This window comes from Carettochelys insculpta, chromosome 2 (genome assembly GCF_033958435.1).
Source record: "Carettochelys insculpta isolate YL-2023 chromosome 2, ASM3395843v1, whole genome shotgun sequence".
Classification (NCBI taxonomy): domain Eukaryota; kingdom Metazoa; phylum Chordata; order Testudines; family Carettochelyidae; genus Carettochelys; species Carettochelys insculpta.
The window spans coordinates 129,723,859-129,781,367 of record NC_134138.1 but is presented as its reverse complement, the minus strand read 5'-3'; the positions used below and the strand labels follow the sequence as shown (position 1 = coordinate 129,781,367).

The window sequence follows — 57,509 nt, the reverse complement described above, 5'->3', positions numbered from 1 at the left end:
ATCTATGGGTCAAGCTTAGTGGTGTAGGCAACACTGGAGATGTGGTGGTTGGTGTCTGCTACAGGCCGCCAAATCAGGATGATGAGGTAGATGAGGCTTTTTTTAGACAACTGAGAGAAGTTTCCAGATTGCAGGCTCTCGTTATCGTGGGGGACTTCAATTACCCTGACATCTGTTGGGAGACCAATACAGCGGTACACAAGCAGTCCAGGAAATTTCTGGAGAATGTTGGGGATCACTTCTTGGTACAAGTGCTGAAGGACCCGACCAGAGGTCGTGCGCAGCTCAACCTGCTGCTTACAAACAGGGAGGAACTAATAGGGAAGGTAGAGGTGCGAGACAACCTGGGAAGCAGTGATCACGAGATGGTAGACTTCAGGATTCTGACCAAAAGAAGGAAAGAGAGCAGCAAATTACATACTTTGGACTTCAGAAAAGCAGACGTTGACTCCTTCAGGAACCTGATGGGCAGAATCCCCTGGGATGCTACCATGAAGGGAAAAGGAGTCCATGAAAACTGGCAGTATTTTAAGGAAGCCCTATTGAAGGAGCAGAAAGAAACTGTCCCGATGCTCAGCAAGAGATGTAAATATGGTAGGAGACCAGACTGGCTTAATGGGGAAATCCTTGGAAAACTTAGGCACAAAAAGGGAGCTTACAAGAAGTGGAAACTGGGACAGATGTCTAGGGAGGGGTATAAACGTATAGCTCGAGACTGTAGGGCAGTTATCAGGAAGGCGAAAGTGCAACTGGAGTTGCAACTCACGAGGAATGTGAAGGATAACAAGAAAAGTTTCTACAGGCATGTTAGCAAGAAGAAGGTGATCAGAGAGGGCGTGGGGCCCCTACTGGATGAGGGAGGTCTTTTTACATGCGTGTTATTTCTTTATTTCCCAAGTTTAATAACAGATGCAGGGCTCCTAGGAGAAGTCAAAAACATATTGCAGTCGGTCTAGATGTTATACATCTTGAAGTGTTAAGGAATTAGCTCACAGAGGGCTGGGGGGGCTGTAGTGTGCGCCAGCAGGGTCCACACATCATACCAGCTAGTGCTCCAGCTTAGTGCCCACTAGAATTTACACCTCTCTAGCACAGACTGATATGCTGTGTAGACAAGCCCTAATTTCCTGAACTACACCAGAATCACTTTTCAAAAGTCCTTGACAACTGGGGAGGTGCTGAAAGACGGGGCGGGGAGCAAATGCAGTATTGAAGTTTAAAAAGTAATCAGTGGAGAGGAGTGCCTCAGTTAAAACCAACTTCAATCCCCAGTTAAAAAAAAAAAAAAAAAAAGAAGCAAATAATGAGATAATCCCTAAGCATACAAAGCACATTGTCACCACAAGAATTAAGTAACATGAAGGCGTGAAAGACAAATCTGGCAAACAAACTTGAGTTTTTAAGCTATCTTTATTAATAACCTATGGAAGGTATGAGTACCTCAATGAAATTTGCAGACCGTACCTAATAGAGGTGTGGTGAATGCTCTTAAAGCAGAGAAATAATACAAAATAACTTAAAGGTGGACCAAAATCCTGCAACATATAACTTTATGATCAGGTGGGGAGCTATTGTGCACTTAACAGGAAATGTATGTGTAAATTGTGTGAGGATCAGGGCCATTGATTTGCGGATTGAAGATGTAGAGTAATTCTGCCCATCCACATACATCAGAAGCCCTAAGTACGGCAGGATTTAGCAGAACAAATTCACTGTCTGAAAGCAAGAAAGTGAGAAGCCTGTGCTGGGGGGAACAGGTCTAGATGTTTTGTAGCTCTGCGGGGCTCTATCTGCTGTAGCACAAAGGTCGGGGAAGGAAGACTGAGGTATTCCATACGTCTACTTACCAAAACATTGCCAAGCTTACTGCATCACTGAAGAGAAGCGTACTGAAGGGAGGGATACAAGAATGACTGACGTGCAATATAAACAGATCTATAAGGGAAAATGTAAAAAAACAAACATAGCTAAGGTAAACAACAAGTATAAGGACAACAAGAAGTCCTGTGGCACTTTATAGACTAACAGATCTGTTAGTGTATAACATCTGTTAGTCTATAAGGGGCTACAGGACTTCTTGTTGTTCTCAGAGCTACAGACTAACACAGCTACCTCTCTGAAACAAGTATAAGGGAACAGAGTACATGCCCACAGATTATAGGTTGAACCTCTTTAGTCTGGCACGCTCTCCATAGTCAGGCATGATTTTAGTTAGCCAGACAACAGATTATCAAAGGTGTGACCAAGTTTCCCATGGTCCCATTAAGTTTGTTTGCAGTCTCCAGTCCTGGCACTTAATGTTCTGTGCTGCTATTTAGCTATAATTTAACCCGCAAATGCCTTCTAAGTATCCAGTAAGCAGTGGACATGTTGGTAATGTGTTAGACAATATTGACCTCCGGTGGGCTGGTAAATTCTCTTGTTCAGCGCCTGTCAGGTCCTGAGGGTACCGGACTAGAGAAGTTTAGCCTGTACTTTGAAAGTCGAAACATCAAAGAGGCAGGGCATTGTTCAGAGTCAAGAAAAACTAGGTGAAATCGGCATTAATTGGAAAGAAAAGCTAGATTAACACAGAAAATGTCCTGACAGATCTATGGCTTGTCCGTAATTTACAGGAAGCCCCTGCCTGCGGACATTTAACACCTGACTGGGTAAAGCACTGGAAAATACAGAAGCTATTTCTGAACTGACCCACATGGGCCCTGAATTAAATGTTTTCCTTGAGTACATGACTTTTTGTGGGGCATGATGCAAAAGTGGTATATTTTAAAGATCTTTCTGGTCTTGTGAAAAAAGGCAACATTAAGACAAGAATGTGGCTGTTACCCTGATTGCATGTGATCCTTAGTTCCTTTTTGAAAAGACAACATGCCTCTTGGAACTCCTGGTATATTGGACCTGATTACAACCCACTGTACACAAGAGAGAGACTTGGTTTCAGTGGATTTTGGATTAGACCCATTGCTAAATTGTGCATGAAAACCAAAGTAAGCACAGTCTCTGTGAGACAGAGTTAATGTCTGTCCCAATCTGGGATCCTGCTAGAGAATAAATGGGCCCTGCATCTTTTGTATTTGCTGTGCAAGCATAGAGCCATTTTGCAACATGAAAGTCTACAGTGAACTTTACTAGAATGAATTAAAAATTGAAATACAGGCAAAATGGTACCTAATCCTACAGATGGATTCAAATCCTGAAATTCAGATCTGGATCATGAATACTTCAGTTGGGGGTGTTTTGATCTCAGGGGTTGATTTGAACCCATTTGGATCTGTGCCAGTGAGCAGACACTTGTGTAGTCAGCAAAGCTGTTCCATGTTATGGCTTGTGGCACAGATGGGCACTTGAAATTGTAATATTTGGCTAAAACTGTTCAAAGATATATAAAACTATTGTCAAAATGATTGGCAGCGCTTGTATTCCTTGACATGCCAATGGAGCTTATTGCAATGTGCTGTAGAGCATAAATATGATTTGGAGGGTCTGGGTTTCAGGACTGGATGTGAACTATGTCTGCAACTAGTGTGTATCAACGAAGGTAGCCCTCAAATGGGACTAGAATTATGGTAAGTCTGTTAGCATTTCTGAGGTAAGCTATGTTACTGAGCAGTTTACATACTATGATGCAGCAGTAAAATAATTACTCTTGCATGGAAAATACCTTCAAAGTCCTTAGTCCAGAATCAAACTTTACACGCAAGGAAAAAGGCTAAACAGTTTAAAATAATGCCAAACTATTAAAAAGTTTACTAGAAAGGGACTCCTGTTGGCTCCTTTTTATCTCAGAGATCTTTGTAAGTGGCATTGATATATTTGTTTATCTCAGTCCCCTGGGCCTGACTGACTGTAAGGGAGTTAATAAGAGGGTTGGGACATGGTCACTGCTTAATATCTCAGCAAGGCAAATAGCAACCAAAAGCTGTTACTGTCCAACTGTAATACCACCCTGAGCAGCAATCCATAAATGTTTCATATACTAGAAGGGTTTGGAGTCTGGTTATGTGGACAATAAACGAAACAACAGGTACTTCAGGAAATTGTGATGGTGGTTTAGTAAGAGAGAGTCTGTACTGGAACACCGTCTCAGCATGTTAAGGGAGCACTAAGTGTCTGAATCATACAAAAATGAGTTTTGAAAGGTTGACACAGCAGTTTTAAATGGCTGTTACCTTTATTGTTAATGGTTTATAATATGATAGCACTCTCAATGCTGTAGACAAATGCTAGGTGCTTATTTTCTATACTGCTATTTCTTTCCCTGAACTGTTGTGCTCTAATGTTGAGCACTACTAGCAGCTCCAATTCATTCCAGAGATGAATGCCTTTCTTCCAGTGGTAGGCAAAGCACTTTCTCATTAAATGCAAAATCCTAGCATTAAAGCTTCAACTATGGGGCTATTGGCCTGTGATTGATTGATTTTTTCATTCATTTATTTTAACAAGTCCTTCTGGTTTCCTTGGTGGATTAGGCAGGCCGTTATGTAAAATCCTGAATAAACTCACTCACAGGCTATGTCCACACTGCGGTTAGACACCATTGGCTCTCCCATGCCAGCTGACTTGGGTTCATTAGGCTCTGGCTGTAGAACTGTTTAACTGCAGCGTAGATGTTCTGACCTGGGCATTAGCCCAAGCTCTGTGATTTCCCCCCTGCCCCCCGCACCTTGCCAGAGTCTAAAGCCCGGGACCCAGCCCAAGTCCAGGTGTCTTTACTGCAATTAAACAATCCCACAGCCCACTCCTCATGAATCCTGATGTCAACTGGCATGGGCCAGCCATGAGTTTTAACTGCAGTGTTTAAGTCAATGGATGGCTGTGAACAACTTAAATGATGCACCTAGCTGACGTCTTCCTTTTGTAACAAAAGATTTTGGGACAAATGAAATTAACAGGTAAGACAGGCGTTTTTGTTTTCTAAGTGCAGTTGCTTTTCAGTTGTCAAAGTGAACCTCTTCTGATCAGAATATATGGAAACGATGTGTTTTCTTCTTCCCTCTCGTTCTCATTGCACAATGTAACTAGTTTTGCTGAAACAATTTGCTTTTGATTTGTAAAGTTTTGAAAAACTTGAAAAAGGAGGCTCAGACTCGAAACTGGAATTCTTCTTCATCAGTAGGGAGATCTTGGTGCATTCTCTGTATTTTTTATCTAATTTTAGAGTATTTTGCATCGTGCTGGATGGAACATCTATGAGTTACTCATTGTCCATAACAAATATTGAGAGAACAAGAGGGTGAGATATGATCTGAATTTGTTTTTAATTGCTACCTCCTTCCTTGTCGTCTTTATGTATTTTGGTGAGCTAAGAACAAGTGGGAGGCCATGGTCTCTGTTGATTTCAGTGGCATAGGGTTTTTGTGCTTTAACATTTCTGTTAAGTGAACGAAAGTGTTTTGTAATTCTCACTGTGGTAGAAGATCCTGCTTCAAGCAGAAAGAGTAGTTTTCCTCAATTTTTATTTTATTTCATTTGATCATAAGCTGGCTTTTAGCAAATACTGTCAAATCAGATAGTAATATAAAATTAGCAAGATGAGAAAATCCTTATCGCTGCTCATTACTCACATTTTCTGACGAATTTCATTCATTTAAGTAGAGTGCATTTTTATATTGACAAAGAGGTGATTTCCCTTTCAGCTCATATTTTAGATATTCAGGGGATGATTATAAATTTGAAATACTAATGCACTACTTAGCTTTTCTGAGTTGCGAAATAAAAAGGTAGTTGACCGAAAGATTTGGGAATGACTTAATATAGCTAGAACAGCTCTGAAATACAAGATTTTTGATTGCAGCTTTTCTAATCACGAAAGCATGACTTGGATGGGGGATGATCTAGATGGCACTTGGTCCTGCCATGAGGGCAGGGGACTGACACCGATGACCTTTGGAGGTCCCTTCCCGTTCTGGTATTCAATGATTCTATGAAAATCCCCAATTTTTTCTCGTCCGGCATTTGAACATGACAGTGTTATCTTAGCTTTGATCATCTGAGTGTTTCGAAATGCAACCAGCCTAAAGATAGAAGTAAATATCAATAAAATCCTGAACTTTGAAAGAAGAAGATCTGAAAACACACAAAACAGTAAAATCCTTGAGGCAAACACCTGAAATTCTTCACCACAAATATAGATGTACACTACACAGTGTGTGCCAGGTGGGACCTGTGAGCCTTTTACTACCGTGTCTCTGAGACTGGCAAGTACCTGCTGCTATAATAAGTTATGTAGTAGCTGCTGGGGTCAGTTGTTGATGTCCTGAATCACGAGGATTTATAGCCATTCCTTAAAAAGGTGGGGTTGGGGGTGGTCGTAGAACACTATCCTATCTAATGTAACTGTGTGGGTGGTCTCCTTACCTGTATAAACACTGAATTCTTTTTTATATTCCTGCTAAGCTGCAGTCCTCAATTATGTCTATTTACAATTAAATCCTACAGTTAATGATGTGCTGCATAAATATCATCATCAAAGAACAGCAAGCCTCCATACCTGGATTGTGTAATGTGAAAGCTGCGGTCAGTATTCAGGCACTGGCTAGTGTTGATGTCTATATTATACAGGAGGTCTGACTAGATGGCCTAGGATCTCTTCTGACCTTAAACTCTACTAAAATACCCCTTACTTTTCTTCAAAAGCACAGCTATAGTTCTATATTTTTAGGTATTTAGGCCCCCATTAGCAAAGTAGTGGGCACCCAATAACCTGTATTTTCCATCACAAAAGCCCTGTGGAGTAATGTACGATTGTCCTCATTCTCCAGTTCTGGGGTTAAGACTCAGAGAGAGGAAGGGACTAGCCCAATGTTCATTTTAAAAGTCAGTGGCAGAGCACAAACTTAAACCTAGATAGCCCTAGTCCTAAGTTAATTGAGGGGTGCCAATACCAAATTGTAGCTTCTTGACACACATTCACATAATAGCCTGTGTCTATGTGCATTACTTTATGGTCTTCATCATGTAGCATCCATTGATACCAATGGGAGACCTGTCTGCAAAATAAAAGGAGAATATGTTTCTTTGAAAGGACTCTCTTTTCTGTGTGGCCATTGATGGAAATCTGAAAATGCTTTGTATTAAGAATAAGTCTCGCCAGTTGCAAATAAGACATGTTAAACTCAACTTCGTATCTAGAGCAGCTGGTTAAATGACATGTTGTTTGGCACCATTAGACTTGCTGAGATTATGCTTTGGTGAAGTTTGATTGTCTTTAAGCTTTCTGTGATTCCACTGTATTAAACTTGGCAATGTAGTGTTTTCTGGACTTTAATTGAAATCAACATATCATAGTGAGGGTGGTGTCCCTTATCAAGTGAAAAGTCTGGGAGGCCTGGTTATTCAGAAAAAAATTAACATCCCCATCCATGTTGTTGTTAGTAATATAGAAATATATAACGATCATATGGAGAGCTAATGATGACTCTGAGAAATGTGGTGGTCTCTTGTGAATGGGTGGATGTCTTTCCTCTATATTGCTGCAAAAAAAGCATATGGATCTAAAGAACTTCCTGCCGCCAACTGCCTCCTGAAGAAGTTGCATTTCCATGGATTCCTGAAGGATCTGCAATTTCTTCATACCTAATTTCTCACTCTGTCTGCTCGTAACTTTCTTTGGGAACATGAAGCCTGTAGTTTTTCTTTGAAAAATGTCCCTCTGGGTGTTCCTCCTTAGGTGATTGCACAGCTTTCACTTGTAACTGGAGATTTGTAGTAGCAGTTCCTGGCTGGGTCACACGTGCGCTGCCCCATCTCGTACTGCTTCAGGTGGCTATCTGATGCTTTGCAACCCTCACCCCACCCTTCTCCGTCTCTACACCTTTGGCTTGAGTTGGAGCACTTAGCAGCACCTCTATGCTTTAACCTAGCTAATCTAGGATGTTTCTACACTGCAAATATAACTTTGAAGTAAGCAAGTTTGAAATTGAGCATCTACACACACCCTACTTCAAATTTAAACTTTGATATAGGGGACTACTCCATTCCTGGGAATGGAGTAAGGACTTTGAAGTTGGGCTCCCTACTTTGAAGTAGGGAAAAATGTGTGTAGACTCTCTGATGGCTATTTTGAAGTAGTGCCTAATTTTGAGGTTAACTCTGAAGTTAGTTCCTAGTGTAGACGCAGCCCTAGTTATTTAGTTAATTGTTCATTTATGGTTAGTTTATAATTATCTTTCTTTTGCTATTTATTTTCTTTCTCTTAAAATTTTTTCTCTTTATTTGCATATTTAATTTCAGCTATTAGTAAACCTTTAGATTCGTATCAGAGGGGTAGCCATGTTAGTCTGGATCTGTAACAGCAACGAAGGGTCCTGTGGCACCTTATAGACTAACAGAAAAGTTTTGAGCGTGAGCTTTCGTGAGCAAAGACTCACTTTAGATTAGCATATTGTCCTCCTTCATGAGCACTCCATCACCTAAAGTGAGGTACCCACGGGGCAACCATCTTGAAGAACCTCCGTTACTGCGCAAGGGCTGCTTCTACACATGCCCCTTCCTCCAGCATTTTGAGGAAGATGGGGCTTCCAGAAGGAGGTTTTCCTTCTGGGAGATCGCTGTGGGCTGCGCGTCGACATGGCTATTTTGGAGTCTGGAAGAGCTTCTTACAGATGCCGAATCATGTGGCCATATGCTAATGAGGTGCAGGAAATTTACATCTGTGCCTCATCAGCATTTTCTGGACTGCTCATTACCATGCCTCTTGCATGTGTTGAAGCAGCCGAGATGAGTAACCATCTATTCTCAGCACCTGTAATAAGTCCCAGAGCAGAGAGAATTGTGTCATAGGTAGGTTTGGAAAATTAGATTTTTATCAGTAAATGTCAGTAAAGGTTAATTTCACCATACTCATACAGTCCGATTAAAACGTCCATAAATAATAAGTGAACTGTACATATTGGCAAAGTTTAAAAAAAAAAAGTTCCTTGAGAATATGTTAGAATTTGAATTAAGGATATTTACTTTGTATATTTTGGAATGATATGTTGATAATGTGTTTTTATGGTTATTAACTTCTTGAATGCCAGTGGCTATCGTCAATAACTATATATTGTCTGGCTGCCTGCCCCATAACATTTGAATAGGTAAATGTTATGGACAGAAAGGCGTAAAAATAAACATTGACATTACCTGCCAAGATTCCATATAAAAATTGAATACTGCCACCTTCATCTAATGGATTCATATTTCAGAGCTGTAAATGATAACCTCTACAGCTCCTCTTAAGCTTAAGGAACAGCTGAAAGTACTGGCCCTGCTCCATGCATTAAAATCACAGCTGGTCACAATTGTCTGCTCAGGCCCTAACCTGCACGTTGCAGTAAATCACTTCTGTAAAGTTTAAATAATTTCTGCAATGTGCAGGTATTGAAATTGCAGGTCTGCAGTTTTTTATTCACCAAGTTTCATTGCAATAAACACATTATAATGGCATCCCTTATGTGCATGAGTATAGCTGGGAAGATCGCAACCACTGTCTATAATAGACTCCATGTCAGTAAACTAGTCAGGGATCTGTAGAACATTTCAGCAAATCAGACCACTGTGTTTGTGAGGCAGTGTCCTGCTATTTATATGGGACCTACCACTACATTTTCTGTCTCTCCCCTACCAGTAACAAAACAATATTGAAACGGATTGGCTGTCTTGCTGATGGCTCACCATAGTGAAGATCACAGAACTTAGTGTATTTTGTTCCAAGAAAAAAAAAAAGATCAAAGCATGAAGCTGGGGATGGCAGTGTCCCTTTGCATACAGAGGACGTGGGGGCAAGCTGTTGTCCAGTCAAAGCCTGACGTAGATAAGAGTGCAACAGAAAATAAACATTCACCTCACAATCATCTTTCTCCTAAGAGAAAGGGGGTGATGGTTATGGTATCGTTACGCCAGTTACACTGCGGCAGAAAGAGCACATTGAAGGAGTGGAATGAGAGTTGCAGCAGTGAAGAACAGGGTCTAAGTAATCCCAGTCACAGATGAGGAGCTGCTGTGCTACGTGCTGCAGGGAAAGAACAAAACGACAATGCCAGTGCTGGAGAGAGGACGGTCTTAGGCTGTGTCTACGCTGCACACCACTGGCAGCAAAAGGGTTGCCAACATCCTAACGGCACAAAACCAAACACGCTAGGCCTGGCTCTGCTCCAAGGCCCAGCCCCGCTTCACAGAGGTCTCACCTCTGCTCACTTCATTTGCCCTCCCTTTGGGGCTCTCCCTCCCCACCCTGAGTCACTGTCGCTAGGCTAGGACAGGGTGTTGGCATGTGGGAGGGATGAGGGTGCAGGCTCTGGGGTGGGGCTGGAAGTGAGGGGTCTGAGGTGCAGGAGGAGGCTGCAGACTGGGGTGTGGGGCTGAGGGAGTTGGAATGAGCGAGGGAGCTGCAGGCTGAGGCAGTAGGTTGCGGTGTGGAAGGGAGTGAGGGCTCCGGAGCTCGGGACGAGTGGTTCAAGGTGTGGGAGGGGACTTTTGGCTGGGACAGGGTCTTTGGATGTAGGTGAATCAGGGCTCTGGCTGGGGTGCAAGCTGTGCACAAGGGGGATATGGGTTTAGGTGGGTTAGGGGCAGGGCATGGGCTTACCTCAAGTAGTTCCTGGTCAGTGGTATGGAGAGGCTAAGGCAGTCTCTTTGCCTGTCCTTCACCACACCCTGCAAGTGGCCAGCAGGTGTGGCACCTGGATGCGAGTTAGGAGGCTCTACGTGGCTGCTATCATCCACAGGCACAGCTCTCACTGGTCAGTTCCTGGCCATTGGGTGTACAGAGCCCATGCTCAGGGCAGAGGCATTGTGGGGAGAAAGGCTCCAGCAACGGGGAGCTAGAAGGAGCTTTCCCTGCTGCTAGAACCTCTCACTGGTGGCCAAGTCTTTCCTTGCAGTGGGGAAACACTCCAGCAGCTGAATGGCAGCAAAGACAAAACATGGCTAAAAATAGCAATGTGGACAGGAAGGCTCAGCTTGGGTGAATAGACATCCTTGCAGAGCAATGGTTCTCAACCATTCGAAAATGTACTCTTTGGCTGAACGCAGGGGTCTTCTGGGAGTTCATCGGCTGATCTAGAAATTTGCCTAATTTTACAATATTCTACATAGAAAGGACTGGCAAAGTCAATACACGCTAAAATTTCAAACAAGGCCTGCTTGTGGGAGGGGACTACCCAAATATATACTGTATACGCCATTGAAAGAAGCATGCAGCACAGACATAGCTTTAGTATAAAACACAAGAGAATCAATGACCTAGACGAGGAAGATAGAATAAAGGGCTATTTTGTATACTGAGAACTTGTACAGCATAGTCGGAACTGGTCAGGATTTTTTTTGACAAAAATTGTCCATTTTCATCAAAATATTTCTTGGAAATTTTTTAGGTTTTGTGAAAACAGAAAAAAACTTTTGTTTTGGCAAACACTGACATTTTAGAAAAGAAGTTTAGATGGAAAAATTCAGTCAGCTCTAATTGCAAAGTATTCCATGCAAAAACTAAAATTAAAAAAAAAAACCAAAAAAAACCTGACAGTCTGTCAACATTACTTGGAAAGCATATGTTGCTTTCCTTCTAAGGACCGTTTGTGAGTTTGCTAGGTGGAGAAAGCTCTGACATAAGCCGTTGTGTGTAACAGAGACAAACAGTGCTGAGCGCAATAATTTGGTAATGGATCTTGGAAATACAATCTAATCAGTCCAGCTTCATTTTAAGAATGCTCAGAGCCCCCGCCCAGGGCCCCCCACTTATTTCTATGGAAATACTCTGATGCTTAAAATTAAACACATGCATAAGTGGTGGTAAGGCTGTAGTTCCAAACATGTGGACTATAATGGAGACATCATTTATCTGTTGACTCATATGCTACAGTAGGGCTATGTCTACACTTGCTCCGTACTTTGAAGCAGGCATGGTAATCAGGCTGAGTGGAGAATACAAATGAAGTGTTGTAATGAATATGCAGCACCTCATTAGGCTAATTCTCCCCGCAGCAACTTCAAAGCACCATCCTGCTGTGTAGCCACGGGCACTTCCAAGTACCCAAGCAACTTCGAAGTCCCCTTACTCCCAAAATTTTTTTGTACCTGCACAACTTGGAAGTTCCCGCAGCTACATGGCATGCCGGCGCTTTGCAGTTTGCAACTTCAAAGTTGCCATGGGGAGAATTAGGCTAATGAGGTGCTGCATATTCATTGCAGCACTTCATTAGTATTCTCAGCTCAGGCTGATTACCATGCCCCCTTCAAAGATGGGCGCTAGTGTAGAGATAGCCTAGGTGTGTGTGTATATACCTTTTTCTCCCATGTACCTCTAGAGCTTATGTTTAACTTTCAAGCAAGCATTTAGTCCTCTAAGTCTTTGACCATTGCTTATTGATGCTCCTCTAAAACTGTGTGATCTGGAATTATATGGAGAGAATGGCAGATGTACATGAGCATTATATCATCAGTTAAAAGTCAATATCTATCTCTAGGACTTGGTCAGCCCTCAGAGAAATCAGCTCCATGCTCGTTAAACAATGCCGTAATATGAAATTTATGTCCACATCCAAAAACTAGTTTACAGGTTCAGGAAAATATAAGAATGCCAAACTGAGGCTTTTCAGTTCAGGACCTCAAAATGCTTATATGGTTAACTCCTGGGCCCATAAAAGCCAATAGTAAAATTCCCTTGTGCTTATCAACTAAAAGAGGCAGCTCTCTTATGAGCTATGTCAGCATTATTGGCCTCATTTTTTGGAAATAAGACACAGAAAAGTTAAGTGTCTCCTCCATGGTCTCAGAGTGAATCAGGCTAGAACTTAGAAATGCAAATTCCCAGTCTGCATTCTAACCACTAGACTTGCACCCTCCCAAGTCTGCCATATGAGGCACATTGCGTCAACCATCTGAGTACAATCCCAATCCTTTATTAGCCTGTGAAAATGAGCATTGAGATTTAAAATCAACTGATTGACTGCAGTTTTCTCAATGCCACTAGCATTGGAGTGTCACTAAAATAAATCAGAAAACATGGGCTCTTTGTTTTATGATTTTAAAACTTAATATCTGGCTTTCAAGACAGGTATTCATTTGAAAAACAGACTTCAGGTCTACAAACAGCCTTTCTAGTCTTGTGGCCAGTTCATGCCAAATGGGCGATGTATTTTTTCACAAAAGTGAATGTGTGCTCACTGCATAAAATAAAATAAAATATAAAATAAAAGGTGTGTTTTTAATTCTGGTTAGCTAGCCTATGCTAGCCATCTTGGGTTAAAATTACCTTGGATTAGCAACTCAGGTTAAAGCAGTAGTGGAGTCAAGGGTAGATATGAGTGAAAAGAGTTTTGCCTTTTCTCATCTGGAAAATATGGAGTTTAATTTAGTTTACCCACTTCTATTTTTGCCACTTCACCATTGATTTAAAGCCTGCAGGGGCCTAACCTGAGTTAAAAACTGAGTTGCTGTATCTTCACTGGTGTTTTAATCCAAGTTACTGAGCCTGAGTTGAGCCCCCCTTTTTTTTGGCAGCGTAGACATGCCCCAGGACTGCTCCATATGCCTCCTGTAACTCTTCTGAAGTCATAAAAAAAGAGTTAGTAAAAAGTACATGCACACACTAATAAATTATGATGTTAGTCTTTAAAGTGCTACTAGACTGCCTTTTTTGTTTTGATAGAATATAGACTAACACAACTATCTCTCTGTTACTATGCACACACTATGGGCAGCTTGTGCGACCACATAGCAGTAAACACATCTGGAAATGAGCTTGCTGCGCGCTGCTTGCTGTTAAGTGTTGCCTGAATTCATACCCAACATTTCCCATCAGCAAGGTCTAAGATGAAGCATATATGCCAAGATTCTATGAGCTAGGTTAAGAAGTTTGTTCCCTTTTTATCTGGGCTTATGACAAATATGACTGAATCTTGCTAAATGACTCTTAGGTTCCTCCCCTTTGAAAAGTGGGTTATTTTTTTTTTCCTGTGGCTGGTGACCAATTTGCAATTTAACATCCTTCCTGCTCTTTAGCTTAGCGTGGGGAGGAGAGAATGAGGCAGTTCAAAGTTAAATGGAGATTATCTCTGCATGTTCTCTCTGTTAAATGTTAGAATGGTGGGAATGCTAACCTTCCTGTCTCATTTCCTAGCTTTTTTCAGTGTTGAGGTTTATTCTGGTTTTCTTTTAATATGATTATACCTGATTCCTGTCATTTTATGAGATGTGGGGTTTTGGGCCATGCCAATGGATCTTTTTTTTTTTTTTTTTTTTTTTAAATAAAACACTTATTAAACTGATACATGATTTCAACCTTGACTTAAGCATCCCTAAGACAGACTTGTGTCGTGGGGAAAAGGCTTTGTTTTTTGAAAAATTAACATGGTGTAGTAGAATATGGTAGAAAGGGGAAGTCGTGTTATGTTTGGAAGACGAACTGTGCCATTTGGACCCCAGCCTGGGTCGGGATAAAGTTTGATTTACCACACCACAGTCGAGACTCAGGGAAGTAGTATCCCTCAAGCAAGCACAATAACATTCAAGCTATACTCTCCTTTTAAGTTCTGCAGCCCGCTCCTGCCCTACAACCAGCCTACTCCAAGGGTAACGGGGGTGCACAGGACCTTGATCTCTGTTACTTCCCACAGCTTTTTAGGTAATACGCATCCCCAGGACTGCATTGGGGGAGTTTCTCTACGCTGTTCTGTGGTATGCTAGAGGAGAGAGATTCTCCACATGCCCGCACCTATATGGGGCAGGAGGAGAGTGTGTTGCATGAATAATGTTATGTGTAGTAGTTGGGGGTTGTCTTATGCCCTGAAACACAAAGTTTTACATTAGTTATTCAATTTTATCCTATCTAGCTATGGATATTCTCATTATGCATATAAATGTCTAGTCCATTTTTATTCTACTAAACTGTTGGTCTCCATAATTTCTTGTGGCAGTGAGTTCCACAGGTTAATACAGCTTCTGTAATCTCCTGTTTCCTTTTGGCTTTGCCTTCCTTTATATATGCATACCATATAGTACTACCACAAGATACATGGAGAGTAATCATAATTATGATTAATAATTTATCATTAATAAGCATGTAATTTACTTTGGAGCTGCATCCTTATGGTCCATAGACGATCTCGTAGCACTAGATAATATAAACTGTCTTTTCCAATGTAGGCCAAGTCCTCAAGTGGTGTAAATCAGGTGGCCTGATTTAAAGCAATAGAGGAGTTAGCCCAAAGTCTCCAATGAGTGCCTGGAACTCTCCCAGGTAACCTCCAGGTTCCAGTTTGACTCATGGATCCTGTGAAGTATTTTTGAAAGCTCTTGTTCTGTCTGAGCTAATGGGAAAAAAACACTTTTCCATACAATCCTCTAGACATCACACCTCTTCCACAGGCACCGGAGGAGAACAAAAACAGAGGCTTGGCACCAGTACGATGTCATCAAAGGAAAGAAAGCGGGAAGACTCAAAGGCTAGTTCTGAACTGCAGGCTTCTGTCGGGAGATGGCAGTTCTCTCAGCAGAAGTCTGTCATATCGGGAGTGTTCTGACATCGCTGTACACCTTGTCCCACAAGGAAGAAGGGATGTCTCAGCAGAGGGGGTTTTCCTGACGTTTGCCCCCCTGTGGATGGCTAAACCTCTCCCAACAGAACTGTCGGCAAGAGATGCACAAAGGTGGTGCACAATTTGCGTGACGGTTCTCTGCAACCTAGAGACAGCCTCAGAAAGTAGCAAGCACTCTGCTTCTGAGAGTACGCTGGTGGGGGGGGAGAAATCCTGCAAGTAGGAAAGAAAATTAATAGCAAAGAGCATCACCAATGATCAGTCCTGGGAGACTGTCCCACCCAAAGAGCTGTAAGGCTTGTGATGTAATGTTCATTTACACCCATATTCCCAAAGATATTTAGGTGCCAGACTCTAGTCCACGGGCCCTGATCCAACCCCATGTAGCTTGTGTGCACGGGTATGCCCATTCAAAGATGTGCTGAAAATGGCACCCCGTGCTTTTTAAAATGTCCTTTTTGTAAAGAAGCAGGCAACGAAAAGAACACAAATGTAAATGACCCATAGCGTGTCTGTTTCCAAATACCTCACGCTTCACAGAACGGCTAACAGAATTATGGCATTAAGCAGTTTTACAACATGGCAAAGCTACTCAAAGAACGCCAGAACTCCATTCCACCTAGCCCCTCTTCTTTTTCCTTCTCCCACCCCTGCTGTCCCTATCTGTGCCTGTCTTCTCTTAGGTTTTACTGTTACTCCCACTTTAAATCTGTGTAGTAGTATTTGGTATTGTACTGTCTAGTCTTGCAACTTCGGCACTTTTTAGTTCTACACAATGCCCCCTTGCAGCGTTTGCTATTAATTTGGAGAGAGGAAAGAAATGCTGGAGGAGGGGAGCGATCAAAATATTGTCAGTTGCTTCCTTGTAACCATCTAAAATTTCTGACAAGTTTTAGAAAGTACTCAGAACTCTGCTCATTTAGCTGCGAAACCCAAATAGCAGTGACTCACTCGCAAAGCTGATTTGGACAGTATCTTCTTGTTCCTCCATAATAATTTCAGTGATAAGAGTTTGAGGTTCTCATGCACACATTTCATGGAAGCCAGCTCAGAATAAAAGACAGCTCTTCATTTCTGGAAACCTCATTTGTCATTCGTAAAATGGAGCAGCAGACGCTTCCATTCAATCAAAAATAGATTTTTAAGAAAGAGGGGCAGTTCTCCACAGTCGTGGCAAATAAACTGCAGACAATAGTTTTAATGCTTTACAACAGTAAAGACTGTATACCCTCAGGACATGTGGCTATAATTTCCAGTTCTGCCATAGGTGCCCCATAAAGCTGACTGCAGTACCTGTTATTCGGATGGCACTACCTATTAGTCAGGTGGCCTGACACTTCCCATTATAAGATCCTGTTTTCAGTTTATCTGAACTTGGCTAAATATTAACTGTTACACTTCAATTTTTTCACCCCGGTTGCCTGTTGCCAGCTGATTTTCTTTGCAAGATTTCAGACAAAATCACCCAGCTGCTATCAAAGAAAGCAGCTGAGAGAGAATACTTGTTTGCATGTTACAAAATTCTGGTGATCTTTTTCTTTGAATGGCCCCCTTGCCTTGTGTCAGGGATTGAAATGTAGTGTGGGGGTAAAGGGGTGATATTTGTGTCAGGAATGTGCATTTTATCATTGAAAGGAAAATCTCCCAAGATCTTCCTAAGCAAGCCTTTGAAAAATCCCACATCAGAGATCAGCTAGAGCTTGACAGCTAAAGTCTCCAAAGGTTCTGTCATCCCTGGCCATGTTGTATCGCCTCATAGGCCTTACGTGGGACCAAAGTGTGCATGCACCATCCCCCCCAACCCCACCCTGCTCCCCAGGAACTGAACATGCTGCAGACATTTGAGGTGTACAAGTGGAAAGTTAGATTTTTTTCCCTGTAGTAGCTGCTGTCAGCTGTTCCAAGCTTGGATGAGACCAGGCACTGGAACTAAGAGTGGGAAGCCTGTGATCCCAGGGTAGGTCTCCCCGATGGGGTGAATGGATGAAGACGTGCTAAATTGACTGCATTTTGCTCTCCGGTGCTCCACCAAAATAAGAAGAATAAGGAGAGTCAACGGGAGAGTTTCTTCTGTTGAGCCAGCACTTTGTGGACCCTGTGGTAAGTAAATCTAATCTATGTCAAACTGAGTTTTGTTACTAAGGGCTTGTCTATACTTATCTGGAGATCGACCTGTTCAGGGTCAATCTTCCAGAGTTTGATTTCATGCGTCTGGTAAAGAGGCGCAAAATCAATCTCTCTGGTGTTGGCAGTCAACCCCCTGGACTCTTCCTGTCTCAAGGAGTAAGGGAGGTTGATGGGAGAAACGCTCTCATCGACTTTCCTCAGCGAGGACAGACCTTAAGGTTGACTGCAGATACATCAATTCTAGCTACAGAATTGTTGTAGCTAGGATTGTGTATCTGCAGTCGACTGTAAGGTCTAGTGTAGACGAAGCCTCCCATATCTCAAATGTGGCTTAGATCCACTTGTCCCCATGGCGTAGACTTGCCCACACACACATGCTGCCACCCAACTGGCATGGAGGAAGAAGATATCTCATCTGAACAAGAGCCCAAGCAAAGGAAAGGACAGGGTAGATCTGGTCAGAGTCTGGATTGAGTGGGATTGGAAGGGAGGATAGACTCTAAGAACTTGGGGTGGGGGAGACATCAGAGACTGGGAGGAAGGAAGGGAAGGCAGGGTTAAAACTTGTCAGGAAAGGAGATTGGGATTGCAAGCCATGCAATGAAGGAGACTGGGAGCTGGTGAGGGGAAACTCAAGATGTTGGGAGAGACACTAGGGCTATGTCTAGACCTCAGGTTTCTGTAGACAAAACTTCTGTCGACGAACTTCTGTGGACAGACTGCAGATCTCTTGGAAGAGCGTTTTGTCAAATCCCTGGATGCTCAGTTCCACAAAGGAATAAGGGATGTCTCGATAGAGGAGATTTTTCTGACATTTGTCCCTGTGTGGATTCCCACCATTCCTCTGCTGTAAGTGAAGTGTTGAAATCCAGGAGTGTCTCCTCCCCAGCTAACAGTGGACAACAGAAGGGATGACAACCTACTACTGCTGCCAGCATTCTGTTTGGTCAAGTGACCGAGGTCTGTCAAGTGGTTCTAAAGATTCCAACCCTGCTGAGGATGAGTAAGTGTATCAATGAGATGCCACATTGGATGGAATTTGGGGGGGTTTAAGTTTGACTTTTTAATGAAAAACTAGGAAATTAACCCTGCATGCACAGGCGCACATACACAGGCAATCTTAATTCTGCCATTGCTTGACTTCTGAGCACTTGAATTTGCCTTTCATATTGCTTGTTTAACATAGCTGCCTTATGTAATGCCGTAGACAAAGTAAGAAAAAAAGCAAATAAGAGATCTGAAACTTGTGTGATTAAAGAGACTTCCTATGAGAGTTCAAGTTATCACACTGACTTTTCAGCAACAAAGTGGGTTTGTAAATAATGAGTGGGTTGGTAAATAAGGGTTTGTTTATCAGAAGGACTGAACACCCACATCTTCAGTCAGTTGCTGCTGCAGGCCTCTGATTGTCAGGCCTGAGTTCTCTGTAACAGCTGAAACCTCTTAGGAAGGACCAGCAGGGATAGGATCTCCATTCCCAACTAAGCACTGTGGAGTTTCATGATCTTGTGCCTGAATTTCTCCCCACCCCTGCCCTTCGCCTACATATGTTGAGTTAATCTGTCTCTTTAGTATATCTTAGACCGTGGCTTCCCCGACTTTCGGGACAGCTACGCCAGTTCCTTAGACTGAGGCCCTGTACTATTTTTAGGCAAGCAGGCCTCTCCATCTGTGCAGATGCATGAGTACAGTCTATGAGCTACTGTGCATCTGCCTGGCACTTACTGTAAGAAGCTTAAAGCTAGACAGACACCCAGCTCCCAGTGAAATCAAGGGAAATCAGGCACTTAAAGTCCTTTGACATTTACGCTTAAGGCACTGGATTTGACCTCAGGACATGTGGGTATAATTTCCAGTTCTGCCATAGGAGCCCCATATGGACTTTGGCTGGGTACATGGGGTTAAATCCCTGGAGGAGTTTGGCCATTGCCTAACCTCCTCTGCCTCCATCCAGATTGACAAGAGGTACTTAAAATGAGCATTGCAGAAGCTAACTCCTTGGCAGCCTGCCCCCAGATGCAAGTCACAGCTCTGAGTTAGGTGCCCTCTGGAGGAAGAGTGAGGTGCCCATGAAAGAAAGCAGCAGATGCCAATGAGTTACGCTAGCCAATAGGGAATGCTGAGGAAGGAGGTGTGGCCTGAACCCTACTTCTCAAAGGAAGATAAACTCCAGGGCCTTGCAGTGTTGTGGCAGGAAGCTGGCTCCGCCAGACCTGGGAAGCCCCTATGAGCGTGTGAAAGCGCAGGTTGTGCAGCCTCAGTGTGGCCATCCCTAACTCATGCCTTCATGGGGCATGTCAGGAAAAGGGGTGAGGCTGGATTAATGCAATAGAGTGGAGATGGTAGATAAGAAAACTCAAGAGCAGTCCAGGTCTGCTCTAAATTTCAGACACACCCCACCTGAGTCAAGGAGCACAATCATGACTGCAAGCCTCTCCCACCCTCCTGCAGCTTTGGGACCTGTGTGAAGCTTGGTTGGCACTGAGGCCTGAGCCCAATAACATCATTCTACAATGGTGCAGTCCAGCAATGAAGAGGGAGAGCTGGTCATGAACGCCTAGCATCAAACAGCCCAAACCCTCAGGAAAGGCTGGACTTCACATTGCAGCCTTGAAAAGCTGAAGGCAAATAATAATGAAAATGATAGCACCAGGCTCCCTGAGAGAGTGGGTTAAATGAAACTCCCCCAGCTACTTTCAATGCTTTAATGGGTGCAGGTTTGTCTTTCAACTGTAACCATTTAGAGAAGGGACCACCCCAAGGCATGAACTGCCCATAGCTTTTAGCCCAGTAATTTCAATTTACTAAATGAACACACAGTCATCTCCTCCCATTGGCCTTCAATTCATATGGTAACTACAAAGTAAAATCAATACAATTCAGGGACTCTAGTTAAAGTGGGGGGAGGAGGGTGGATGGAGGTCTGTCCCCTGTCCCTATCTGACTCAGTTGTTTTGTTTTTAGAACAATGGGGGTCATGCATAAAAGCCCTTAGCTGTGTCAGACCCTCCCTCTGCTGCCTTCCATGATCTTTTCAAGACCAGAGACACCAGCAGGGTAACTGTAGTGTTGAGGGGGGCGTGGTTTCCTAACCCAGACTTTATACAGACAGCAGAATTGTCCACGCGCACCAGGCTACTACACTTGGTCTCCTGACCATATCAAACCAAACGCTTGCTGAATGATGTGAATGTTGCGTCCCAACAGCTACACTCAGAGGTGCACCCCATGAGCTGAGTAACAGCCATAGGTACAAACGGCCTTACACCTGTGCGGCTAATAAAAATAAGATACCACAGCATGCCGTGTTGTAACAATAAAAGTGGAAGAGGTGATACGAGCCAACACCACATTGCCATCAGCAAACCCAGGTACCGCGGGGGGTGGGAAATCACACCCCAGGAAACAGGTTCACTCTCTTGAGCTCCATGCTTGCTGACTGATGGGGGCAGCTGTACCATTTGCTGAGGTCAGGTTTGAGTGATTTAGGAGCACTCCAGTTTTGCCTCAGTCTCAGCTGGGTCCAGCTCACTTCCTCCCTCAGCAGTGCCAATGATTTTTGGCACTACCCACTTCCAGCACGCAGCTGACTCTCACCGCCCCAGCTGCCTATACGGAGCTGCCTCAGCTTCCTACCCCTGCCACCAGCCTTGGCTTGGTTGTGGTGCCTATCCCTCTCCCGAGGCGCACAGAGCCTCTTCCTCTTCCACAGTGCCTGGCTCGAGAATGAAGCTGAGTGAAAGCCCAGCCCAGCTCATCGCTGTGCAGTTGTGTGTTGGGTGGCCCATAGCGCCCAGTGACAGAATCTGGGAAGAGCCTGGATCCCTTGCGGTGTGAGAGAGCGGAGACGCAGACAGACCCATGACAGCAATGGAAAAAGCTATCCCTCCTACAACATCCAGTAAGGCCTGGAGATACCCTGCTTCCCCTGATGCTGCTTTCAAAGATGAAAACAGGCCCAGACCACAGGCTGCATGGGTCAGACTCGTCCCACTTATTTGTAATTTAATAAAGCAGTTGAACAAACCACAGCTGAGACACTGACAGGCATCTGTGGGTGGTGTTCAGTTTCAAACTCCCCCCCCCCTCCCCTTCCCCAGAAAAAAGAAAACTGGCACGTACAACACAAAGATGAGGCTTTATCGTTTGGTGTCACCGATTAAGGGCGCCCCCGCCCGCACCGAGCTTATTGTTCTTACGGTACCTGCTGTTGCTTTACTGCAGACCACCTCAGCAGTACGCAATTCATAGCAAAAAGAAGGGCGAAGCAGTAAGACGTAATTAACCGTAGCTCTTTTTTTCCCTTTACCCTTGCTCTTTATGACCTGGCAGCTAGGTGCCATGCTGCAGTGAGCTCATGCTAGCTTGAAGAGCGGCCTCACAGCTCGGTGCCATCTGAACTAAACTGTGGCAGGCTAAAGGGCAGCTCGCTCACTGTGGAATCAGCGCACACCCAGCCAGGCTAGCTGCCCTGGGCAGGAGCTGGGCCTTGGCTGAGGCTGGGGCACTAGCTTAGCACTAAGTGATGATAACACATGCCTTTCCCCTGCACCCATGCAGCAAAATGGGTGTAAGCATGGCTGGCTCAGAGGTGCAGCCCTGAGCTGGACTGACCCCTGGCTTCCCCATGGTCCCTTTTAACAGGCTACTTTGGGGGGTTTTTAGTGCCATGCCAGTGGCTGATGCAGCTGTAGCAAATTCTTGAGTGTGAACCCAGGGCCTCAAAGGTACTTAGGCACAGAAGGCACCTAACACCCAGTAAAACGAATGCAGTGAGACACGTACCTCCGGTGGCAGTGCCAGGCCATGGGGCCTTATGCCTAGAGCAGGCTGCTACCCTGTTGCACAGTGTGAGGGCCTGGCTCTTCCCCGCCTCACAGCACGTACAGTCATTTAAGCCCACGCACATTCCACGAGGTCACAATCCTGGCTTTGTACACCCACTTTGCCGAGGCACAAAGAGCAAGGTGTGAAGGGGGGCCTCCAGCCAGCAGTGGTTAGTGAATGCTTGGAAAGATTTGCTTGTCAGTGGCCCACTCTGGGGAGAAGGCTGGTGTAGTGGCTCCAGCTCTCGAGACTTGCTCGGATGTGGTGACATCCCTGAGTACAACTTTGACGTCGGTGGGCCCACGGGACTTGATTTGTCCTCTTGCCTACCCTGCTCGGAAGCAGACGCAAGCCCTTTGGTGTCACTGGGTTACAGTAACATAAAGGCGGCTCAGCACCGGGCCCAGGCTCTTTTGTAAGACAGTCCGTTACAGCCATTTTAACTAGCCAGCTCTGGCAAGTGCTTTTTATCCCAACTCAGAGATGATACGAGGCCTGGCGAGGTGGCTGCTGACAGGACACCGCATTTGAGCTGAGAGGTGCAATTCCCATTGTCCTACGCTAGCTCTGCTCACACAAGCGCCTCACAGGAGTAAGCTGGCCAGGGTCCCAGATGTGCCAGTTACTGCTGGCTGCCTCAGTACCAGGCTCCCTAGGCAATCCTTGTGGGGGGGGGTACTGTGCCACCCAGTCCCACTGTGCCCATACCAGCCAGGCTTCACTGCTACTTTTAGCCAGCAGCTGGACCAGGGCTACAGTGTGAGCTGGGACTCACGCAGCCCTTGGTTCTCCAGTCTAAAAATAGCCATGCCCTACAGGTGACTTTCAGTAAGACTAAGGCAATGACTGCACCTGGCGAGGAGCCAGTAGGGGGGTGAGTTTAGCTTAGGCTGGTTCTAATCGTGCCAGTATCCTAAGAGTGAATGTAGCCCCAGCCGCGTGAGCAGTGGTGAGGGCTGGCTGCCCCACCCACGTTCCTCCTCTGCCTAATGAGCATGAGCCTGGGCTGGAAAGCTCCACATGCTGCTTTTGCTTCTGTGGCTGGCCTCTCGTTTGAGTGCGCTAGAGTACGTCTGTGGCCTCAAGTGGAGAACCACCCGCCTGGCTCGGGGAGGAGATGGCCGCTAAGGGTGACGATTGCCATCTGCCAGCAGGCAGCCTTGCCACCTTTATGTGAGCTGGCTTGGGAACTAGCAGTGACACTGCAGCAGCATGGGCTGCTGCCAGAGCGAGCCAGCTAAATAATTACCCGGGGCCAGGTGGACATGTAATGCCCACCCAGAAGCCTGTGCTGCAGCCTGACTGCTCTGCTAGCTGCAGTACGGCTTGCTCTGGGCAAGGGCGGCAAGGCCTTCCCACACGTGGGGCGGTTGGAGGCCTCTGGGCCTCCTCTTCTCCACTCCAAGGCCTTGCCCAACCCCCACCATTTCCTAAAGACCCTGCGCTGGTGAAGCTGGAAGCCAGGGCAGGGCTCCCCAGGCTGCTCCTCTTCCACACAGGCCCCCAAAGCAGTTCCCATCCATGTCCCCAGCTGGGGGTAAGGCCATCAACTTTCTAATGGCACAAAACTGAGCACCCTGGACCCACTCCCTTCCCAGCCCCTGCTGCTCCCTGCTCATGCCCCCATCCACTCATTTATTTTCACCAGGCTGGGGAGAGGTGTGAGGATGTGGGCTCTGGGGGTGGAATGAGACTGAAGGGGTTGGGATACAGGACAAACCTTCAGTTGGGGGCAGAGCGGGAGGGTCAGTGTGTGAGATGGCGGGGTTGGGGCGTGGGAGGGGGTATGAGCTGTGGGTTCGGTGTGGGACCAGAACTGAAGGGTTCAGGGTTCAGAAGGGCGAGCTAGACTGGGGCGGAGTGTGCCAACAAACAGCATTCCTACATTCTGATGTTTAATGACAGGGCAGGGAGGGTCAACACAGCCTCGTGGCTAAAAGCAGTGCAGGGTAGCCATCCCCTTGGGCTCTTACTGCTTCCTGTACAATTCATGTGATGCAGGGCTGCAAATTCCACCCTGTTCCATTGCAACACCTAAGTCCCCTTGGTGACGCTAGCCTTTCCACGCCACTTGAAAATGATACCCTAAGTATTGTTAAGGACTGTGAACACCAGGGGTCCTGCTTTCCAGAATCATAACCAATGGATCATCTCCCTCGCTAGCTGAAAGGCTTGTCTCATGCCAGGCCCATAAAGCACTGTTTAATACATTTAATGCAGGGAAAAAACATCAAAACATATTTTTTCCTTCTTCTTAAAAGTCAACCATCACCTTTCAAGCTAAACCAATGACACTGAAAGCACTTACTAATGCAAACCATGTAATTCCACTCTGCAAACATTTTTGCATATCAAAGAGACAAAGCCGTTTAGTAGAAGCAGAGGAAGGGGGAAGGAAGCTAGTTAATTCAGACATGATAAAACAGAAAAATCACTAGCGTGGAGTTCCTGATGCCAACCGCAGGAGAAAAGGCCCTAGTGTTTACATAAGTAAAGGTGGTCAAGCATGGTGCTGTTTTTATGTGCAATAGAGAAATGCATCACCTCTTTACCCTGAGTTAAATGTACAAATTAGTCCTTATTGATAGCATTACAAAACATTCGCTGGTGCCACATTCCAGAGCCTGCAAGTCCCTGATACCCAAAGAACATGGGTACAAAGAAATCAGTGACTTGCTGTGAAACCAGTAGGCGTAGCATCTAACAAAACCAGTAACATTTGTTCTTTGTCTGTGTTTTTTACGGACTGGATGAGTGCAACGATTTGTATTAAATAAAGACTGACCTGAACCTTACCCTACAGCTTCATTCTGACGTGCCCCTGGCTTGGAAAGGTTTGGTTCACTTTTTTTTGCTATTCGGTTTTTACTTCCAAATGCTCTTTGAACGCTACCAAAGAGATTGGGATCCCCAGTTCATTTTAGGGGCATTGAGCATCCAAATCACTTACACAGCTTTGAAAACTCCCAGCCCACCTGTTTTCTGAAAAAGTCCTTTTGGTCCAATGAATGAGTAGGTCACTTTGGGAAGATGTAACTTCCAGGAGAGTAATAGGACGAGGACGGTGTTTTCCATGTACTCTAATGTTTTTGTGATGGTTGGCTTCCAGCAGAGCCCTCTGCGGGTTTTCTTTCTGAATATGGTGGTTGTACATGTGCTGCCTTCTGCACTTACTGATGTTTATCCTTTGTAGCCCCATCAGGATCAGAGCCCCATGATGGTAGGTACTGTACAAAGCCATGCGCCTCAAGAGTTTACAAAATTTCAAATTGGCCTTAACAAGTAACTGTAGCAAACTGTTGAAGACCAGAATAATAACAAGGTTATGTGCTTAGGTAGGCTAATTATTGCACAGAGTTTAATGGTGCCAAATAATCTGAAAGGGGCTGTTAGAATTAATAAATCAAATGGACAAAATAATCTCTCCACAACTGCTGCTTAGCTTAAGTATCGCCAATGGCCCCATGTGGTTCTTGGGGGATCTGAAAGAGGAGATGTAGTAGCTGTAAGAGTAAATGCAGTTGCAAAAAGTGCTCTTTTGTCCTCTTAAAACCAAAGATTTTCAGTCTTACCCTGCTACAGTTGAGCTATTTGCTCTATGTTTGGCTGATGCAAGGTCAAAGCTAACCACTGGGCCATTGGATATAATGGAGCTACTGAGCTAAATTTAAAGCTCTTGGCTGCTGAGGAAATTTCCAGAATAGTTCATGGGCTTCTGTGCTGCCCTTTTATTCCCACTACTGAGAATACAGAATGTATTGGACTGCCAGAGTTGACACTCATCCTGTGGTCAAGTTAGCAGTGATGGTTTTAGGGGCAAGCTAAGAACTACAGTTGCCTACTTAGAAAGCCAGGTACCAAGGGGAGCTGCTGTGCTACTGCAAAAGCCGCTCTGGTTACTCAGCAACAGGCTACTCATCCTGTAGGCCAATCCAGTTCTTCTTTGATGGGGCGTTTCTGACCAAATCACAGTAGTTTTGATTCTTCTCAGTTGTGTGCAGCAGGCACCTTTGGGCCCCAGATATGTCCCAGAATTCTTTGTCTCATTTTCCACTCTGTCGCTCTTTAAACCCCATAGCAAGGGGCAGAAAGGGTTCTAGCAGACATTTATTCAACTTCAGGCTCAGCTCTTCACCGGCAAAATTTAAAACACAGGCAACAATCTAACTGAGAATGTGACAAAAGAAAATTAAAACGAATCATTCTAAAAGGTGCCCTCTCTTCTAAAATAAATAACTGTATTTTCATCCATTCTATAGTCCCATTAACCCTGAAAGAAACCAGAAAAACGTAGGCATCGCACATTCCCAGAATGTCACCAAAGACATGTTCTAGCAGATCAAGATAAGCTGTGGTGAAAGACCCCTCATTAAAATGCCCTGCCCTGGGGCCCTCCTTTTGCTAAAGCAGTAAGGCTGTAAGCTTGAACAACTCGGTTATTACAATTTGCAGTGGTATCGCACAAGAATTGATGGAGTCCCTGAAGAAGCTAGGACCCAACACATTTGGCAGAGAAAACTTGTTCATGACCAGTATCAGAGAGGTAGCCATGTTAGTCTGTAGCTTCGAGAACAACAAGAAGTCCTGTGATACCCTTTCACTGGGCCCCCACTCTTTAAATACCCCTCTGGAAACCACCATCACCACCCCACGCATAGATCTGATGAAATGGGTCTTTGCCCATGAACGCTTATGGTCCAAAATATCTGTTAGTCTGTAAGGTGCCACAGGACTTCTTGTTGTTCATGACACACACCCAAGGAAGAACAGGGACACCAGAGTTGAAGAGCTGGGTGGGTTTGGAGGGTAAATTGACCAGGAAGTGCCTGAGGTGGAGAGAGAAAAAGTAATAACTTTTAGATGACCCGTCCTCTCTTGCCTAAGAAAACTATGAGATGAGCCCTTAGTCTTACAGCAAATCCATCAGCGTTCCTTCCAATACAGTACCTAATCCCCTTCCATAATCACAAGCATGCAATAATCCCACTTCCTGGCTCCCCATTCCATCAATCTCCTAACAAAGATTTCTATAGCCTCACTGCCTCCCCCCCCACAGGCGTACACAACCAGCCCTGCTCCATCGCTCTCTAACTCTTCACAGTGCCTAGGAGGGAAGATGCCAAACACGTCACTCACCTATGAGGATAATGCATCTGTGGGTACCTTTGATAATATGGCAAACAAGCTGTTATCTTAAAGGTGCTATTTATAGCAGTCATTGTCATTCTCTGCCTTTCTCCGGACACTGACTGAACGATTAACTTGCTGTAAATACTGAAATTAGGCGTCCACAGCCAACTTTCTTATACAGGCTGTTGTTTTACTTTCTCTTGAGCAGAGTCATTCATTGACTTGACAATGTAGTCAGAGAGAGAACTAGGGAATTAACACCCTCCAACTCTGCAGTCAGCTCACAACTACCATAAGAGGAGGAATGGTCTCCTCATCTTAGACATAAGACAAACACTATATAAGAATATGCACTGGCTTATACACTTGAAGGGCTGGGTGTCCAATATGCATTCAGGTAGCAAGGAATGGGACTGATTCACGTCATTTCAGTTTTATGCTAGGATGATGCTATGGAAATCAGTGGAGTTACACTAGTGTGAAACAGGTGGGGAATCAGACCCATTTCTTGTCATTTTTCTTTTAGTTATAACAACACAGCACTTCAGGCATGGACTCCAATCCATACTGTGGAGCCCAGAGCTTCAGTACCTTCCACAAATGCATTATCATCCCCACTACCCTATGTATTTGAGCAGTTTGTCTTTTTTTTTTTTCCTTCCTGTTTCACCCCCGAGGAACTTGAGTGAAGCATCTACAACATAAACACGTTGGGACTGTCAACGAGTGCCAGGCACTCAGAATAGTTCCAGTGGAGGCTGCTTGTCTTTTCTTGTAAAAGGAGAGATTCAAATAAGTTCTGACGCTTCCATTCCCACCTTCACTTGACAAACAGAGGAGGGAAATGCCATGAACACGCAAGCTGTTCCTCAAACCACCTTGTTTTGAGCTAGTCTTACTTCGCTGCCAGTCACAATGGAAACACACCACTTCCTCCCACATACTCTGAAGAGCCTAGACTGTTGCTATTCTCTTCAGTTAAACCAGCCCGTTGCTTCGCTGGTATCCTAACCAAATGCTTATGAGCTACTGACTGCACATACCCGGCTGCAGTGACTGCATCAGACCAGACAGTGAGATAATTATTTCCATGGCAACCCCCCCAATCCTGCAAATACTTTCATTTTACTCCCATATGCAGGCTGCTCGTACTCATAAAGTGATGCACAGACTTAACTGGTTTGCAGGATTGGGGCCATAGCTGGTAGTATGGTGTTCTACAGACAATTATGTCTATCCCCTCTGTCAGGGGCACATGTTAAAGACCCATTTACAATTATTTAAGCAGTCGTAAACACTACCCTCAAGATGCTGCTGAATATTTCATTTGGCGAAATTTATTAAATGACTTGATTTAAATGTATTTAGAATCATGCCTAACAAAAAGTCCTTTACCCAGCTAGCACAGAGCAAGTTTATTTAAGGAAGGCAGGGCTGCCAATTAACACGCTGGATTGAGCTAACTGGAATTTAGGAAATCTGGTGTTCATTCCTGGCTGTGCCACAGACTTTCTGCATGACCACGAGAGGGGAAAAAAAAATCTCTCCAAAGCTCTGCAGCTTAGCGTGTCTAGCAAACAAGGGCCAAGCTCTCAGCCACATGCTACTGACTTTCTCTTAACAAGTCATTCACATTTTAAAGTACTGTGTAGAACTCCACCAACAAACACAGCACTGGGATTTTTCCTGGCTGCCAAGAGAAGCAACTCACAGGGCAACCTGTGAAGCAGCTGGAAGGAGACAAGGCAAAACTAGCAGCTGCTCAGCATAGGGGTTGAGTCACAACATATGAAAAGGGAAGAAGTAAGGATGCTGGAGATGGCTCATTCAAAACAATACTATACCTCCTGGGCTTGGTCGTGCACTTCCTTCATGGTAAAAGCTGCCTTTGACTCCAGCAAAGAAAATTGTTCTTTTGTGCCAGTTAAATGGGTTAGCACATTTCCGCTTGTAACTTAAGAATATGTAGCTTCCCAGCAAAATCAGTGTGGGACCAGCACCTAACCTATGATGTGAAATAAAGTCAGTGTGGGGGCAAGGGCCCCAGAGAGAGAGAGCGCTGTGAAGAGCAGAAACTCCACCAAAGAGAAATAGACCCTGTCCCTGACCGTCCCATAGTTCCACTGACATCAGCAGAGCTTCAGCAAGTTAACCCAGCTGCTTTAATATGCACCAATCACTCCCTGAAAGTCCTGCTGGTGGAAGGAGCAGGAGGGATTTTTATCTTCTCAGCCCAAAACATGAGCTATACCTCTGACCATTGCGGGGGCAGGGGAGTTCTGGCCCATTGAAGAATCTCTGGGTCAGAAAAACTTGCAGTCACGTTCCGTCCCAGCAACATACCCCATGGAACGTGGGGTCTGAGGAGTGTTTAACCCAATGTTCCTCTTGACCTGAAACCTCTTTTTAAAATAGCTCCAACACAGAAGTTGTTTCACAGGCATTTTCTTTCTGCTGAATTGTTGCCATCAATTAACAAACTTGTATTCTTGGGACATGAATCAGTTTTCATTCATTCTGATGTCAGCAAATTTACGTCGAGAGCGTTTAAGGTCCCTTCTGGTCCGAATTAGAACCAAAAGGGTATTTATTAAAAATTGTTCCCTTAAGGCAAAAAGAAATGCAGCTATTTTACTTATGACCATGCAGCTGGATCTAACCGCATAGTGTGTACGAACAAGTGCGTGGTTGTGGGCAATTTTTTAACATGAAGCCCAGGGAAGTTTTGCTCAACTTTGATGAGGAAATGAGGAATTATTCAACAGGCCTGTTTCACTACAGCTTCACCACATGAAGACCACTAGTTAACTTTCACTCGCCTTTAAAAAGTTCTCAGTCTACGCTTTGCTCCTTATCTGATCTCTGGTATCTCATTTCCCCTATCTCTGACCATCTTCTCATCTTCCTGTGCACCATGCTCATGCCTTTTCGCCAGCCCTTTCGGGACCATTGTACCTTCATTGTCCATGGTTTCTCTGCTGTTGAATTAATTCACTCCTGTGTCTCTTCTGGTGTTTCCTGGCCATCCTGCTGATATAGGAGGCCCAAAGTCCACCCCACCAAACCCAGTCTTGGTGTGACCCTGACACCTGATTCCTCTACCCCTCCTCCGTGACTTCTGAGGAAAGTCCAGAATACTCAGAGACTTTCTCTGGAAATAAGTTTCCTGTCTTGTTTAGTTCTGTCATGCTGCATTCTTCCCCGCCCATGATTCACAAGCACGAGCCCCATCGCTCATTTGTGATCACCAGGTCCCACTAATTTTCTCTTCTTCCCTGAGGCCTTTCCAAGCCTCCCGCCCCAGGACCTGTCACTGCAGCCTCATTTCATCCTGCAGGTCCTGTCTCTCCTTGTCCAGCATGCCTCCGTCCACACCTCCTCCTTCATGTCTCATTCTCCTGTAACTAGTCTCCTCGCAGAATAAGCATTGAGCAAGTCTGCCATCTCCTAAAAGCTTGCTCTTGACCGCTCCACTTATCTCTTCAGCTACAATCCAAGTTCCCTTCACCACTAAATTCACAGGCTGTGCCTCTTGTAACCATTGCCTCCCTGTCCTTTCCTACAATTCCATCTTGGGTCACCTTTAATCTGTCTTCTTCCCCATACACACCACAGAAGTTGCTCACAAAGGACCAGCGTTCCTGAGCCGCTCTTCATCGGCATCCGCCTTGAGTGTGACCGATTTGGGCCCTGTTGCTGATACTCTCCAGCTTGATATCTTGCGCTCTGTGGGCCTTTGTGGTACTGCCCATTCCTGAGCTCCTTCCTGCATTTCCAGCCATTTCCTCACTCTCCTGCATTCCAGAGGTGCCCTCAGGGATCTATCCTGCATCTCCGATCTCTTCTCTCCCTCTAAATCGTGTCCTAGGTGTACCTAACTCACTCACACAGCGCTGAGTAACCTTCTGTGCAGATAAGTCTTATGGCTACCACCCCACTCTTGACCTAACCCTTCTCTATTTAAAAGTGACCTGATAAATATTAAATCTAAAAGAAACCAAATCACTTAAGTCAGTATAATGTGCTGACCAATCATCAGATGAAGGGCATCTAGCTTGTTGGGCAGATGTGTTAATTCCTCTCTCACCAACCCATGACTGGTTTTTTTTTTTAGCTGCCCTACTCTTCTTGTTCCTCCTCAATCCACTTGATAAGCCAGAGCTGTGTTTAGGCTGCAAGCCCTTTGGGAAAGGGGCTATTTGGTCTGCAAGCATGATGAGTGTAATTTAGGACATTCATTGGAATAATGAATAAAATAAAATACAATTTTTTTTAAAAATTTTTCTACACCTTGGCTTTCAAAGTCAGGCAACAGAACACAAGCTCTGGAGGAAAAAAAAACATCTCCCAGAGGGCAAACATCATAAAGGCTAGGTCTATACTAGGCAACAACTTCATATATGCAGTTCTAGCTATGGCAATTGCGTAGCTAGAATTGATGTATATGTGCTCAGCTTACTTGGCTGTCCCTACTGTGGAAGGTTGACAGGAGAGTTTCTCACATCACCGTCCCTTACTCCTCATGTCTCGTGAGGAGTACAAGGGTTGACTGCAACCCCTGAGAGGCTGATTTCACGCGTCTGATCTAGACATGAAAGCAAACCCAAAAAGAATGACCCTGAGCAGATCAATCTTCCAAGCTAGTGTAGACACAGCCAAAGAGACTTGAGCTAAGCACAGGAAACCCTTGCTGACCGGGGTGAAAGGAGCTATTCAGTGCTGATGAGATTCCTGAGGGGATGTCATAAAGTCCAGAGGACTCATTGCAATGGACTGTGAGTCAGGGATTGACATTGATTATGTGTTTGTACAGAACCTGGCAAAATGGAACTTACCCTGGTTGAGGGGCTACTGCCATAGAAACATTTGATAATGGTTACAAGAGCATTTGGCGTGTCATGGGGGTAAGAACTAGGCATGGGGGTGGAGGTTTCAATATTTTAGCACCTATAGGGATTGTTACACTTTGCTCATTGTTCCCACATTGAGTGTATTCACCATTAAAAGGATGCAAGTTGGCATATTCTCAAGTGCGCTAGGCTAAAGTTCCTTTAACAAGAGTCAGCCAAGCAGCATTTTGAGGTAGCCTTATAGTTCTGATGTCACCAGTACTAAAGCTTTTCTTTTGTGGTTCACATCACCTGAGCAGCATGCTTTATTCATTTCCTTGTAATTTACAGATTGCGGTCAATGTAGTCTAAATTTAAACATAAGTAGTTGGGTAAGCCATTTCTTGTAGTGTCATGGCTCTAAAATAGGCAAAGAATGCAGGCTGACCACTGAATCCATCATTTTCCTGGGTAGTGGCTGCTGAACTACACTCACAAGCGTTAAATAAATAGCCAGCCTAACTATTGTATGCAAACAGCCCAATGGTAAAAGGTCAACTCGGGGGTTCTACTGCAGAGGTCAAACAGAAGATAGTTCAAGGAAGTCCTAGGTCTTGCATGAGGTCCGACTAGATCACTGACACTCAAACCTCAGTGCATCAGGAGCCAAATTAGTGTTCAGCATTACCCAAAAAAAGCCACAACAGTGTGAATTTATTGTTTCCTCTATCTATATAATGCTTACTGCAAAACAACTGACCAAGCATCATTATTTCATCAACTACAATTGATTAATAACATAGTAAAAACATCCTGAATGGTTAATAACTTAGACTGGTTAGTAATTAAATCATCCAGAGTGATTTAATAGCAGATGGTGCAAAAAGCCACAGGAGGAGAGGAGGAGGAGGATAGGTCACAATGAAGACTCCCTGGTGGCTCACGATCCAAATCTGAGTATTGCCAGACCAGATGATTTCTGTAGTCCCTTCTGACCTTATAATGTAGGAGAGCATCTCTGTCATCTGTCTTCCATGGAACTGATTTGCCTCTCTTTATCCTGCATATAATCAGGCATAATGCCATTGTAAAACTGGTCTGAGGGGAGCAACAGGCTTGTACGCACCATCCCTGCTTTGAAAACAGTTCAGGGGACTTAAACCCAATTGTACAAGGAGGAAGGGGACGCATGCACAGGCTGGTGTAGCATCTCCACTGCCTGTTCTTTCTACTGGTGAGCTCACAGAAGCTCCTCTGCAGGGCTACCACAAGGCTGGGCAGCCCCAGCTGAATGATAAGGAGGGGAGCAGCCACCTTATATTATATATATATATCACCTTTTTGCACCATCTGTGATAGCTAGACCAAAATGTTCAGTCAGGAAAGACTTTCGTTTGTAAAGCATTTGCTTGGTTTCATTTATTTAGAGCAACATACATAAAAAAAATCCATAAACAGCTATCTTTTCTTTTACAGGTTTTCCACAGTCAGCTCAGTTCTGGCAAAAAGCTATTGAACTTTGTGTCTCTGAGGCAACCATTACTGTCCCCAAACCACCACCACCACTACAATGACTCCTCACAGCTGGGTAACGTAGCAGCCATTGAGAAGGAAAGCCACAGGCGGAGGATATCAACGATTCTGCAGATCTGGTTGATGTTCTCAGGGTTCCACAAAGTAGCCTGACCTTTTGCAGATCCTGAAGGCTGCTGTCCCCACGTTAGACGGGGATGATGTAACAGTCATGCTGCATTTAGAAATGCACCATGTTTTTGAAGTTTCTCTCGCTCCCACTCTAGCCCGCCCTGTGGGTTTTTCCATGGGAGGGGACAATCATAAAGAATGATGAAGCTCTTGATCGTGCATGAAAAGAGGAAATGAAAATGACATATCGGAGGTGCAATTAGTCCTAACCCAGAACTTTGGTTTCTGAAGATATCAGGCCCTGAGCCAAATGACAAGCTGAAACTGATGTAAAGTGAGGAAGACAGAGAAATTTTATTTTATCTCATTCTATCCACATGAACACTAGAAAGTGGAAATGTTCATCCTCCACTTGTGGAAGAAAGAACGGTTTTCTCCATGAGTTGACAAAATCCAATGTGTTGGAGGAGCCTGAGAGACTCCATATATTTGGTTTCTATGGCAATTCCAAGCATAAAGGGTTTGCAAGACTCTCCACCACGAGCATTTTAATGGGTTAGAAAATGAGAATCATAACCAGCAGTCCCCAAGAACTAATTATTCATAACTTCTGTTATTCTCATAGTGCCTAGAGACCTCTGTCAAAAGCTGTGCTAGGCCTATACTACTACTACTACATAGTAAAACACAACCCACCCCTGCCACCAATAACAAAGAAATACGAGGGGGAAAGAACACACAGCAAGAAGAAATAGAGTGCCCAACTTCACCCAGGAGGCCATTAGCCAAGATAGCACGTGAATGCAGGTCTCCTGAGTCACTCACCATTGCCCCATCTGCCAGACCATTTTGCCTCTTCTTGCACATCCCGTCTGGTGGAATAGTGCTCAGCCATCTGATTGGAGATGGGAGGGCATAAATACCAAAAGGAACCGAGACCTAGAATAAAGGTTGGCTTCGTCTTAGATGACCTGAAATCCCACTAGGCACTTTCAAAAACAGGAGCAGAGGACAGTCATACACAAAACTCACCAGTCCTCATTCATCTGGGTAGAAGCTGAGAAGGAGGGAGACTAAAGGGTCTCCCTCTGTAACCTCATATAACCCAAGTCCCAGCTTGGATGCTAAGCAAGCGGCCTGCATTCAGCAGCACAGAGAACCGACAGGTCTCGTTGAACTTAATGGGGCGATGTTGCCATTTGGCACCTATGACAATCAGGACATTCTTTTAGGTACCTGCATTTGAAAAGTTTGCCTTGATTAATACTGTGCAAAGGAGCAGCATAGACCAATTGCAATGTTTTGTGAGCAGTGATATTTTGCATACTGCAAAGACATCAGAGAACTATCTGTGTGAACAATCAATATGTAAATATTGCATATGAACATCACAGAAACCACTTAATGGTGGGGGGGGGGGCGTTTTACCCAAAGGGTGCAATCAATCCTAACCCAGAACTTTGGTTTCTGAAGCTGTATAGCCCTGAACCATATGATAAGCTGAAACTGAAGTGAGGAAGCAGGAGAAGGAGCTGCTGCACCAACCACGTCTGGACTGTGAGGGGCCTGCCGGACAGCCGCACCAGAATTTGAAAAGGAAGCTGTTGCCCTGCTACAGAATGGGACACTGATGTAGAAACTGGAGATTCTACAAATGGTAGCGTCTTGGTATTCTTTGTCATGTTTGCTCAAGAGAAAAGACTTGTGCATATTTTGTGAATAAAGCTAGACCAACAAATGATAACCTGAGGCTGTGAAATAAATTTCAGGAAACTGAGCCACTGCAAAGCACCAAAATCTGCTATCACTTGACAAATATCATCAAAGGGTTGGCAAGCCTTTTCTCTTGACGTGACTAGGCACATGGGAGCATCATGTTGAGCAATCAGTGACAGGCTAAAAAAGTGTTTGCAAAAAAAAAATGCTCTGGGATTCAGCACAATTCTGCCCAGCTATATAATTGAAGGCTACGGCTATGCTGCTCATGGAAGACTGACCACTCAGGTTCGATCTTCTGGGGCACCGTTTCTCACACATGTGAAACTGCATTCCAGGGTCAATGCCAACTCTGGAACTCCTCGCAAGCTGCAAGGAGTAAGGAAGGCCAATGAGAGAAGCGCTCCAGTCCACTTTCTGCCATGAAGATAGGGATGAAAGTCAACAGCTGAAAGATGATTTTAGGTATGGAACTGGCATAGCTAATATTGCGTATCAGGCATCGACCTTCTGGGTGAGTGTAGACGTAGCCTTAGAATATAAACCGACACAGTAAAGTGACAAGGGCTCAGCCCCTCAACTGTGACGGAAGTGAGCACAACATGGTGATTTGCATAAAGGTAGGGGGGTTTTTTCAGTCCTTCAGTCACAAGCCATCTGTGTGTTGGGCTGATCCCCCGCCCTACCTTAGAGCAACCTGAAGGCTGCTTTCAGTTACACCAGCTTCCAACTGACATAGGGGGATGTATAGCTGTCACTACGGTTCGTAAGAGGCAGGAGCATAAGGAAAACTTGGCCAAGTCCCTTTCCCCTATGATAGCTCTAAGACCTTGAAAGCTTCCTCCAGCTTTGGGTCTTGTCTACACCATGGGGAAGGTGTGGGGGGCGGAAGGTGGGAGGCGAAGTATCCATCTAAGTTATGCAGCATCAGTTATGTGACTAGCACAACTGAAGTTGACATACTTGGATCTACTTACCCTAGTGCCTTTGCAGCGGTGTGTTGATGGGAGACACTCTCCTGTAGACTCCCCTTGTTGAGATGTAGTACCAAAGTTGACAGGAGAGCAGTCGGCGGGTGATTAATCACTACTATACTAGACATACTAATTGATCCCTGCTGGCTCAATTGCTACCCACTCACTCTGGCCAGTGGTGCGGACTTGCCCTAAGGGATGCTGTTGCACTCCCCAGCTTTCAGTAGCTTCCATCATACACAAAGTTTCCTGTTTGCTTCAGTGGCTCTCAGTACACCCTCTACACCCATGAAAAAAACCCAAAAACCTACACAAGCTTTATGATCACAAACAGCCAGGAGAGATGTGAAAAGCCGCAGCATCACAGTCAATATTTCTTACCTGCTTCTGGACTCACGTGTGATCTATCCACTTGATTATCCACAGCAGCTGCCATTTTGCCACGTAATCATTTATATCTACACCCAAGTCTTGCTCAGATATTTAGCATATGGGTGCATCAAGGAATTGCTATTTTAAGATCCTGTGTTACTTCCTTCTTGAACGTCACTTCAGAGGTGCTAAGCCTCCAGTTTTCTGTATTTGCACAATTAGGGCCAATTTCTACTTTTGCTTACACATATGCAACCCCAGGAAAATCAGTGGAGTAAACATGTAAAGGCTGTATTCCTTCCATTGTTATTTAAAGGCATTTTAACCTTCACTCTGAACCCCTTTAAAACCTACATCTCTTTTAGCCACCCGATAATTGTCTAACAGCCAGCATATAATAAGAGATATTTTATTACTTTTCTTTTGGCTCTGTCTAAATGCCACTGCCCACAACAGCTTCCACAATTAAACTACTAACCCCTTTTAAAAATAGTCTTTAATATAAAATGAAAAATGACTATTAATAAGGAGGTAAGGTATTTAATTCATCTGAAAATACTCCAGTGATCAGTTAAATCCCATGTCTTGGCCAACTAAAAATGTAAATGGTATTAAATTGTTTCCGAGAAAGGAGAAATCAATATTTTTGGAAAGGTTATTCTTATTAAAAAGGAACCACAACTTTGGGATATCTGTAGGGTATAGAAGGAGACAATGATCTGCAGCAGCATGACTGAAGGCTTTACTTTTTCCTGAAAGCTTTATGGTGAGAATGGTGTTTCCCCACCTCCACTGTGCTGACAAACGCTGATGTAAACAGCGTGCGTACAAAGCAGAGGGGTTTTCACGTGAATCCTGTGTTTTTTCCACAAACTCTCTTACGCTGTACTTCGCTTAAAATATATCTTCTCATTTCTGGTTAACCTACCTCCCCATAAGTGTTAATGAGCTTTTTTTTTTTTTTTTTTTTAAAGAGGAGACTGAACCACTTCACAAAGTGAGACAAAGCCAGTTTTTAAGAAAGCAAAAAATTTGTGGGCTTTGGACATGAAGCTCTCTCAAAAGCTCACAGACAGTTGTAGCAATGTTTATATATTAAAATGAGATTACAATATTGACAAATTACAATGGACCTCACTTAAAACACAGATCAATCTGACATCAATTTTGCAAGGAGTAACATATTTGAGATATAATACCACTGAAATCCTACAGGAAGGAAGTAGACTTCAGAAGCTATAAACAGAGTTTAACAGAAGTAGGAAGTTATTCAAATGTACTTATACTAGTGATGGGGTAAAAAACATTTAATCAGAGAAACCGTTGTGCAGACTTTTCTCACTTTATTTATCCTCTGGTTACTTGGAACAATAGCAGATTGCAACATCAGTCAAATACAGTATTTAAAACCAAGTTACAACATAATCCATGGTACCACTGTTTTTCAAAAAGAAAATGTTTCTGCCTTTTTATTTTTTGTTTGTGTTAAATAAATTTTCACCTGGAGACTGTCTTACACTATAAATAGGGTACTCACTATTAGGTCAGAATCTATGGAAGGTCCTGAGGAATATCACATGGAACTCCTTATTGGATGCTGTTCTTTTTCAAAAAAATCTCTTCTTCAACAGCTGCAAACTTTACACTATACGCCTGGGGACTAGAATTAAAAGCTGTGACTTTGTATGGTAGAAGATAGATCACAGACACAGATAGTTTCCCCTTCCTAGAAAACTTAGTTGATCTCCTGCACAGTTGCCAGAATCTCCTCTTGCTTTGGGCACTAATAGTGTAAATGGCACTATGGCTACTCCACTAGGACAGTTCTTATTGTTTAATCTGGTAATCTCCCTTTGGGCCTATTCCAACGCCTCTCTAACACACACACACACACATTGGAGCACCTCAACTGCCCAGCCCAATTCAGCAAAGCATTAGAATCCGGCATGCATTCAAGTGCTTTGCTGACACGTGCTGAAATTAAGCACTTAACTTGCTTAGCTGAACCAGGGCAGCAACATAACAGCAATACTAGGCTGTCTGTGATGAGTCTGTCAAGTGCTGGGCATCGTTATCAAGGAGTTGGTAAAATCAGCATGTTTTTGAAACTTCTTCTGTTCGTGGCTTTAAGGGGTAAAACCTGGAGCACATTTTGAGAAGCTGCCTTATCCTACATTTGCAATTCCCTGCTTTCCTGAAAGGTACCCCACATTCCAAAACAAGAAGTAGCTCAACGCTATCAGCTTTCGGACTAACATAATACTAAACAATCCTAAAATATCTGCAAGCAAAAAATAAATGCCGTTTGTAAATGAATTCACAAACTTGCAGTGTTTCTGTAGCCTTTATTCTCAAACATGTAAGCTTATGAAGCCGTGGTCTTTATACTCATGATAGAACAATCTGAAACTCCCCTTATGTGCCAGAAGATTTAAAACTGATCATTTAGTAGTCTGTGCCACTCTTTGCTGCCACAAGGCACCACTGAAGTCAGTGGGACTTTCACTACTGATTTCCATGAGAGCAGGGTCAAGAGCCAGCATAACTAAGTTACAACTTCTTGTTTTCCCCCTGAGGAGTTTAGTACTATCATCCTGAAAAATACCATATTCCAAGTCATACTTGAGTTGGACAAATAGTTCATTGTTTTTCCAATGTGCCATGGTGCTGAAAACAGAAAACAATATGCCTTGCTTTTAAGGATCAAGATTTCACATAAGCCACAGAAGATATCAAGATCCAAATTCTGAAGTCCATGGGGGCTCTGGCCATGTAACAGTAGAATCGGGCCCACAATGATTTTTATTCCCAACAATATCTACAATTCAGCAAAGGAAAAATATGCATTTTTCAATGTTTTACTAAGTAAACTAACATACTGAATGCTTTCAGATTTCATACTTCCTTAGTTGTGGTCTGTTCCTGCAATCTTTGCATAAACAAACCTCCCACCGATTTAACTGGCTCTCTTGCCTAAGACAGCAATGCAGGCTTAGGTTTTTCAGAACTAACCTGCCTCAAAAAACAACACACCTGGTCAACGAAACCAAACTGGTGGGCTGCAGGGCTTGACTCTGAAATCTGAGCTACTTAGCAAGGGAAGCAATGACTATTAGGAAAAGTTAAAACCACATCACATACTGTTTGTATGGATACTGATACTGTTTATCAGTCCATTTCTGCAGTCCTGCACATGGAAGTCCCATCGATTTCAACTGAAGCTAGGCATGCTTCACTAACTTAAAATAAACATACAAGTGTGGGAATTAAGAAGGTTGGAGGCTAAAGCAGAACTTTGAATGTCTATGAGACAGCATATTCTCCTAACAACATATGTCAGGAAATACATTTCAAGTAACAAAGAACAGCAAAACCTAAAGAACTGATAAACTGGCTTGGGGCAGGAAGAGAAAAAGGTGGGATAGTATATCCCAAAATAGTATGCATCTTTAAGATGTATAAATTAAAGTTCCCTAGAATGTGAGTCTGCTGTCAGACCATAAACAATTCTGTACTAGCTAGAAATTCAAGCAAAGAGTATTTTTTTAACTGTGGAGATTATCTTCCTGGCAAGAGACATATAAATTCACAGATTTTTTTTAAGGCCAGAACGGACCATTATGATCATCTAGTCTGACCTGCTGCATAACACAGACTGTAGAACTTCACTTTTACATGTGTACACACCTCAATATTGACCAGTCTCTCTCTCTCTCTCTCTCTCTCTCTTTGCCATACAAAGGTGTTCCAAGTTCATTTGCATATACAAGCAAATAATCAAAACACCAGCAGTAGGAGGGGTAAATCTCCTGAAATTATACTTTTTTTTCACTTTTTAAAACAAAAGTTAGGATTGATATTCCCAACTCTACTAATTTGATAGTCCAAAGTCTGCTTTTCTACGGAAGTGTGGCTTCTGCAGCCAAGAAAGAGAGCTGTATGTTGGTCCACAGCCAAAAGCAGAATTGGACCTTTTCTAAGTCAACAACTCTTTCTATGACTATTTACCAAATGTGTGCAAATGTACACTGGAAATCTATTTCATGGTACGTACCCATGCCCATGAGAATGACCACCAAAGATGAAAGAATAAGTATCAAAGGTTACAAAGTTATTTTCTCAAAAACCTGTTTTATTCTAGGCTCTAGAATTCAAGTCAATGGTCCCACCTGCAAAATAGACAGCAAAAATGCCCAAATATAGAGATTGTTTGAGAGAAGCGTCTGGTGATTGCTAATTCTGCAATATTAAATGGCCACCCTTCACAACATACTACCCCAAATACACCATCTAGAAAACTCTTCTAGGTGCTGTTATGAGTATCAATCCCCTAACAGCAGTGACAGCAACAAACCTTACTGTGAAGAGAAATATCAGGCAGTAAAAAAATATATATATCTATATCTATATATATATATATATATATATATATATCATTAGGACTGGATTTTTTTAAAAAATACACACTGCAACTTTCATAAAAGAATATAGGGATAAAAAGTTTACCACACTTAACAATCTAAATTCTTAACCACTTACATACGTAGCTATTAACAAAATAACAATTCTGGATGTCTAGGCCACTTGCATGCCTTCTTGCCCACAGTAGCTACAGCTTTGTGCTGGGAATACTGCCAATATACTTCTCGGCCCTGAGATTTGTAATCACAAATAAATAGCTCTGCAAACAGCATAACATTGTAAACTCTGAATTTAAGTCTTCAGCAAGAAGTCATCCTCAAACCATGGAGAATGTTTAAACAATGTAAACATATCAAACATTATGTCAGTTTTCACAGTTATCCCCAGCAATCGCCGAATCTACTTGAGATGTAGCATCCAAATCCAGAGGACCCATTGTTTCTACTGTACAATAGTCTTGTTCTAGTTCATTTTCCAGTCTCTGAGCCTTTGTTTGCCTGGATAAATCCAGCTGTGATTTGGGTTCCCAAAATGTGATCCAGCTCTGTTCTGCCACTATGCATCATCTTTACAAAGCTTTAAACGTGGTCCTTCTGAGGAGATTATTCTTGAATGGAGGAATGGCGAATAGCTCTGTGGTAATCCTCTGGACTAGTGACATGCTCTGGTAAATCATAGCCTCTCAGAAAATGTCCACTGTTTTGTTGAGCAAAGTAGTATAGCTGCCTTGCAAACATTGGTTCAACCTTAACAACAGACAAATATGTTATTGAAGCATGATAACATGTTCCATGTCATTCATTTTAACTATTTACTCAACAGCAAAAAAGATGTTTAAAACCAAGGCAAAATAAAGTAGTTCTGCATACCAAAATAGAAAGAAAATGCGCTCTACTTTCATTGCACGCTGCCTTTATTTCACGTCCAGATTTGTAGAGCTAGCTACAGTTTTGATGACCACTACACAAAGCATATGCTTGCAAAGGCACACTGTCAGCTAGTCCATATGTACATGTAAAGCCTACCTGGTGAGTGCCCATACACCCATGGCTAAATGAGGCCTGGCCAAATTCAGACACCCAGTTTCACATGCTTAACTTTTAAAAAAAAAAAACAAACAAAAACTGTCCCTTATTCTAAGTCCAAATCTGCAACTTGAAATATTAGCCTTATTTCTGAAAAATAATGCTTCTAAATTTAAATATTGTGTCCATTCATCCCTAACTGTATCTGTTCAGCACTGTACTGAACTAACATGGCCAAGCTTTTGTGAAATGTCTTGCCCAGGGCCTTAGTTAAGTACTTAACTTTGACTCCTAAGATCTAGAAACTCAAGACTTACAAATGGGGAACAAATATGTTTACAGCCCAGTCCCTCCTCCCAGTTTGAGATCCTCAAACATTTAGACACAGCCTCAGGGGGACATCATTTTTCAGTAGAAAGATATGTGGGTGTCAGGGAGAAGAACATGTCCTCCCTGGCTTTCACCTGCCATCTGCAATGGAGGAAGGGATGGGAGTTTGAGGATGCTCTGTGGAGCCTGCTCAGATCTTGCCCTCCCTAACCGCCACCAGTTCCGAGTGCAGAACACACAAAGACACAAGGCAGCGTCTGAGTCAACTCCAGAGAAGAGATTGAGCTCCCAGTCTCCTGCTCAGCAGTCTAACGTGGTTCAGGTATGGGGCAAGGCACTAGTATCTCACTGAGAGGTGCAAGTGGGAAGTGAGCACCCGCTCAGAGGAGAGTCTACATACACAAGGAGCAGGAGCAGAGACTATATCTGAGGAGAGAAGAGCTGTTAGGAAAGGGGGCTCTGAAGGGGGCCAGAACTTCAGAATGCAGAGTGGAGGAGGAAGGAAGTGTTTGAGCAGTGGGAGGTATCATGGATGGTGGAGATGAAGGAGAGAATTTATACTGTTGGGGGCCTCAACAGGAAGTGAGGAGGCTTGAGGTACAACAAAACCCATGATCATTGCTGGAAGAATTACTGTATTCCTTAATCCTCAGCATTAGAAAGATCCAGAACTGATGTTTGGTGGCAGGGAGAGGAGCAATCTGTTAGAGGATCTCTGAGCAGGAAAAAAATTAACTAGGCCATGGAAACATTTATTCAGACAAAGGATGCCTGGGTAGGACAGCAACCTAAACTTGAAAACTGTATTCCCCCACCCAGGGGAACCACAGGGCAATGTGTTGCAGGCAGATAGTAGTAAGGAAGTCACATAATTAGCTACAGGAAGGTAATTATTTTATTCCAGAAATCTATTGGGAACCTATCACTTTTGCATGTGGGTGACTTCAACATCAGTAATCTTGCACCCTGGCACTCATGTGGGCAGGGAGACCATGGGTGCATCTCTTTTCTGTAGCTTGGTTTTTTTTACAGATGTAGTGTGGAAAGCGGAAACCAGCCTCCACTATGACTGGAGCAGCGGCACCACCGCAGGGAAGTGAATGTAAAAGTAGGCAGCCCAGTCAAAGCCCAGAGTGAAGACAATAACTGCCTAGACGTGCAGCAAGAGTAGCCCAAACACAAAAGTCTGCCTCTGTCTGCCTCTGGCCTTTGGCAGTGCAGACCCCAGAGGCCAGGAGAGGAGAAAGGAGAGAGGGTATCTGTGAAAGAGCTAACTCCTCCAGCATCTAATGTAGCAATGATAAAGGAAATCACAGTTATGCACCAGCTGTGGCAGCCATGTAATCATATCACATGCAATGCTCTGCCCACCAGGGCCACATGGCGAACACTAGTCAAACATTTCCATATAGTTAGTAGTAGTAATTTTCCTGATAAAGTGCTCTCATCAGTGGCTCTCACAGCACTTTGCAAAGGATGCCACTCTTCTTATTCCCATTTTTACACATGGGGAAACTGAGACACGTGATGGGCCGTGCTTTGCCGAGGCCATCCAGCAGGCTAGTAGCAAAACAGAGAATTGAACCCAGTTCTCCAAGTCCAGTGGCCTATCCATTAGGCTGTTTTTTTTTTGCTCACAACATACCAATTCCAGATCTGAAGAAGTGGGTCTGCCCCACAAAAGCTCATTACCGAATAAATTATTTTGTTAGTCTTTAAATTGCTTCATGACTGCTTTTTTGTTTTGTGACCATATGGATAGGATGTAAAGAACACTATCTGACAGCTTCATAAATCATTTGTTTTAAACTAAGAAATTAAATCTATCATACTTACATGGGCTGTAATTAGCTTCCTTTGCCTTTGTGGGTCTGGAAATTCCTCTCCGAAACACAGAGCAACCTGGAATCTTGGCAATGGACGTCCATGGTGGGCGAAAGCTTGCAGTTCTGAAGACAGAAAAGATACATTCAGAAAATCCTCACCATCAATGGCCAAGTTCCAGCTTAGTCATGAGGAACCTTGGAGCAGAAGAGCATGCTGCAGGGGTGATGAACAGGCTCTGTTGGACAACCGATAAAAGTGATGACTGGGCCTAGCACAGACTGAGTGAGGCTGTGAGAAAGGAGAGATCCCAGCATTGAAAAGTGATCTTGGAGACATCACCACAGTTCAGGAAGAGAACACAGATAAGTATCAAACACTTGAAAACTCTGCCTCCACCCTCTGCATTGTATTTTGAGTAATTTCCTATGAACAGCAATAAGGAGTTCCCCAGATTCATGCTTGTGTTTTCTGTAACAACAGAAACCTTGGAAAAATTCTTCAGAACTTTTGAACTTTACCGAAAAAAGTTCCTCCTATCGCCATCCGGAGTTTAGGAAGATCATGTTATGCAAGTCACAGTGCATGGCTTGGTTCAAAGACTATGTTGCTGAGCGTTTGTAGGAGGGCCTGTCATCCTTCAGAGTACAACTGCTTGCCACTTAAGTAACATAAGTGTTTAACCTTTGACCTCAAGCTACAGATCTGGGACCCCTAGTTATGATGACTGAACACTGGAAGACAGGCTGTTCATTAGAAAGGAGAGGGCAAATCTCAGGGCTAACTTACAATGCAACAAGTACACTTTTGCAAGGTTTCGATCCTGGTCCCACTTAAAACAATGTCAAAACTCCAACTGACTTCAGCAGTACAGAACCAGGCCCAAGCAGACCCATTCAAGTATCTGTATACTGTCCATTCTCCAAAGGCCACAAATCAATAGTCATGTTATTAACTCAGATCCCATATTTTCTGAATAGACTTCCTTTGGCTTCTACTACAGGAGCCAGGGTCCCAGAGATCTCCTGTAATCACTGTCTAAGGGCTTGTCTACATTTACAGCTGGGTTGATGTGCCAGAGGTCAATCTTCCAAGGTTTGAATAGTGGGCCAAGTATGGACCTGCTACATTGAATGCTGAGGGCACCCCTGAAAACGTAGGTACCCTCGCTGTCACAAAGAGAAAGAGAATTCGATGGGAGAGTTCCTCCTGTTGACCTCCCACTGTGGGGACAGCAGAGAAATTTGAATTAAGGTGTGTTAACTCCAGCTACGCTATCCTTGTAGCTGAAGGTGTGTATCTTATGTCAACTGCCTTCCCTGCTTTAGCCCTGGCTTAACAGTACATCTCCTTTGCAATCTGAGGAGGGACTGCAGCTCAGGAAGACATATACACAGTAGCAGGGCTGAAACCATCTGTCTGAGTGAGGCCATGTGGGCTAGCACCACAGATCGGTCCCCAGCATGCTCCTTAGTTCACACTGGACCCCACATCAACACGGATAATTTTAGCCACCCTAGCACAAGGAAAGTCAGGTTGGTTTGACCAACCAAGCTGCAATCACACCTCAGAACACAGTGTTGAGCTATGCTTTGAAGAGGCTCCAATACAAACTTTCAGTACTACCGCCACCACCACCACACCATCTGTTCCCTCTCTCTCTGATGTTCTCACTTGTTGGGTCATGCTTGCTTTATACTGCAAACTCTGCAGAGTCTTTGGGTGAAATCTTGGCCCCACTAAAGTCACTGGGAATCTTGCCAGTCTCTTCAACCGGGCCAGAACTTCATCCCTTTGATTGGTCTGTAAAGTACCCAGAACTCTTTAGCCACAGTGTAACAACATCCCTAATGTTCAGTTATAATATGATAGAATTAAAGGTGCAATACAGCGCAACATGCAACGTGCACAGTTGGTTATAGTCATCCTCTTATTTTTACCAAATAACAATAGTCCCACCTAGCTCTTACACAGTACTTTTATCCATAGACCCCCAAGTACTTTGCAAACGACAGCAATATCATAATCCCCATCTTATAGGTGGGGATCCTGAGGCACCAAGAAGGGAAGTAACTCATGCAAGGTCATTTAGCAGGGCAGTGACTGAGTCCAGAATAGAACCCAGATGTCCTGAAGCCCACGCTGGTCCTCTAGCCATTAGGCAATGCTGCCTCCCAAATACATAAATATTTATATTATTTATATTAATAGCCAAATAAGATGGTTACCAGAGGGTTCTCCCCCCACCCCAGGTTAAAATACATTGCCCAGTGGGACCATAAAATTGACATTTAATTTAATTAAATTAAAAAAGAGAGAAGCACATCTTTATTTCGACAGCCATATGACATTTTGCGTCACAGAAGGTAGTTTTATGCAGTTGACTTATAAAGAGCTGATACCGCTCTGCGGTGGGGTTACCTTTCAAAAGGAAATTCATCATAAAATAATTTCTAAAAATTAATACCTTATCTGGATGGGGGCCAGAACCTCCCAGAGGATGTCCGAGCTTGTGGTTGAGGTATGAGACTGGGAGTCAGGAGATGTGGGCACAACTCCCTTAAGACCTTGGGCAAAGCATAAAATCTCTCCCTGCTTGATCACCCCCGCAACCGTAATATAGGGATAATAATGCTTTCTTTGTCCCAAGATTTGCCTGCCTACTCTATTCCAACCGGCCACTTTTGGGAGTCAAGGTTGTTTCCTGCTCTATATAACTGATGTACCTAGCACAATAGGGACCTAATCTCAGCTGAGGCTTCGAGGGTCTACTGAAGAAAAAATTAGAAAGAGGGCAAGGGGGAGTCTGAGATCAGTGCAACTCCCAATTAATTAGTCCTTACCCCTCCTCCATCACACAACAGTGCTCAGCTTCAGTGATTCGCAAACTATTACAGCTTATGGCAGTATTTTAGTAGTGGCAGATGACAGAACAAAGGAACAGGTATCAAGCTGCAGTGCAGGATGTCTAGGTTAGATAGTAGGAAAAACTATTTCACTAGCAGGGAGGTGAAGCACTGGAATGGGTTGCCTAAGAAGATGGTGGGATCTCCATCACTAGAGGTTTTTAAGACTTGTCCTGAAGCCCTAGCTGCGATGATTTAGTTGGGACTGGTCCTGCTATGAGTTGGACGATTACCCTCTGAGGGCTCTTCCAATCCTAATATTCTATGAGTCTATCACAATAGGCCAAAGCGAAGAGAATGGATAGGACGGACAAGTGAATTGGCTCTTGGAGGGTTTCAATAATAAGAAATTCTCTTCAATATGAAAGAGAGAGTCTGAGAATCCCTGCTCTTCCAAACACATGGAAGAAAGAATCTGAGGTCCTCTATAACTCAGAGCATGTCACTTTGCTGTCCACTGGCTCCCTCTCATCTCCTGAGTTAAAATTCAAATTTCTAGTAATGTATTTTCATACACCAAATCATGCCTCCTCTCTTTCTATTCCAGCTCCAAATGCCTATGCTCCAGCCATGACAGCATCCTTACAGCACAGTCATACCCTCCTCCTAGTCCACTCTCAGAGTCTTGCCCAAATTCTCACCCTCGCCCACTTTGCTGAATTCATCACCCTGATCTCTCCACAAATAACACAAAGGTTAGAATCTGGTCACCCCGTAACGTCTCAGAATCAAACTCTGCACACTTTGGCAGAGAGTCCTGTATGGACATATGCCTGCACCAATATGCAGCCTTATCAATTAAGGGCCAGAGCCTTATTTAATAAACTTTTGGGACACGCAGCTCTTGGCAGAAATCTGCAGTGTGTCCATCTACAAAGGGTTTAATCTTCTGACTGTCTGCAACCAAATGTGCACTGAATTTGGGAGATCAGGAAGCAAAATTAATATGTGGCTATAATTAGTCTCTTTAAAAGTTGTCTGGTTTTCTGCACCTTACAGCCCAATTTGTACCCACAAATTGGATAACTGCACAAATAGTAAGCAGGTCATTGTGCACGTGTGTTGGTACATGCATTTATGCACTTGTGGGTTAGGAAACTGTGCTTAAAGTTACCTTTTGGGAATAGGCTTCTAAAAAGATAGTACCACACGCATATCCTGTGAATGATTTGGGAAAACCAGATGAAATTTAAAGCAGAATCTGAGAAAGAAAAGGGGGTCCTAGCCACATGATTGCAAGCATAATGATCGCTCTCACAATTGGCATACAACAAAAGTTGTAACACCATAAATTCACCTCAAATTCCCCTTTTTAACTGTCAATTTTCATATCCTCGTCAGAAGTGTATTTAAAGGCATAGCCTGCTTCAAAATTCTGCTAGGATGACACATCAAAGCATGGAAAATGAAGTATTTTCAAGGCTGTGGTTCATTTTGGGTATTTTTTAAAGCATTGCATTATTTTTCTATGAAACGGTAACTAATGCTGACACGTATGGCAGAAAGGCAGTAAGGTGTACTGTAAAGAGGGGAGAACAGGCCACTCAAAAACTTAAAAGCTCAACTGTAGCTCTGCCACAAGCTCTAAGTAAGGGGCGGCACATAAATAGGCTGCCCTGGTTCTCCCCTGGCTCCAGGGGAGGGGAAGAAACCTGTGTCCATCCCTTTCCCTGGAGCAGATTGCTCCCATCTCTGGTGTTAGCTGAGAAGCGCTGGCCAGGATCTTGGAAATCAGAGCCAAGACTCCACCCTTGCCCTTCCCAGAGGAAGACTACCTCTGTGAGGCTGTTTTCCTCTCCATTCTGCTACTCACAGTCCAAACAACTGGTGCCAGGGTTTTGGAGAGGGTGCCTTAAAATATCTTATTCATTTTGCAGGTGAGTTGGGCAAGTTACAGTCTTGCCCTGTGCTGCTCATTAATAGGATTAGAGTTGAAAGTCACAATTTATAAAACCTCCCCATGCATATTTTCCAGATTATTTGTTTAAATACAGACACAGAGGCAGAGACACAAGCACACCACTCCCCACTCCCTCCAAAGCACAGATTAAAAAAAAATCTCTTGGGATTAATACTTGCTGATGTTTCAGTACTCTGGATCAAAGTTCAGACTCACAGCAGGGTAAATCTGGAGTACAGCAACTTCAGACTATGGAAGTAATCAAGATTTACATCAGTGGGTCCAAAATCAGAACGTCGTCCCATCTGCTATATGCCAAATAAAGACTATGTTGTTGTGTTCTTTCCACCCAGTTTAAAGCTGACACAGGCCTTACCTTTTCCTCAAGTGAGAGGATGAGCAGGTCCCCATCACTTTCAATGGGTGCCCCCGAACTATAGACCAGAACTATTCCAAGGCTCTGCTTTTCTAACACCTCTATACAGGGCCACATCCAAAGAGCAGCTGAGTACCTGCATTCCTCAACCACTTTGGTGGGATATAGTAATTAAGTGCAAAGAGCCATTTAATCAAGCCCATCTGGACCCTCAAGACGGTGATTTGTTGACATTTATATAGACATGTAACCTAAATTGATAGTTACCTGCTAAAAATTGCTGCGTATCAAAAAGTTTGCATGTCTGCTCCCTTTCCAGTTTATTCGGCCTGTCACTGCACAATGCCAGAGGCCCATCCCAGTAGATCCTGCTTTGACAAAGTCTCTTAGCATAAAGCCCATCAGGTGCCATCCAAAGTATTACTCCTCGTTCCAAGTGGCTCAGTAATTTTTCTATATTCTTCCTTTGGCCATTATCTTCTGGATAAGGAAAGATAACTTGATCCAAGTTGTTGACTTCATAATTTGGGGCATGAGATATTCTACAGCCTTCAGGACTTGAAGTCGTAATCTCTTTCACCAGTATTTCACGGTAATATAGACAGATGTGCAGTCGACAGTCTGTAAGTATATTTAGAAAAAAAAATTGCTGATGTTCATTATTGTATTTTACATCACATACTATAAAAGCCAACGAGGCAGATTTTGGAAGGAGCCATGCATCAGTGATTTCTAATCTTCAGCACCTCTCAGAATTTAGCCCAGTACTTTATCGCCAGGGGAAAGGGGGAAACATAGATTGAATTGAAATAATGAAATATGTTTGTGAAGGGAGTGCAAACTCCAACACCAGTTTCTACCAGAGAGGCCATTGGACAGGGAACCGAATAGCCGGTGATGCAGACAGGAGAAAAGACGCTAGAAATTAATGCCTGGCAAGCTGCATATTTTCATTGGTGGGTAAAAAAAAAAGCATTTATACATCATAGGTTTACACTGGAATCAATGCCCAGTCTCAGAATGTTCTTCTAGATACATCAGAAAACGGCTATGCTTCTCTCAACATGTTGTATACAACCCCGAAAGCAACTATGCACAAGACACGTAAAAAGGCAGCCAGTTGCCTAGTAGAAGTGGTCTTTCGCTGAAGTGCAGACAACCTTATATTTGCAATCTTAGGCATAGTTTTAAAGTGTTCCCTCAACATGGCAGCTCTGGTGCAGGGCTATGCAAAGACACCCATCTGGGACAGCAGCCCTGTTCTGGAAGGGCGCTTAGGCATGTGCTGAACACTACCATTTGCCAACCAAATCTCTTCATAATGTTGCATTGTCAATTTCTTCATATAACTGCCATAGTTGTTTTAAGAACTAAACCTGCTTATACCTGTCCTCATAAGGAATACAAGTTAAAAAAAAACAAAAAACACAACACACTTGAGGGTGAATGACTACAAAGCTGGCTGAACAGATTTCTTTTCACAGAGTGAAAGTGCCTTCACCCCCATACCAAGAGATTTTACTTGAACAAGGACTAACATGCTGCAAAGCCTGAGGTAGTCAACAGAGAAGACAGAAAATTGTTCATAAGACAAATATTGAACAAAGAAATAGTATTTTTCATGAAGGATATTGTCCAGGTAAGAAAAAACACTCTAGACCTCTGAATCGAAAAGCAATATGGCTGTGGTGAGCTAAAGAAGAACCTGCTTCCCCTGTCAGCAGTTTTCCCAGCATCACCCAAGAATTTACAGAAGCCTTGAAAGAGCAAAGCACTTAAGTGGTAACTGCCAGCCCATGAATGGTCCCATTGATCTCAATCTGAGTTACAGATCTCAGTGAGGGCTACTCAAGTGCTTCAAGTTCTTTACGTGTTTAAAAATCTTGCTCAACTGAGGCGTACGTCACGGGTATATGCACAGAAATCATTTAGTAAAGATATGGCACAAAAGAAGTCACTGCAGAGAGTAAACATTTACTTGGAAAGTTACAGGGAGAGCCCCCTGGATGGATGAAGGCCTGGTGTCATAGACTTACCTGAGAGTGCAAGAGCTTCACCAGACCTTATGCTTGGCTCTATTGGGATCCCAGGAGTCTGTGACTCAGATGGTGCACAAGCATAAAAGGTTCCAGTCACCTGACAACCTGTTTTCACAAACAAAAGTCAAATATCTAGCTACCTAAAACCGAAGAGCAAAGTTAGAGTTCACAGCTATGCATGTGGGAATTTTGAGTTATGGCTCTATAAAATGGTTTTTCCCTTGACAAAAACATTTTCTCCACTACAAGATGTTATCTGGATTTTTTTGGGATCGGTACACGTTTCTTACTTAGTCATATCCATGCATATTATTCTCCCCTACAAATAATCTGCATTTTCACCAGATAATGGTGTTTTTGGAGGCTGATGAAAAATAATCCATTCCTCTCACAGGTGTTAAAGACTTTTATCAAAGACAACTGAAATATTCAAAGTCATTATGTCTCCAACTGTGTTACGGAAAGAAAGTAACTGTAGGTAAAAGAGATTCTCCCACAGCAGAGCATTAGCGCTTTCATACTGCAGCCAATAATTGTCCTTTTGCAAGCTCTCTCCTCCTGTGAGTGAGATAATATTGAAGCACTCTGAAATGTAATATCAGCTGATACAAAGTCCCTTGAAACCAACATTGTCTTCAAAGAGCTGTAGATCAGGGCTGCAGAAGGGGTGAGCCTGGGACGCAGCTCGTTCTTCACGCACCACCTATGCCATTGGATTCTCTTGTTTGTCAATGAGTAGGCTGAAGTTGCCAATTCTCTGATGTAAGCCCAACACCGTACTTAAACCCTGAAGGAACCCCTTTGAGAATTTATTTACACCCATCCCTATACAGGAAACCATTTAAGCATGTGCCTAACTTTAAGCATATGCTCACACCCCACTGAGCCTTTAAGCATAGATTTAAATGCTTTGCTGACCTGGAGGTTTATGCCTTTTTTTAAGCCACAGAGACAGAAGGCCCTGCATTTTCTTGTGTCTCCAAAAAGCCCACTGACCTCTCTCAGGTTCTAAAATACCCATGAAAATAAAATGGGAGGGAAGATGATGCTTTGGAGCAGTGAATTCTTAAGTAACAGCTATAATGATAAGCGAAAGACTGGGGATCGAAGGAATGAAATCAAAAGCAGGAAAACCCATATTCTTATTAAAGCATGGCATAATGTTTATGGTGACTAAAAAAAAAACCAAGTAAAAATAACAGTGATTTAAAAAAAAAAAAAAGTTAAAATTCTATCAGATCATCCGCAGGAAAAGGGGAACAGATAAATTTTCCAGAGAAAAATTGTAGTTTTGTTCTTCCTTCTAATTAGAAATTATTTTTTTTCTTTTATTCTCTATCTTGGTGTACGCTAAAACAGTCTTTGCCATGGTATTTAATCTCTTCTTATTACTCTGTTCATTTGAAAATTAGCATTTCTATTCAACATAAGTGCAATAGCTTGTTAGGGCCAAAACCTACATTCACTACCCTGTTGAAATAACTATTACACGGGGTGTAAACCGGGGCAAAATTTTATAAAATTTCAGCTGAATGGCTCACTTGTCTCAATGTAGTGTTCAGTTGTCAGTAGAAGTTTATTTTCCCTGAAGTGAAACCATTAAAGGACTGTATTCTTGTCATTCTAATACCCTACGCGCTTTAAGTGTTCCTTACTCTTACCACTCTTGTCTCATCTTAGACTACGGATTTCTAGTTTGTGCAAGATTCTTCTCGTATGGAGGTGTGGAGAGCCGTATCTATGGAGCAAACCCCTGCCTACTGAAATAAGTGTATTGCCCTTGAGGGTCCGATCCTAGGCCATAATTGGCAAAAGGAATGGTCATAATGGAATGGCATAAGGCACTAGATTGCTAGTCAGAAAATCCAGGCTCAATTTCCAGCTCTTCCGCAGACCTCATGCATCAGCCGGGAACAAGTCACTGCGTACTTCAGTTCCTCCTAGAAACCAAAGACTTCCCTACCTCACATGTTTTTGGATGCTCAGAATATAAATAGAAGATTAAAATAACACTAAGTGTCCAGGTAGAGGAGATTGAGCGATGCTGATCACCTGCAGCTCTCACTGAAGGATGCGCAGAACTTCCGAAAATCATGCAAACACTACTAATGCCCACTGAAGCGATGAATAATAACTATGAAATCTGCAGTCCCTTTATGGCGGTCGCATATTTGTCTCTTTAGACTAGCAAGCAATTGACTTCAAGGGAGAAGCTCTTACCATTTTCACAAGCAGGACCTTGCCAATGGTGACTGCGAGCTGCAAAAGGAACACTTGGGCACTGGTAGGGGATGTCAGGGTGTGGCTGTTCTGGGGCGAACTCTCTCCAGTTCCGTTCATGAGGTACCATGTAGTTTGACACCTGTTGCGTTTAACGAGACATTATTTTATGTGGCTGTAATCAGAACTGATACTGCCGTTCACGTTATCTCCTATTTTAGTAAAAGTTTCCTTTGCTCTGCATGAAACCTTTTACGTGTTCTCCAAGAACCCTTGTAGATCAAAGTATCATCAGGCCATCTGGATAATATTTTGCCATCAGAAGGAGGCTTTCAAATGAGTTGCATGTCACCACTGGTGTAAACTATAAACATGTCAAAATTATAAACAGGCAACCAGAGCAAAACATTGCTGTAGAATACTGTTGTTTCATCATATGTTCAATTTCTGGTACTACGGCGATACATTCATTTTACCAGGGAAAAAAAAATGTCTAACAAAACAGAGCTGTAATTCACATTTTAAAAAATCCCAGATGGATCAGCTGCCCTGTGGTTTCACATGATGAAAACATTGCTTCCAGATTTCTCAGTTTCTTATTTAAAAAAAAAGGTCTTTTTCCAGGCAGAACTAAATTGTGGCAGGCCAGAAAAGAAAGAGTCATAGTATAATACAGCCTTGCAAACATTAGCTCAATCACCCCCTCACAAACAAGATAAAAAACAGCACATGACTGATACTGTACCTGAGCCTGTAGTGAAGTGTAAGGAGAGGTCATTGGGTACGGATGGTTCATCATTATCTGTTGATCCTCTAGGCTGAGTTGTTTTGCTCCTACATACATGATAAGAATAAAAACAAAGTTAATAACTGCACCTTTAATGAGCCTGAACATGAAAATGATCTACAGCAGAAAAACCTGTGCAAGAGACCGCTCTAACCCTCCGCAGACAGGAGGCTTGCTTGTGTTTTGTTGATATTGGCCTGCAATGGGTGTGGTGTAGAGGGACCTGCCAAGGGTACAGTGTATTTCCTTTCTGTGCCCATCCATCTCAGATGGCCAGTGCACAGGAGGGATGAATGATAGCCTTGCCTGTTCTGCACCCTTTTTGGGGTGTCTTGCATGTCTGGGACTTCTAGGAAAGCAGGAGCACAGGGGAGTGCCAGGACTGTGTAGGCTTTAGGCAGGAGGCTAGACTCCATGACCTCCTGAGATCCCTTCCAGCCCTAGGATTCTACGATTCTAGGATTGCGATGGTACTTGACGGCTATGCAGAGACAATGAGGGCTAGGGAGAATAATGCACTCCTCCAGAGTCAAGTACAATCTGCCTCACATTTGAAGTCTACTTCCATTAAGCAAACTTGCTTTGCCTGTCCCTTGAGGGGATGCTTAACACAGGCATCTCTGTATTTAAAACAGAAACAGAGGATGTAAACCCAAGACTAATTGCTCCAATAATTTACTCACTGCCTGCACCTCCAGCAAAGAAGTATTTTTTTCAAATGATTCAGACTCACCCAGTTCTTTTTCAGGCAAGATCTCCAATGTAAATCAAAGGGAACTTTATCCAAATAAGATGTATTTGAGTATTGCACATCTTGTTATTGTACCAATTGCTACAAAGTCTGACATGAGCAATATGTGACCCGAGTGACGTACAGCACATTGGTCATCTCTTCAGTTTTTGCACATTGGAAAATGAGACTTGGAATGGATATCAAATCTAAGCCAGCATACCTTTTTTAGCCCCTTCTGGCACTATTCTGTACACTTTATATGGATCAGAAATATCCAGCTGGCTTCTCTCAACCAGTTCTTCAAAGTCATTGCTCTTGTTCAAAGCACATCGTAGCCTTGTCTTCCAAGTTGGGGGATCTGGTTTATCAATGCCCTCTCTGAACTTTCCTTTAAAAAGAGCCCAAGCCTGAAAACATTTTAAATGATCAAAAAGAAAGAGAAGAAAAAATATCAAGCTATAGGTATACAGTCCCAAAAGATGAAATTGCATCTGAGTGTGTGCGAGAGTGAATATTTTTCCCCTACGGGCTTATGCTAAACTCATTGTAAGGTGGTTTCTTGGTGAAGTAACAAAACAGTTTTGAAGATAAGATAAATTAGTCAGAGAAGCGAATGCAGAAATAAATGTTCTCTGACAAAAGGTTTAGCGTTACAGTTGGAGAGGGAAGGAGGGGGAGTGCTCCATATGGAACATGGCAACTGCGTAGTTAAATTAAAAGCAAAACCCCAGCCCCAGCTGGCTTGCTGCAGAAAGCAATCAACTGCACTCATACCGCACGGCCTTGTCCTAGGCACCCAGCAGCAGGCAAGGCCCTTGGGAAGGAAAGAGAGGAGCCCCTGCCCTAACCCCGCTCCTGCTGGGTCCCGGCTGAGAGGAGGTGGGAGATGAAGACCCCCCCGGCCCTTGGGACCTCCCGACGAGGCGGCTGCGATTGCCTGACCCTGGCTGGCGGGGGAGGCTGCGCTCATGGCCCCGCCTATGAAGGACGGGGCAGGCTGGTGGGGAGTGCGCTCTCCAGACACAGCTGAGCGCCCCCAGGGATCCTGAGGATCAGAGCCTGGCGCTCCTCCGCCGCCCCTATCTCTTCCTCGGGGCTCGCTCGGCGCTGCAGGCCCACCTTGAAGAGGGCGGCATCCTCCTCGCGGTTGTAGTCCTGCTTGCCGGCGTGCTTCCAGGGGATGCGGAAGATGCTCTTCTCCTCGTTCTCCCACACCAGCCCCGGGTACTTGCCGCTGTCGATCTGGTCGATCAGCCACTGGCGGAGCTTCCCGTTGCCGCAGCTCACCGCGCTCATCCCGCACTCGCCGCTCTCCAGGTTCATGCCCCCGCGCCCGCCGCTCGCCGCTGGCGGAGGGAAGCGGGGAGAGAGGCGCCCGCCGGTCAGTGGCTCGCCCCGCACAGACCCCAGGGCCCCGCGGCTTCCCTCGGGGCGCGGGGGGGAGCCGCCTCCTCCCCAGGCCTGGCAGTCACCAGGGGGCTCGGCGAGAGCCTGGGGAGGGGGTCCAGCAAGGGGGTGGGAGGTCAGCTGCTCCCCCCCGGCACGTGTGCGGGAGTGGGGCGGCGCCTGGGGGGCACGGCACGCGCGTTGGGAGCCACACGCGCGGGGGGGGGAGAAACAGATCCCGAGAATCTCTCTGGGCAGGGGTCGGTGCACACACCTGGGCTCCTACGTGAATACTGACAACAACCCCCGCCCGGCTCTGGAAATCTCAGCCAGAGCGATACATAGCGCCGATGAGCTCTGGAGCGCACACTCGTGTGTTACACACGCGCGCGCGCGGCTCATTCACAAGCCCGCCCGAGAGGCTCCG

At 44.0% G+C, this 57,509-nt stretch overlaps 1 protein-coding gene across 1 annotated transcript; it reads right to left on the bottom strand.

The window, feature by feature from the left end:
• Positions 1-41,620: 41,620 nt before the first annotated feature.
• IRF4 (interferon regulatory factor 4) lies at positions 41,621-57,019 on the bottom strand. The gene is made up of 8 exons (XM_074985925.1): positions 56,816-57,019; positions 55,917-56,103; positions 54,922-55,010; positions 54,177-54,318; positions 51,954-52,061; positions 50,185-50,538; positions 44,748-44,860; positions 41,621-42,302 (listed from the first exon to the last, which is right to left on the bottom strand). The coding sequence occupies exons 1-8, from the start codon at positions 57,017-57,019 to the stop codon at positions 42,159-42,161; spliced, it is 1,341 nt and encodes a 446-aa protein (XP_074842026.1). The 3' UTR covers positions 41,621-42,158.
• Positions 57,020-57,509: the final 490 nt, after the last annotated feature.

Coding starts and splice junctions, on each gene's coding strand:
- IRF4 (XM_074985925.1), bottom strand. CDS start 57,019: ATGAACCTGGAGAGCGGCGAGTGCGGGATGAGCGCGGTGAGCTGCGGC. Junction 50,539..51,953: donor TGAAGCTCTTGCACTCTCAG/GTAAGTCTATGA, acceptor ATATACTTACAG/ACTGTCGACTGCACATCTGT. Junction 44,861..50,184: donor TACGCAGCAATTTTTAGCAG/GTAACTATCAAT, acceptor TTCTGTCTTCAG/AACTGCAAGCTTTCGCCCAC.